This window comes from Silene latifolia, chromosome 3 (genome assembly GCF_048544455.1).
Source record: "Silene latifolia isolate original U9 population chromosome 3, ASM4854445v1, whole genome shotgun sequence".
In the NCBI taxonomy this organism is placed as follows: domain Eukaryota; kingdom Viridiplantae; phylum Streptophyta; class Magnoliopsida; order Caryophyllales; family Caryophyllaceae; genus Silene; species Silene latifolia.
The window spans coordinates 115309629-115381717 of NC_133528.1; the positions used below are offsets into that span (position 1 = coordinate 115309629).

General features: G+C 37.7%; 1 long non-coding RNA gene and 1 other non-coding gene across 3 annotated transcripts; both read right to left on the minus strand.

Annotated features, from left to right (window-relative positions):
• Window positions 1-17139: 17139 nt before the first annotated feature.
• LOC141650067 (small nucleolar RNA R71) lies at window positions 17140-17246 on the minus strand. Its single transcript, XR_012546129.1, has one exon. It is a non-coding gene; the product is annotated as a small nucleolar RNA R71 (small nucleolar RNA).
• A 7641-nt stretch (window positions 17247-24887) lies between these two features.
• On the minus strand, window positions 24888-25610 carry LOC141646233 (uncharacterized). 2 transcript variants are annotated; one of them, XR_012545448.1, is made up of 3 exons: window positions 25512-25610; window positions 25090-25185; window positions 24888-24946 (listed from the first exon to the last, which is right to left on the minus strand). It is a non-coding gene; the product is annotated as an uncharacterized LOC141646233 (long non-coding RNA). The 2 variants fall into 2 exon arrangements; XR_012545449.1 differs by lacking the exon at window positions 25512-25610 and adding an exon at window positions 25306-25384.
• Between the last annotated feature and the right edge of the window lie 46479 nt (window positions 25611-72089).

Below are 72089 nucleotides of genomic sequence, written 5' to 3' on the forward strand. Positions count from 1 at the left end.
TTAGGAAGGCCATACTAGGATTTTATTTTTATGCTTTGCATTTTATTTATATGTTGCATGCATCGCTAAATCGCCATAACTAGACATGCATTTTAAATCGAGTTTATCGACCGTGTCAATTACAATTATCGTAGTTCACCGCTTTAGTTCACTTAAAACGTGATAGATAATAAATTGACATAACCTCTCGCTAAAATAAACAATTGAGACTTAGCCTTACCAAAAAGTAGAAACCATGAAAACCTATTTCGTGAGGGAGTGCGCTCGGCCATACCGGGGTACAAACCTTGTTACGTAGGGGAAGTGGGTGATAAATGTCTATCCACCGAATTCATGTTGATAAGGGATGAATCGGCCCTACCGTGCCCAAGTTGATGTGGATTTGGATCATGGACACATTTATTCGAAATTTGGGTTGAACTCAACAAAAGTATTCTCGACCATTGTCGGATGTGTTTTGGGCTAAAGATAAATATTAATGTAATTTTATCGACCAAGAGTTCTAAAAGTAGAATCGATTAAAGAGTTAATCCACCGAGTTATATTGATAAGGGATGAATCGGCCCTACCGTGCCCAAGTTAATATAAATTTGGATCTTGGAATCATTTATCATAGTTGGGTAGAGGTCACTATGTAAATGTTTTACTTGTTTACAAGTATTATTATAACGATAAATGTTTTTTGTTTTCATTATTCCGTTATCATATTGTTCTATTTGTTTACCTCAAATTATATACGATATCATTTCGATTTTTGTTCAAATCTCCATTAAAACATCGTACCTAAAGACAAAATTTGAATTTTTCTTCTAAAAACCTCGTATTATCCATTGTAAGGATATCTTGTGAAGAGTATAGATAAAAGTTATTCGTGATCAAAAGGGTTTTTGATTCTTGACTAACATATTTACTTACAATGAATTGTTTCTCATGTGCTTAATTGAGTTAAGTACTTTGAAACGTTAAATCATTTTGGTGACTTGATTTGTTAGAAATCGCAATTGACCAAAATACCGCAACCACTTCAATGAAAGTTTTAAGACTAAACAAACGAATGAAGAGTAGTCTTCATGAATTTTAATTTTGCTTCTCTTAGCAAAGACTCATTGAAATGAGTGGGCGCATTCTCTTAAACCGTTAAGAAAAGGATAAGGTTCAAAGAAGTAAAATTAGAATGGAATTGATACAAGGTAATGTTAAAAGTAAAGTTATTGAGAATAACGATACTAAACCTATCAATCCCGACCGATAAAGTTTCCATTGTCTTAATTGTTGGACGCTAGAAAGGAAACTACCCCAAATTATTAAAGAATCAACAAGTTAGTTGTGGGACATCTAATGGGACCTTCTTCTTTAAATGTTTATTTGATTGACATAAATTTTGCTAGTACTACTTCGTCAATATTAGAAACCGGTGGTGGTTTTCATCAATGTAATTGATACATAGGATGATTAGAATATGACGACTAGCAACAATGATGTTGAGAGATAGAGTCATTGTGTACTCAATCTAATTTTTGGGTTTAGAGTTGTACTTAATTGTGACTATTTAGTGCATAAACTCTAAATAAGAATATAAACTTGTTAAGATACAAAAGAGGTTTCACTTTTGTGACCCTATACACCATGATTTGATGTATGGCTAGCCCATTATCAAGGTGATTATATTCTAAACCAAACTAGAATGATATATCATGAAGATGATGCAAGACTCAAATTGGTAACCCAAGATTAAGCCTTAGATTCTGGAATGATGAACGCAAAGAGTTATCGAGTACTCTTGAAACCATTAGATCTTATGGTATATGCGTATCTTGTATTCAAAGCAAGATGTCTCGTGCCTTTTGGTTGAAAAGGAGATCGAGGTTGTAAATCATTGATCCAAAATAGGTTGATCATTTTCTTTTACCAACGATTTAAGTTGACGCTAATGTGTTCACTTAATAAGGTAAATAGAGAAATCTTTGAAGAAGTTCAAAGAGTTCAAAGAATCACGATTTAGTCGTGATGGGATTATCAAAGTGAAGACTTTGATATAAGCCAAAAGAAATGTGATATAGTATCACAAGTTAATCTCTCTTAGCACGCATTATGGGATAATGTGTGGTTGGATAAAGAAATCAAACGCTATTCGATATGGTTTGGTCTTTAATCAAGTTACCTTGAGTTACTTGATCCTTTTGGGGATTTTATCATATTGTCTAAATTATTTTTCCACTAAATCTAAAACGAATCATATGAGATATGAAATGGTAGGGTACCATGTTTGTAAGTTTACACAAGAAACAAATGCTCATTTTTCCTTACAATAAACACGAGTACAACAGGATTGTGGCTCGTAAAGCTGTCTTTCTAGAATACAAGTTTATTTCTAGAAGACAGAGTGGGAGAAATTATTCAAGAGAGCCACAAAGAATTATTCAAGAGCCACAAAAGAATTGTGTCAAAAATTATATGTCGCAAGAAACCGGTCTTTCTTGGCTACATGACGTTGTTTCTTCGAAACCTAGGAGGTTGAACTCATCACTTGTTTCACTTGTTGAAGATGATGAATTCGTGTTACTTTTAGAAAGTAAAGAGCTTACAACTTACAAAGAAATTGTTTGATTCAAGTTACTTCTGGAAAGTAATGAATATATGACATACATGAGAATGTTTAAGTCACAACTCAATACAAGGCTTAGAGCCATGAAAATCCGAAATAAATTCCAAGTGAATTGTTAGATATCAAAGCTTGATTGGTGGCAAAGGGTTTTGCACTAGTTGAAATGCTTAAGTCTATTTGGATCTTCTTAGGGATTGTGTTTCATTATGAGATATATAGCGAGTGAATCTAAAACTCACTTCTTCAATTAGAAGGAATGTATTCAATACATATCTTGAGTTTTGTAGATTCTTGCAATCCTAAGATAATGTGAAACTTAAGAGAGGGTCTTAAGTAGGACATCAATGAGTTGGAATAAATGTTTTGATCATGTTATAAAACTTTTCTCGATAAGTCGAGAAGTTGTGTTTATACATGGAGTTTAGTGGGAGTTACGGTAATTTTAATTAGTCTTATATGTGGATGACATATTGATCATTGAGAATGATTTAAGACTTTTAGAGTAATATAATACATCTTTAATATCCGGATTTATGGAGATAAATCTACATGATATTAGCGTCAAATAAGAAGTCTTATGTTGATAAGATTCATGATTAGTTCAATCAAGTTGAACATATTTGATTGATTCCATTTGCTTCCGCTGCCGGTTCAATTAAATGAGTAATGATGTACAACACTTCATATACTTTGAGTATGATGAATTGTTTCAAAATCGAATTTAAGTAATAGTTACCAAGTATCCATATAGATTATTCTTAAGTGCCTGAGGAAGCATTAAGGATGGAAAGTTAAGTGTTTTTGATGCAATTAACTAATTTGTGTAAGGGTGTTACACGAATGACAATTTAGATTGCGAAAGGTTTCAGACAAAACCGTATTCAAAACACCTAAAGATGGTTAAGGAACCATTGTGGCTATGTTATTTAAGAAATGGATTTGTTAGAATCGTTCTAGGCAATAAAGAACAATGAGATATACTTACAACGGAAATTGAGTACACTTGCAATCATGAGATGTGCGAGAGGAATGGATCCCGCACACTGTGAAAACAGTGGGAGCTATTCTAAGGCTAGAAAGCTTATGTCTAGATTGGATCTAGACACGTACTCAGGAAGTTTTGTAATGCAAATGTATACACTACAAAGGAAACCGAGTATGTAGTAAGGTTGAGTAAGGTACAAGAAGTTGATAAAACCTACTAACCAAAGCCTTCTCATAGGCTTAACATAATGAGTCATGTTATATGTCATTTTAATTGCATTGAGGTGAACAACTACATATAAGATGAAAATGGATTACAAAAATATGAAGTAGTAATCAGGTATTGACTATTCATATGTGATAATCACATTTGTCGTTCAAGTTTTTAAATCTAAAACTCCTTCTATACTTTGTTACATCCGAACGGGTTGTAGAGACAATATTGAACCCCGTTAAAGTGAACCCGGATTAACATAGTATTTGCCCATAGTCACTTGTATGAGGTGACGTCTCGAAGTGACTAGAGTGTGATGCGATTGATGGCAAGTTCAAGTGCCATAGAGTCGTATGAGAATGACTAGTCGATCACATAGGCAGACTGTTAGGAACAATTTGTCGGGCTAATGACCGCTTATAGAGTTCTGGCAAATTTATATAGCCTGGTCGTGGTGAGAGCTACTATAGTATTCTAATGAGTCGATTCTTTTGACTAAAGACTGTTCGCCTAAGGTGGCACAGGTTCAGATTAACTTTGATTTATGTTACTACGACCTTCGTAAATGGGGTCAAATGGGCATATTTTGGGTTATGATGGCTGTGGCTAGTCGAAGGGAATAAGTGCGATAGGAATTGTCCACCCCTTGTCAGGGTTATAACAATATCTCAAGGCCACTCGAGGAGAAATTAACTGGAAATGCGTGGCCACGCTCGGAAGGTATCTATGGTAGATAATTCCGGTCAATCAGTTATTCTCCAGATCGAGGAAACCACTCTCGATATGATCATTTGCAAGTACGACCTGAAAGACACCTTGCATTGAGTGGGAGATAGTAATAGGACAAGAGAATTGGTGACGCACACTTGTCGAGGACAAGTGGGAGATTGTTGGAATAAGTGTCCTTTGACAATAATGCGATCACAACTGTTGATCATAATGATCACATGTTTAAATCTCATTTTAAGAATACATGTGGGATGTAATGTTTTACAGTCAACTGGTCCACACATATCGGTAATGATTGGCTGACTAGAGTTTGACATTACTGTCGTGCGACGGTGGTGATCAGTTTATCCCCTTAGGTCATACCTAAAGGGTGGCGCTCTTAATTGATTATTTAATTAATCGTATGTCGATACGAGTTAATTAAATTGCTTAAAATTGACGAGTGATTTTGTGAGTAAAGTTAACGTGTCTTATTATAATTTGATTAAATGAGATACGGTCTAAGTAATCGAATTGTTTTATTACTTAGATAAAATTATTGTTTACGAAACAATTGAAATTGAAATTGAATGAATAATTTATTATAAATACAAGACGTTGTAATTTATAATTTGATAAACCGTTTTGGTACAAGTAATTACGAATTACTAGTGAATTTTGTATGTGACATATTTTATTAATATGTTGATTTTTAATATGTTAAAAATACATTATGGTGTAACATGTCATGTAATATGTGACACATGACAAAATTGACAAATGACAAAATAAAACGGACCTCCCATTATATATATATATGTGCCGAAAATGGAGGGAGTTTAAGGAAGATATATTGTGTTTTTATTTAAGTGGAAAACATGATGATTAAAGCCTAATGACTAGCCATGCTTGCCTAGTCTTGTCTTGAGAAGAACACAAGACCATGCATTGGGCTCTCCTTCCCCCTCCAACTGGTTTTCTACATAGAAAAGACAAGAGCTTTTCTTTTATTATTCACTTCTTCAACAAATAATTTTCTAGTGTAAGAAAATTGATTATTCTCTACATTTGGTGAGACATTTTAGAGAAAGAAAAAAACCACAAAAACTCTCTTCTCTAAACCGAAATAGAGGAGAATAAAATAAATATTTTGGGTCAATTTTAAGCTAGATTAATAATATTACTAGTTCATAATATTATTAATTATTAAGAGTAACACCTTGAGTATATACTTTTGGGAGAGGTTCTAATTTGGACCTTTGTTCATTCATTATAAGGAAGCTCAAGAACTAACAAATAGGTGAATTTGTTGGTGCCCTAATATCCGAAATCCCATAGTAAGAAAGACGATTTCTTCTCTTATCTTGTTTAAGTTTGCATGCATAAGATCTAGTTTTATTTTATGACTAAATAAATCAATTCATATATGAATATGTAAATTAATGAGATTAATGAATTCTAACACGCATGAGTGAGGATAAAATGCGCTGGAAATAACCCGTGTTAATCTGTGGGTCATGTACACAGCCTGACAAGCTACCATGAGGGACCGCTCTTGACCCAAGTTTTGGGCCGGGGTGTTATAAGTGGTATTAGAGCAACCCTTCAACCGTGTGGTGAGCATGTGGTCAGGAGTACCTGGTTCACCCACCTAAGGAGGGAGGCTTGGCTGCAGTCAGATGCTAGTAGGCGCAATGAGGATGTTGCGTTCTTTAAGTTGGGGTGTGTAATACTCCACTAAACCAAAGATGTTATTCGGATAGGGTACCCCAATTGATGAGATCCATTGATAGGCTTAAATCAATAGTGCTTAAAAGGATTGAAAGTATTACTGATATAAACGAAGTGCACTTTCTTTTCTGGTTATCCATGCGAAAAAACTCCACCATTAAGCGTGCTTGGGCTAGGAGTAGTCGTACGTTGGGTGACCTCCTGTGAAGGTTTCCCGGAATGCACATGAGTGAGGACAAAATGCGTTGTAAAGAACCCATGTTAATCCGTGGACCATGTACATAGCCTGGCAAGATATCATGAGTGACCGCTCCCGACCCAGGGTTTGGGCTGGGGTGTTACATCTCACTTCATTCCAATGAAGGATACTTAGAGTAAGGCAGAGTTAGCAAAGGCTTATTGTAATACCCGTCCTTTCAGGGACCCGTTGACTGTCGTTGACTGACCCTAGACAGATGTCTAGACCTTTGGAAGCCTTACGAAGTTAACGTTGTGACATAGTAACCCTTTGAGTTTAGGAAGCTCGATCTAGCAGAGGCTACTCGATCGAGTAGCTTAGGGACTCGATCGAGTAGAGGCCACTCGATCGAGTAAGTTCCATACTCGATCGAGTAACTGGAGTTCAGCGGTAAAATATAAATTGCGATATCGTGAAACCAAAATCATTACATTTCTTTTCTCCTAAACCTAACTGCCGTCACCTCTCTATCCCTTCACCTATATTCATCCTTTTGGAGCTTTTGAGAGTCGAGACACCATAGAGATGGGAAGCATTAGTTGGATAGCGGTGTTATAGCCGGAATGCTATGTATAGGTATGTTGTCATCATCATCATCATCGTTTTCCTTAGTTCTGTTTATGGTTGTGGTAGTAGTGATAGATCGTTATACTGTTTGTAATAGGTGGTTGTGGTGGTTGCTTGCCGTCTTGTGGTTGTATGCGGTGTTGTTGCGGATTACTAAAGGTAGGTTCTCCTACTCAGTACTGTTGGTTGTTTAGTATGTTATTTGTAGTGTCTGATTGCTCTGGTATTGTGATTTGTAGTGTGGATTGATTGTAGTTGGTGGTTGTGTGTTTGTCTCTGGTTTGTGAGGCGCGTCCTCAGCTTAGTTGAGTCACTTGCGGGAGTGGCTTCACGCCCTTGATTCGCCCTATGTGGAACCAGCCACAAGAGGGAATGTGCACATTAAGGAACTTGGGTTTTCGCTCGGGATTGATGAGCGAGGATTTGGTGGGTACAGCTGCGGTCCCCCACTCGCGGCATAGAATATCTGTTGCGATGGGTATTCTGGCAGGACTTGACCTTCGGGCAGTCAGAAGAGTGTTGGTGATTGGAGAAGGTGTTAGGTGTATGTTTATTGTACCTAATATTTGTGTGTTCCTTCAGTTACTGAACTTGTGTGGTGTTGTTGTGTTTTCTTCTTGTATTGTGTCTGCCGTGATCCACTATGGTGAGCAGTCAGTCTTGGCAGGTTAATATATGGATCTTAGCTGGGTGCTTAGAGGGACGGGTCTACTACCACTCGTCTTGGCAGAGATAGTTTCACATAGTTGATAGATGTCACCAGTTGTACTTTTCTTTTATTGATAACTTGTAATATAACTTAATTGTTCTATTATTGACGTTTTATATTTACTGTTCCTCGGGCAACCGAGATGGTAACGCCCTTATCTGCTGGGGAAGGTCTTGTTAAGGATCCTTGGTAGATGGGAGTGTTACAAAGTGGTATCTGAGCGACGATTTTGGAACCTGTAACCAATGAGCCTAATGAACATAGTGAGTCTAATAAAATGAACCTGGTGTATGTATGTTGGGAACCCCGGCAATGGCTTGATTTTGGGTGGGAAGGCGCCCTCGTTCTAAAATCCTGGCTCCAATATGCTTAAGACAGTCACTTTGAATGGGAATATTGAGTTGAGAATTGTGTGTATAGTTGTGTGTGGTATATAGAGTGGATATAGTTGTGTTTAAGTCTGAAGTAATGTCTTATGTGTGCAAGTGGTAGTGCCAGAACGTGTAAGTGTTGTGAATAGCTGGTAGTGTGTGTGTATATGATAAAGAATGGTGGATGTGTTGAAAGTTTGTGTAAGAGTATCTGATAATGTGATAGTGGTAATGAATTGTAGATCTCAATATATGTGCTTTAGTTAGTATGACATGTCATGTGATGCTGTGGAATTTGACAGGTAAATGATTTTGTATACTTTGTGAATAAGTGTAGCAATGTGAATCATAATTTGTGATTTTCGGATTGTTGTGATGTGTCAAGCAATAGAGCAAGTATGGATAGTAAGTAATAGGTGAGTTGCCGAATGGAATGTTTAATATATTATAATCACATATTGAACGATCAAACCTAGATATGCGTAAATGAAAGTAGAATAATGTGGTTGTTATATATATGTACATGTGAGTTGAAGTATGTCATAGTTGGATTAATTTGGAAAATGTTGGTATATGATGGAATAACATGCGTAGTGTTCGGTTGAGGTGAGTGTGTTACATATGAGTTGGTGCTAATGGATAGTAAATGGATGGACATAACCAGTGACGAGTTCCTAGTACACCTTAGACTCGGAACGAATTGTTGTTTTGCAGGAACCGTTAACCGAATTCGTAACTCTTGACCTTGTTCCTAGTCTTATTCGACCGAGTACGAGTGCCTACACGACTGAGTAGACCTTACTCGATCTCGTAGTTGGGTTATTGGATCGAAATCGTTGGCTCTGCCAGCGGAAACTCGATCGAGCAACTCCAACTCGATCGGATAGAGGCCACTCGATCGAGTAACCAAGTCACTCGATCGAGTAAGTTGCTACAGTACCCGTATTATAACGGGTTTCATAAACCTTATTTCTTTCTTTCTTTTCTATTTCTTCTTCTTACTTCAACCCAAAAATCTCTTAAAACCTATCCTCTCAAAGTTCTTGGGATAATTTGTGCTTAATCCTCTTAAAATCTTCTTGCTACTTCATTCAATCCTCTTACAATTCATTAAAGGTAAGATTGCTACTCTATTTCGTTGCTTGTAATCAATTAGTAGCATATAAAAGTGTTGATTTTTCTGAAAAATTCAATTTGTACCCCTAGATTTTGGATTATAGTTGTTGTATTTTGGTAAAAATTGCTTAAATTCGTTGTTGTTGATGCTAGAAATTGCAAAATCAAATCGATTTGTGAGTATATTTGGGTCGAAATTTCTAGGGTTTGTCTTAAAAATTTGATTTTTGTTCATCTTTTGCATACCTAAAAAGGAAAATGGAGTAAGGAATGTTATTGGTACCATTTTTGGTGTTGAGTTTGGCTAATTTCACTCAAAAAAATTTCGTCTTAAAACTCCATCTTAAAAGTGCCCCAAACTTGGTGATAATAATCTTTTGTGAAGCTATTTTTCAGGGATTAAGATCCCAACTTTTCTAGTAATGGTTAAAATTTGGTGTTTTGAAAAAAAAAAGCTATGAAATCGTCTTTTATGAAGTATGAGAATGAGATGAATTGGAAATTTACAGTTGTCTTATAAAAGTTACTTTAAATTATTGTCTCTCTATCCATGAGTATTCTTTGAAAATTTCATTTTGATCAAGTAAGAATCCGTTTTGTATGGCTAAAAACATGTTGAAGCAAATGCCAAGAGCCGCAGGTGTGACCCGTCAGAGCAAGAGATCGAGGGCTTCCGAGCTTGAGGTGGGAGGGGGGAGTCAGGGACCTACTGTCCCACCAGTTTCTAAGTATCCTACCGTTGTCTTTGCTGGCTTTAAGCAAAGAGATGCCTTTGTTGAGTTGATGAAACGTCGTATGAAACCCACTAGGTGCATCGACACGGCTATCCTTGATGACCTGAAGATAGAGGTGGATGTGAGACATATCTTTGAGACCTTGGATTTAGCGGGGTTATATTGTCTTAGGAAGCACTCTTACCCTTTCTTGACCTTGGAGTTTATGAGATCCTTTGCTTATAATGCGGTAGCTAAGACCATAGAGTTCCGTCTTATGAACACCAGCTTTCTCTTATCCATGGACCAGTTTGCTTCTCACCTTGGACTTGCTCGACCTAAGAAGGGATCTCGTAGAGATATCCTGACTTAGTGTGGGGCTAGCAGCTATATGCCCTGTTTCACTCGTAAGTCAGCCCCTACTTCGAGTAACATGTTGATTAATGATGTTCAACATGTCACTTTAAAGATCTTCCTCCGAGATTTGACCTGTTTGCAGTATGATACAAAGGATGTGAGTAAGTTAAACTCGCATGAGGTTATGTTGTTGGTTACCTATCTGAACCCCACCCGAGCACAAAGAGTCTTCTTTAGTGCCCCGACCATCGTTTGTGCTAGCTTGGCCTTGATGGCCACCTCTTCGACTCGGCACTTGAGTTGTGGTGTTATTGCCACACGGTTAGCTAAGAGGTTGACTACCTTTGAGGCCTCCTCGGCTCTCACACCTATGGTCATAGTGGTGCCCACCTTGGATAGAGCTTACTTCATCGACCATAAATAGTTGAGGACCTTGGAGGGTGGTGGGTTAGCTTGGAGAGTGTGGGGTATCAGTTGGATGAAACTACCTGACCCAGAGCATCTTCCTGTGACTGAGCCTTTAACCGCGGCGGTGGTTGCATCGGACTTCGATGACGATGAGGCTGCTCCTACCCGGCAGTACTATCTTATAAGTGGGTCTTTTGAAAGAGATGCCGGAGCCGACCAAGGGAGACCAGGCTAGACCTGAGGATCAGATACCTAGAATGGGGAGGGGTCCCAGACGAGTGAGAGAGAGGGCTGGTGACACCCAGCTAGTGCAGCTCGTGCCTCCACAGTACCAGTATCCCAGTTACCCTTCTTCCTTTAGACCCGCTATGCAGGTGAGTGAGCTCACAAGGAGGGTATCCAACATGTTGACACTCCGGAACCTTCATGAGATGACATACGTGCAGGGCATTGGGACCAACCTGGCCCAACCCGTTTGGTGGAGAGGTGTCGGGGATGACAGTGGAGCCTTCCACTCTTATGGAGTAGATCCGGCTATATGGGGGAGCCTAGGAGTTATCCTTTCGGTTGTCTGGCGCCATGGCGAGTAGGAGGAGACTCAGGTACAGGAGCTACCACATGAGAGGGCACAGCTAGAGCCGGCACATCCGGTGGAGGAGGAGTAGATGAGGAGATGGTAGAGGATCGAGGTGGTGACCTCGAGTGATTACTTCTTCTTGTGTTGACTAGTAGACTTGGGATATTTGTTTCTTTTGGTTCTTCATACATTGGATTTGTTTGGTTTGTAATTGGCCATAAGGCCGTACTTTGTTGGATTGTTTAAACTCGTGGTGCAGGTGAATGATGTCGGGGTGAAACCCCGAAGTTTGATTATGATTTCTTCATCCTTTTGTTGACGTTGGAGAGTGATCTGACCAGTGTATACTCGATCGAGTATCCTCTACTCGATCGAGTACCTGCTGGATGTGACCTAGGGAGTGTACTAACCTCAGGATACTCGATCGAGTACGCCTTACTCGATCGAGTAGCCTACCCCGGACTCGATCGAGTAGGCCATGTTAACCCTATACCCAGTTCTTTCGACCTTGGGGGAGGAGTTGGATGCTCATATTTTATACCGTGTTTAATAATTTTGTTTCTCTATATTTTTTATTGCATTCCATGTGTTATCAAGGTGGTTGTGTTAATGTCATTAAATGCCATGTTTCTCGCTAATTGATCGCCTTTCTAAATGATGGTTAAGTTGTATCATCGTAAATGTGATTTCGAACTAGATATATGTTGCGTATTCATGTTACAATACAAGTAAGCAATTTTCACACACATTTGGTTTGATGCCGCTGCGTTTCATGAACTCGTTTAACATTTTTTTTCCGAAATATATGCACAAGTATACATATTATCTACGTAATGTCAATGAGGCGCTATGATAGTTGTTGGTCTCAATGTATGTTAAACTGGTTTCGTAATGTCAAGATTGTGTGGAGTTATCATTTTGTGTAATATTTGTAACTCGTCTTGAAGGTGAACTTCGGGGACAAAGTTCCTTTTCAAGAGGGAAAGAGTAGTGTCGCATGAAGAAAAATGACAAATTATGACAAAAATATCACATTTTGAGTAGAATTGTTGGTAAAGTTCGCCAAATTGTTGTACTCCGTTTTGAGTTGCTTAACCATTTTTGTTTGCCTAAATTTAAACTTTGAACGTTATCTATGTAAAGGTAATGCACGTGGACGTTAAGTGGAATTTGATAAGTAATTGAATTGTTACATTGTTGAGTAATATAAATGTTGTGGAAATGATTTAAATGAATGTTAAGCTATTATTGTATAAGTGACTAATAATTTACTTTACTTTGATGATTAGTAATTATGTACTATCAACGATTAATTGTTGGATGAGTAAATAGAATAGTTGTATCAGGTGAGTATGATGTGGATGATGTATGGAATCGTGTAATGTCAAGATGCGGTTAGTAAGTTAGAAGTAGCAGCTAGTGTTAGTGTGTTCTCACGTATAATGCATGCTTGATGACTCATTATTGGTCGTATTGGATGGTATGATTGCTGAGGTAGATGATGATGATGAGTAGTGGGCGTGAGTAGATGAGTGGTATAAGGGAATGGTGTTGTTGTTCTTGTCGGGATGAGTTGTCGTCAGTTACCTTAGTTCACGTTACACCTTGTGTCGTGGGGGATGATGAGTTGAACTTCGGGGACGAAGTTTTTTTTAAGGGGGGAAGACTGTAAATATACCCGTCCTTTTAGGGACCTGTTGACTGTCGTTGACTGACCCTAGACACATGTCTAGACCTTTGGAAGCCTTACGAAGTTAACCTTGTGACATAGTAACCCTTTGAGTTTAGGAAGCTCGATCTAGTGGAGGTTACTCGATCGAGTAGCTCAAGGACTCGATCGAGTAGAGGCCACTCGATCGAGTAAGTTCCATACTCAATCGACTAACTGGAGTTCAGCGGTAAAATATAAATCGCGATATCGGGAAACCAAAATCATTTCTTTTCTTTTCTCCTAAACCTAACCGCCGTCACCTCTCTATCCCTTCACTTATATTCATCCTTTTGGAGCTTTTGAGAGTCGAGACACCATGGGGATGGGAAGCATGAGTCGGGTAGCGGTCTTGTTGCTGGAATGCTATGTATAGGTATGTTGTCACCATCATCATCATCGTTTTCCTTAGTTCTATTTATGGTTGTGGTAGTAGTAATAGATCGTTATACTGTTTGTAATAGGTGGTTGTAGTGGTTGCTTGCCGTCTTGTGGTTGTATGCGGTGTTGTTGCGGATTGCTAAAGGTAGGTTCTCCTACTTAGTACTGTTGGTTGTTTAGTATGTTGTTTGTAGTGTCTGATTGCTATGGTATTAAGATTAGTAGTGTGGATTGATTGTAGTTGGTGGTTATGTGTTTGTCTCTGGTTTCTGAGGCGCGTCCTCGGGTGAGTGGAGTCACTTGCGGGAGTGGCTTCACGCCCTTGATTCGCCCTCTGTGGAACCAGCCACAGGAGGGGATGTGCACATCAAGGAACTTGGGTTTTCTCTCGGGATTGATGAGCGGGGATTTGGTGGGTACGGCTGCGGTCCCCCACTGGCGGCGTGGAATATCTGTTGCGATGGGTATTATGGCAAGACTTGACCTTCGGGCAGTCAGAGGAGTGTTGGTGATTGGAGGAGGTGTTGGGTTATTGTACCTAATCTTTGTGTGTTCCTTCAATTACTGACCTTGTGTGGTGTTGTTGTGTTTTCTTCTTCTGTTGTGTCTGCCGTGATCCACTATGGTGAGCAGTCAGTCATGGCAGGTTGATATATGGATCTTAGCTGGGTGCTTGGAGGGACGAGTCTACCATGAGTCTTGGTAGAGATAGTTTCACGTAGTTGATAGATGTCACCAGTTGTACTTTTCTTTTATTGATAACTTGTAAAATAACTTAATTGTTCTATTATTGACGTTTGATATTTACTATTCCTCGGGCAACCGAGATGGTAACGCCCTTATCTACTGGGGTAGGTCTTGTTAAGGCTCCTTGGTAGATGGGGGTGTTACACTTATCGCAAGATTATTCTGAAGTTTCATAGAGTGCCTAAATATATTGTGTCGGATCGTGATTCGAGATTCATTTCGCAATTTTGGCAACAGTTTTAGGATTTGTTTGGTACTAAGTTGAAGATGAGCACTGCATTTCATCCAGATACAAAATGGGAAGACTGAAAGGACGATTCAGACTCAAGAAGACATGCTCCGTGCGTCACTGATGGAGTTTGGTGGATCATTGGAGAAGATATTGGACTTGAAAGACTTCTCATATAATAACAGTTATCATGCTTGTATCGGGATGGCGTCGTTTGAAGCTCTATATGGAAGAAAATGTAGGAGTCCAGTGTGTTGGAATCATATGACTAACGCGGGGGTGATGGGGCCGTAGATGATTTAGGAGATGGTGGAACAGGTGCAGGTAATTTGTCAGAAGATGAGTGATGTGACTCATATTTGAGCACATTTAGTCCCCGAATTAGCCTCGTTCCTATGCTTTATAGTGCATAATTGGGTTATTTACTATCTTTAGTTTCCCATTTTGCATATTCTTTGAGGTTTTGATCCCTTGGTAGGAAAGGAGTGCAAACCTTGCATTTTCATGGCAAAATGGAGCTAAATTGATCGCATTTAATGCCCAAGCATCAAAGGGAAGACGGTACTAGAAGGCCTATGTAGATAATAAAGTAGATTGTACAATGACTAAAGGATCCTTGCATCCTCAACAAAATCCCCGCGGTTTGTTGAGGAAAGAAGAAAAGAGAAGTGCCTGACTCACAATCCGAGCGGATTGCTACCAATCCGAGCGTCTCCCTGGCCAGCAACCCGAGCATCCCGACTCCAAGACGCTCGTCTTGAAGCCAAGCAATCCGAGCGTCTCCCCCATGATCCGCTCGGATCTCCTTACAGACTCCACCGTGCCACCTTCCTAGACGCTCGGGACGAGCATATCTTTGTGGGACTAGCAAAACGGAGATGCGCATCTCCTTGGAGAGGAGCACTTCCTCAACTTTTCTTAAGGGTCTTAATAGTCATTTAAGCCCTTGGTAACCCTAATCTTTGTACCTAATCTTTAGTATAAATACCCCTTTGTACTACCTAGATAGCATATCATCTTAATACATTTTTAATCTCATCTTAATACTCTCTCAATCTTGTAATCGACTCATAATCTAGTCTTAATACAAATCTCATTTCTTAATCTTTACTTAATTTCTCTATTGTTCATCATTTATTTTGGGTAATTAGAAGATTATTTGGGTTTATTTAGAGGATTGATAACCTTCCATCAATCATCAAGTACTTCTATTATTTGGAATCATCTTTATAGGTATACTTCTCTCTTAATCCTTTTTAATTATTGTTAATAATTTTCATTTGTTCATCATGTTTTTCCTTGCTAGTATGATTGACAACCTTGTTAGCATGTTAAACTTGATAATGAGTGAGTAGTTTCCTTAACTAGGGTTAATAGGGAATTAGGGGAAACCAACATGAGGATTGATTCATGCTTAATCTAATATGTTTTCATAATTAATTTGCTTGCTTGTTGTGATTCCAACTTATGCACATGTTATGTTTGATGAAATGCGAGCCTATGAATCCTTGCATTTTTTACCCATAACTTACCTTTTCAATGAGACTTGTAAGACATAAACCAACTCGAGTCTCATTAGACCATTCATATAGTTGGATAGGGAGGATTAAGTCGACTTGTAGGTGTTGTACAATCTAATCGATTCGGCTCCGGGACCCAAACCTTCTTAGGGATTGTAAGATATACACTTACCCGATCCCATCACAACAATAAGTGCTTGCATCTAGTAGAAAACATGTTTGTATGATCAAATCCCATAAATCCCCTATGAACCCATGACACCCTAGTGCTTTTAATCAATTGTTTACATCTCATTTTAATCATCTTGCTTGTTTTCATTACTTTATTTACATTGTTGATTAGTTTAGTTGATCTCCTACCTCAACCCAAATTGTGACACCCTTAGACACAACCATTTGCAATTGAAAATCCTACATCAATACCCGTCCCTTGGGATCCAACCTTTACTTGCCTCTTTATTAAGAGTAGTTTATAAAGTTATAAATATTGTTTTGGTCAAGGTAACTTTTGACGACGAGTTGTAAAACCGACGAACCAAAAATGGCGCCGTTGTCGGGGACGGTGGTAACTTGATTTGATTTTCTTTGATTGTTTTTAGTTATGTCTTTCTTTACCTTGGGGAAGTCAAACTCCTTAAGGTTTGTTCTAATTGTTTTCGAGTTATTTGATATTTTTCATGTCTAGGAGATCACAAGGTAACTTGTTACCCATTGATCTTGAAATTGAAAGAACTTTGACCAACAATAGAAGACTTGCTAGAAATACTTTGAGAGGTATTGGTGAGATTGTGGACATTCAACCAAATAATATTGAGTTTACCAACCCTTTTGAAAGAGAAGGAGAGGATAACCCAACACAAAATCAACCACAAAATCAACCCACAATGCCTAAATTTTCATCACATTCCGTACCAACCGAGGAGAACCTACCAAATGGTACTCCTACCCCACAACACTTAACCGGGAATTTCATTACAAAATCCGCATTTATACAATTAGTTGAGAGAAGTCAATTTGGGGGGATGCCTAGTGAAGACCCTCATTCTCATATGGAGACTTTTTGTGACTATTGTGATGCGATTTCGCAAACCGGAGTTACTCAAGACCAAATATGATGGGTCTTATTTCTTTTTTCTTTGATTGGTTCCGCGAAACAATGGTTGAAGAGCCTAGATAAGGCTTCTCTTGGTATTGACTCTTGGAAGAAATTGACACTTGCTTTCTACAAGAAATTCTATCCTCCGGAAAAGACTAACATGTTGAGAGCCCAAATCACCGGGTTCAAACAAAGGGATGAGGAATCTTTGTATGAAGCATGGGAGAGATTCAAGGACACTTGCCGATCTTGTCCACACCATGGACTTAGCGAGTGGTTCCTTGTACAATAATTTTGGAATGGTCTATATGAAGACTCCCGAAACATTCTCAATATGGGATCAAATGGTATGTTTACCGAAGTTAATGACAATCAAACATGGAACAAGATTGAAGAAATGGCGGTCCATAACTCACAATATAGTAGACCTCGGAAGACTACTAGAGGAGGAAACCATGAAGTGGACTCTATTACTCAATTGGGTGCTCAACTTAGTGCTCATATCGACACCATTAATTTGAATTTTGAGAAGGCTATGGCTAAACTTGAAGAGGCCTTCAAATCACCTAAGCAACATGTTAATGCTATGGTATCATCTTCATCAACTCTAAGTGGAATATGTGAGAGTTGTGGAACTTTGGGACATGACCAAAGTGAATGTAGGGAAACAAGTGAACAAGTGAATGCTTTTCAAGCATACAAGAGTGGTACCCCTTATTCCAACTATTATAATGAAAACACCAAATTCCATCCAAACCTCTCATACAAAAGCCAAAATGTTCAAAACCCTCAAACAACATACACCCCACCTCTAATGAGAAACCAAGCTCAAAGACCTTTTTACAACCAAGGCCAAGGTTATCAAAATCAAACTCCATATAATCAATCCAATGACCAAGGCTTTGATGTTCAAAAAGCGGTCCTCCAAATGCAAAAGAATCAACAAGAATTTTTCACTCAAATGCAAAAAGATAGCCAAGCAAAAGACATCACCATCAACAACATCCTAGCCCACACCAAAATGTTAGAAACCCAAATGTCTCAATTAGCATCTTCTAGCTCTCAAAGACAAAAGAGGCAATTACAACCTCAAAGTAATCCCCCAAGACATGAATCGGTGAATGCCATATATTTGAGGAGTGGTACAAGGTATGAAGGGCCAAAGAAGCAAATTAAGGAAGACATTGTGGAGGCTAGTGACAATGAAAGAGTTATGGAGAACTCTAAGGAAGAAGAACCCACCATTCAAGAAGTTTCAAAGAAGAATGAAGAGAAGGCTAAAGAGAAAGAGCCTATTGTGATTAGACTTTCATTCCCAAGTCGTCAAGCTAAGCCTAAGTTTGATGAACAACTTGGAAAGTTCATGGAGATTTTGAAGAACTTAGAAGTCTCAATTCCATTCACGGAATTGATCAATCATGTTCCAGCCTATGCAAAATACATGAAAGATATTCTTACCAAGAAGAAATCCATTCGGAAGCTTGAAACTATTGCTTTCACTAAAGTGAGTAGTGTTATTCTTCAAGGAAGCTCACCTCCAAAACTCAAAGATCCGGGAAGCTTCTCCATTCCATGCACTATTGGTGACACTACAATCAACAAAGCTTTATGTGACCTTAGGGCAAGTGTGAGTGTTATGCCATACTCGGTAAGCAAGAGGCTAGGAATGGGAAAGCTCAAGTGAACTAATATCACGCTTCAAATGGCGGATCGATCAACAAAGATACCTTTAGGGGTATGGGAAGATGTGCCCGTAAGAATTGGCAAGTTCTTCATCCCGGTGGACTTTGTTATTGTTGACATGGAGGAAGACTCCAACATTCCTATCATTTTAGGAAGACCTTTCTTACACACCGCGGGAGCGTTGATTGACGTGAAACATGGAGAGCTCACCCTTGAAGTGGGAGATGAAACAATCACTTTTAATCTTGACAAGACAATGAGAGCTCCCCGACTACATGAGTCATGCTTTATGATTGATCATTATAGCCGAGAAAGTGATAGGAAGAAGTTGCATCTCAATGCAAAGAACAAGTTATGGGTAAAGAATCACCACCCATAGGGAAAAAGAAAGTTGACAAATCTCAATATGCTTCATCCAAAGAGCAAGAAAGTTTCAACAATGAGAGCTTGAAAAGCTCACTCATGACAAAAGAAGAAGAAGGCCTCATTGGCCATGATGACAAGAAGAAAAAGGAGTTGTTTCCATCAACTCATGATACTATTGGGAAACAAGCTAATGAAATATGTGGTCTATGGGATGACGAATTCGATGGAATAGTCAATTCCTACATTGGCAATGCTATGACCCTAGACCAAGGCTTTGGTGACCATCTTGATTCGGGTCACCACAATGAAGAACAACATGTGCAAAGGTCTATTGCAGATCTTTATCATGATAATGAACAAGCTTTCGACTGCTTCTTCAAGGTGTTGAGCAACATCAACAACACCTTGGCTATGCCCCCTTGACATCTCGTACATGGATGAGAGTTTGGTGGAGTCCTCCCTAAACCACCATTTGTAAATATTCTAATCCCTTAACTTGCATTTTACTTATTGTATTGCATTTTTGTCAATTTTTGGATTTATGCTTTTATGCTTTGATCAAGATTTTCATTTTGAGAGAAAGTGAGGGAGGGACTTAAATGTTTATTGATGTGTAGTGTTTTGACATAGTGTGGGGATAGCAATTGCCTAGGCTATCCAAGCCTTCGTAGTGCCCCCATAATGAAGACCAAAGGAATGAAGAGTAAATGACCCGGGTTATGAAATACCCACGGGTGGAACTGAATCCGTGAGGTACAGGGACAATCCGAGCGGCCCGACAGCAATCCGCTCGTCCTGGAAGATAATCCGAGCGTCCTGTGAAGAAGACGCTTGTCCTGAGAGAGCTGGAAAGGAAAATTTTTGGTCTGACTGAAGATCCGAGCGTCTCCATATAGAATCCGCTCGTCTTTGTCAAGGCGCTTGTCTCCTTCATAAAGACGCTCGTCTCCTTCAGAAGATGCTCGTCTCACACCGGGCCTTCTTTTCTGAAATAAGCTGACAGAGAATCCGAGCGTCCCGACCCAAATCCGCTCGTCTCCCCTACTGAATTCAAAAATAACGGGATTAAAACCCCCCTTTCCCAATTCATTTTACTCATTCAAAACACAAACACATCTCCAAAACCCTCGAAACCCTCAATCCCTCCATCCATCAAAATCAATTTTCTCAACCAAATTCACCCAAATCAATTCCAAACTCCCTCAAAACTCAAACAAATCACTCCTTTGTCAACAACAAGCAATTAAAACACCAAAATCTTCAAGGTTTGAATCGATTTTCTAGGGTACAAGGCAAAATTCAAAAATCCTAAATCGATTTGGGTCTTATTGAAACTTGAGGAATTCAAGCAAATGTTTGGGTGTTACTACATACAAGGAGAAGATGGCTAGGACAAAAGGCGGAAACAAGGCACTTCCAAAGAAGAATCTCTCAAAAAGGCAACAAGATCTTCAAGCTTCAAAGGCTTTGGTGGTTCAAAGTGCAAGGATGGAGATTTAAGAGACTACTTCTCCTATAGTGGAAACTACTACTTCTACTCCGGTTGTTGGGCAACTACATGATTATCCGGAGGTAATTTTCACATCCGATGCTCATAGGAAGAAATTTGTATCCCTTGCTAAGAAATCAATCTTACCCACCAAGTTTATATGCCAAGAGACCTTGACCAAATTGGGTGTCTTTGAACAAACCAAGAATTTCTTCGAGTCCATGGGATTGCTTACTTTGTTTAATATGCAAGAATTGACCTACTCATCCCTCACCTTGGAGTTTTTAAGCTCATTGAAAGTTACAAAGGTGGAGACTCGAACGAACATTGAATTCCGCCTTGAAGATGTTGATAGGAAAATGTCTTTTGGCGAGTTTGGTAAAGTTTTTGGCCTTAGCAATGACTCGACCTATGTGAAGAAACCCTTAACAAAATATGATCCCGCTCCCTTATGGAAGGCGAATACCGGAAGAAAGTTTACATCTTACCATGATTGTCGAGCCCTTTATGTTCATCATCCGGGCATAAGGGTGTGGCACAAGGTTGTTGGGCACACTTTGATAGCTAGGAAGGGAACAAACCACTTCACCGAGCTTGATTTTATCTATCTCGAGTCGACCTTGAATGTTGGTAGAGAGTTCACCACAAAGTACAATATTCTTCAAATTTTAATTGAGAGGTGGCTCAATATCGATCATGGCAAGGAAGGTGCGGCCTTCATTGTTAATGGGGGATTGGTAACTTATTTGGCAAAACACTTCAACCGGAATTTCAACAAAGATGACACTTATAAACCGGTTAAGGGAGGCCATATCATTGATCTAGCCACTATGGTTCAAAAATTCAAATGGCTCAAGAAAGACACTCTTGACAACAAATTCGAGTGGTTAACAAAAGATGCCAAGTTCTTCACTTTACCGAACAAAATTTACCGACTCAATGTCCATAGGCCACACTACCTTCTCCCACTCTCCGAGGAAGCCGAGTACATTATACAACACCAAAGGGAGGACATTGCCGAGCCCTCCTCCTCTATTATCACTCCACCCTACCCATTCACCTACCATAAGTTTCGACCCAAAAATGTTACGGCGGGGAATGATTACTTGAATCTTTTGATGCAACAAATGCACAAGCAAGCCCATGAGGATAGAGTCGATGTATATAGAGCACAATATCCGCCTCTCCTACATCTAGCTAGGCAAGTACTTCTTGACCCATCTTGTCCTTTGCCTAGTTAGGCGAATAGGGAAGTCTTCTTTCCTAGTGCTTCTAGGGATACTAGCTTGGGTGAAGAGGAGGTTGTTGTTGAGAGTGGTGGAAAAGAAGGTGAAGGAAATAAAGAGAATGAAGAAGGTGAAGAAGAAGAGGGTAGTGAGGAAGAAGAAAAGAGTTCAAGTGAAAGTGGTGAAGCCTTCGAATCTATGGAGGTTGATGAAGATTATAGTGAAGAAATTGGAGATGATGATGATGATGGGAGTGATTGTAACACCCCCATATTCTGAGGAGCCTTAACCAGGCCTTCCCTAGCATATAAAGGCATTACCATCTCGGTTGCCCGAGGTAAGTAATCATCAAAAGTCGATAAAAGAACAATTATAGTTATATTACAAGCGTTACAACCAACTAATACACTAAAGGTACAACTCGTCAGCTACACGTTATCTCTAACCGAACTCGTGACATCACACCCCCCGGCCAGGACTCCAGCTATCAACCACATCAGCACCTGCTAAGACTGACTGCTCACCATAAGGGATCACGGTAGACACACAAACAAACAAGACAACCACACAAGGTCAGTAAAAGAGGTAAGACACAACATAAACCAACAACCACCGTCAACACAATACCAACACAATCAGTCACACACAATCATACCCACTCCAATCAATCTCCGTCACCGACTGTCCACTGGACCAACCCTGCCAGTGGGGGACCGCAGCCGTTCCCACCTAAGCCCCGCCAATCATTTCGAGCGATAACCCTATCCCATTAATGTGCACATCCCCTCCCGTGGCGGGTTCCACGGAGGGCGAAACTAGGGCGTGAAGCCACTCCTGCAAGTGACTCCACTCAGCCGAGGACGTACCTCGAGAACCACGGACAAACAATCACAGATAGCTGCAACACCACAACAACCAACATCCAGCATACACCAACCAACAACCAAGGATACTCAACTATACGGTCACAACAACAACACAACATCATACAACAACCGACACTCTAGACATTCAACAGAAACTGAGTAGGCGAACCTACCTTTAAGCGACTGCAACGGTTCCATGTCCATACATGCAATACTCAGCAAACAAGCAACACCTATACACACAATATAAACATCTATCACTACCATTCTAACCCTATCTGCAAACAACAAAGATACGGATGATGATGACGACCTACCGACATGAGGAAACTTGGAAAAGGACCGCTACCCGACTCAAGCTATACACTCCTAAGGCACAAGGACCTTCAAAGGCTCCCATGGAAGGCATATGGTGAAGGGAAGAGGAAGGGACGACATCTAGGTTTAGAAGAAAGAGGCGGAAATGATTTGCGGTTTTAGGAAAACACGATTATAAAACCCCGCTGTAAAGACGCTACTCGATCGAGTAACCAACTTACTCGATCGAGTGGCCCATACTCGATCGAGTATCCAAGCTACTCGACCGAGTAGCCTCTATTCTATCGAGTACCACCCATAACTCAAGACACAAGATAACTTTGGTACGTATTTCTAAGGACTATTACTGCTCCCAAGGTCGGTCAACGCTGGTCAACGGGTCCCTAAAAGGGCGGGTATTACAATCTTCCCCTCTTAAAAAGAACTTCGTCCCCGGAGTTCAACTCACCCATCCCCAAAGCACAAAATACGAAAACAAGGCGACATCACTACTCCTCCGACATAGGTCACTATTCCCCAGAAGTACTATCCCCCATGTCATCATCATCAACTGTCTAACACTCCATCTAGATCGACTTCTACACTCTACCACACCAAGTACTAACCTCATAACATGAAGCCGCACAACCAACAACTACACTGCTACTCCCAACTCTTAGCCACACACTACGAGATTACACTTTTACTAGTACATGACCATCAACGCGAAACATGTCACATTAACATAACTATGTTACCCAACGATATGATTCTATTCAAACGCATGCCATCACAACTCTCTCTGTGATCGTCTTTTCATAGCATACTATTCAACTTTTACTTAAACACTCAACAAACAATACAATTTACTCATCAAACCATAAAAACAATTATAGCGTCATGTTAGGAATGTAACAGAAATAATAGAAACATTATAAACAAACAACCAACAAAATAATTGTAAAATCGACCTTTTTATTTTGCGACATTACTCTTCCCCTCTAAAAGGAACTTCGTCCCCGAAGTTCACCACCGAACACTACTACAGATACAGGCTATAACAACGGGTAAAAACCGTTGTAAAAACAAAAAGCGGACGTTGTTAAAGCGGACGTTGTAAAAGGTATTTACAACGGTTAGGTTATTTACTTAAACCGTTGTCTAAAGTATTAACCACGGTTAAAAGCCGTTGTTGTTGCGTGTAAGCCGTTGTGGAAAGTGTTTCAAAAATTTGGTGGGAATAATATAACAACGGTTGTCATATGTATATCCGTTGTTGTAACTTTCCCTCCAAAATTGAAATTTATAGTAACAATGGGTATATGCTACATACCCGTTGTTGAAATTTGTAGTAACAACGGTTCTTAATTTATAACCCGTTTTTGTAACTTTCCCTCCAAAAATGTGAAGACTTTTAACAACGGTTCTTCGTTTAAAACCTGTTGTTGAATATTATGCGCGGTATTTGTGAAAGGTATTCACAACGGGTTTTATTTTAGTAACCGTTGTTAAAGGTCTTGACAACGGTTTTTTTTAGTAACCGTTTTTATTACGAACTCCTAATGTTTTTAAAAATTAAATTTGTTTCATGCCATTCAAAAACCTGCATATATCAGCAACACCATATACCAAAGACCAAAGATAAATCACAAATTTGGGTTCATCGAACTCAATAGATTCAATTCAACCACAACAAAGAAGACATCATATATATATATATATATATATATATATATATATATATATATATATATATATATATATATATATATATATATATATATATATATATATATATATATATATATATATATATATATATATATATATATATATATATATATATACTTACAAGGAGTTAAATTTACATGAACTAATCAAAGATTCCCTAACTTCAACAAAAAAATTACTAATAAGTCGATCTAAACTCGAGTATCATGCATTTCTATTTTCTAAGACGTATTTGCCCAACATGTCCCTTTCCTCGTCTATATCTACACTTGAGTACTGCTGAATCTCTGGTGACGGGTTGATTACATACTGCGGAAAAAACAAATTAAAGACAAGACATTATTGTAACAACATCAAATCTTCGCATAGCAACATCATGGTATAGCAAAGCAAGCAACACAACATCAACTCTAATTTAAAAAAAGTAATAAACACATTATTAAATTACTAACCTTTTCTGGAATAAGGATATATCTTCGCCTAATAATCTCCAACATGAACCGACAAACGTAGTATCCACATTGTATGCTATCCGGCTGGCGAGGGGCCTATTATTACATAAAAACAAACAGACGAGAGAAGGCTCACATCAGAATCTTGAACTTTAGGTATTGTATTAGTATTAAAACATGATTTTTGCACTTAATGTATTGTATTTGAGCACGTACCCCTGTTATCGTAATAAAATCAGGGCCATCATCAGAATCTTTAGTGGGTTGATCCTGCTCGTTAGCTCTTCTCTTCTCAAAGGCCCTTTTTTTTAAAAAAAAAAAAAGGCAGACACTCATTTTTTTAGGGACAAAAATGAGCTTTTTGCTATAAATAAAAATTGAAACTTAATGTTATTATAAATAAATCAGCATTATAAACTTACTTATTAATCAAGCGCTTAAAAGTCTCGCTTGGTGGATTATGTAAAGAGTCCAACCAAAAAACTTTCTTCTTTGTCGGCATGATGGCTGCTAGCACCCAATGAGTCCTACATCAAGAGACATCATCATTATTAACAAGTACATATATTAGTTATGAAAATGCAATTGTAGGGGGAAACGTAATATTAATTTGTTTATTACCCTTTTCATTATAAGCGGCAAAAATCAGCTTCTTGGTTGTCGCCAATTGCTGAGCAATATAATCTACCCGATCTTCGAACGAGAATTCCAGAATAAATAAAGATAAAACATAGGGGTACAGGAATCCGTATTGATCAACTTGAATCTTCTTCTCGGGGATCACTCTCAATTTCAATATCCTATATTATTACGGTATTAATTCCGGTATTTAATTAAAACAATATCTAGTAGTCAGAATATTAGAATATGAAATTATTTATTAAGAAACTTACTTCATCCAAACAAATAGGTGTTGGACATCAATCTGGTCTAGGCCAGCCCAAATGGCTAGCATATCCCATGACATAAGTGCTTCGCGCTCAACCCCTAGAATATCCTCCTCGAGCGGAATAATTATCAATTGCTCGGTTGTTATGCGACGGCAAGCCTCCTCATGCAGTTTCCTCATCGTCGCCGTTCTTACTTTTTGCATGTAATCCTTCCCAGTATATTGTGTGGAGTTTAAACTCCTAACTTCTTTCAGGTCGGGGAAATAATGATTCTTTGATTTTGTGCTACTACCACCAGCCTACACATGTAGATAATTAAAATAATAAAAAATCCAAAGGTAACATATCCTAGTTGGAGTAATAAAAATAAAAGCGTACTTAACTAAATACCTCGTCAACCTGCTCTTTCAATGATGAGGTAGTAGTAGCAGGTATGACTGGGGACTTAGGCTTATCAGTCTTTTTTGTCCCCTACACAAAATTACCATGCATGCTTTTTAGAAATACAGACAAAATATAAGGGAGCGAGGTTTTTAAAAAAATGGAGAAGTTAATTAAATACCTCATCAAGTTATTGTCTGGACGAGGTAGTTGGCATGTCCGGGGACTTAGGCTTATCCGCCTTAGCCGGCTTTTCTGTTCCCTACATATAAAAAATTTCCATGCTTTTTAGAAATACAGAAACAAAAAAAAAATTAAAGGGAGGTTTTCATAAAAATGGAGAAGTTAATTAAATACCTCATCAAGTCCCCGGACATTAGGTTTATCCGCCAAAGCCGGCTTTTTTGTTCCCTACAAAAAAAAAAAATTAACATATAAATTTAACATATAAAAACATTCAACAATTAAAAATGTAACATATATATAAAGGTATTTCTTCTAACCCCAATCGCTTTTGCCGGGCCGAGGCGAGACGACCGAGCCAAGTAGATGTGAGTTTCGAGCCATTGGATGAAACTCCCAACCGCATCTCCTGAATGGTAATGTCGTCACGAATCGGGACAGACAGTTGAAAGTTTTCATGGCCTGGAAAGACTGTAGTTATCTCTACTTTTCTATGATTCGGCAAAAGGTTTTCGCCATGAACTACTACAGTTACCGCGGCTGATTTGGTGTGCATTTCTACGAGACCCCGTCCAACACACACATTTGGATTTTCGAATTTAGGGTCAGCAAGAATAACTACTACCCTCTTGTTTACGGCCTGAAGAATATACACATACATTATTATATCCCAAAATTTAATAGAATTCATATAAATTTAACTAATTAAACACTTCATGTATGCATACCTTACTGAAAACAGGGAACTGACTTGAAGGGGATGTATGTTGTTTTCCATCAGCCGTCTTCTCAAGTTGCATCTCCTTTTCAGACCCATTATTTACCTAATAAAATTAACCAATGGCACGATGTCAGAAGTTATAGCATTAGAGTTGGCAGGGAACACACCCCCTGATCTTACCCAAAAAAAAAAAAGAAAAGAAAAATAAGGAAGTATTAGGTGGTACCTGATCGGCTTTAGTTGTTACAGCTTCAGAAGTATTAGGTACCTGATCTTTCTGAATCTCGTTGACCGATACTTCCTTCTCATGTATTGCCAAGGTAGTAGCGGCCTCTTGACCAATCTGTTGTACCTTATTACCCCCTTTATAAATGACATCCTCCATCATCTTCACTTCTTCTTCGGAAAGCTTGCCTCCAAAGATTCAACTTTAGTAGTACGGATGCCATTAATCAAGTCTGCGTGCCAAGAATGTAATGTGTCGCAATTTTTATCCCAACAATAACATGTGAATTGAACTTAAATGAAAATAATAGAATAAATGGTACCATGTCAGCCTTCTCAGACTTAGTCTTCCTTTTCTTCTTTATCGGGGCAGTTGTCCCATAATATTTCGTTACTCCAACCTCGTAACGGACGCCCTCAAATGACCTGGATGTTCGGGTCGGCCGATCGCTCTAGCAAGAACGTCATTACGACCACTGGGAGTGAATTTCCCTTCTTCTACCTCTTTCAATACGTTGTCCTATAATATATTAAATAAACTTCAAATTATATTTGTGACTAAAATAATAAAGTTAGTAATGAACTCGTCTTAATAAAATAATGCTTACTATGTTGGCCAAGACTTCATCATCATATTTGTCACGCGACCGGGATCCTTTAGGCGTGTGCCCTTCTTTATAAGTTACATGCCGATCCAAGTTGGTCACTCCCTTTGCCACCTACACATTAACATGGTAACATTTATACATGTAAATGTGTATCAATGCAAGTCCAAGTGTGATTAAAAAAATAAAGTCTCACAGGGGAATAATGCATGCTACTTACGAGGTTCTCTTCTATCTTTCTGTAACCGCCTCGAGAACCATACCATTTCCCCTTCTTGCATGAAATGTTAGCACGATTTCTTCTGCTAACGGCCTTCAAATAATTATATAAAAGCGCAAGTAGATGAGATAATAAAAAGATTATATAAAGGACTCATTAATTAAAAAAAATGATAGGTAAATCGTTAAAAGGCGAGGATATTTAACCTGAAACTTCTCAGTAGTTCTCATCTTTTTGAAAAGATCCCATTGTTCCTGACTGATGGTGGGACACTTGTTTTCCGGTGCGCTCTTACGCATCTCCCCCGTTGCCTTGTCCACATACAACCAATCCCTAGCAACGTCACACCTCCACTGCCTGTGGACATCCGCTGCCTTATGCATTAAATACTTATCATGGCTTTCATCGGGTATAATAAAGCCTTCCTTTACATGAGCCAAGTATAACTCCGCCAATTTTAGATTCAAGCTTCTAACATCATCTAAATGGATAGGCACAAACTGTCTTGTGCAACATCCAATCCAACTGGAGAAATAACCCGCATTTGGACCAGTAGGGAAACCCTTTGAGCTCCATGTTATTTCCATCGGCTCTTTAGCGGCTATAGCTGCAAGGACTTTCGCGCACTTCGTAGCACCCCTCTCACCAGGCTTATTATCCTCAGGCTTATTATTCTTTTGACTTCTTTTCCATTTTTCACCCATGATAATCCTAAAACCCAAATATGAATGATATAGCTAGGAAATGAACAACTTAACAACGTACATGCAGAGTATTATCTAAAACCCTAAACCCTAATAGGAATGAAAATTTAAAACAACAAATTGAGCTTCTAAAATCCTAAACCCTAATAAGAGGAGTGAAGTAGATGATGCGGGATGATAAAGATAACAAAGAAGACGAAAAACAAACAGGTGCATGAAAAAGAATAAAGATGATCGTCTTAAAACCCTAATGACGAAACACAAAATTAAAGTGAACATACCTGATGATAATGATGATAAAGAGAACGAGCAGGATGATAAGGGAAGGCAACGGAATCTGGGCGTCGGAAATTGGGCGACTAATGCAACGAGAATGTAGAAAGCGAGGAAGAGAGAAGAATTAACTCAGGATACCAACGGTTGAACTGGTGTTGTGTGTGTATGTGTTTGTAAATTAGTTTTTTATTAAGACAGACTATTGACAACGGGTTCTAAAAGGAAAACCGTTGTTATATGTTAATAACAACGGGTCAATATAAGTCAACCGTTGTTAAAACTTTATTACAACGGTTAAAATATACCCGTTGTAATATATTTTCCCCAAATTTGCGCCAAAATGAAATATGTCAAAAAAATCAATGACAACGGGTAAGGGTACTACAACGGTTGTTGAAAGTAATAACAACGAGTAATGTAACTATAACCGTTGTTGATAGTATTAACAACGGGTAATGTAACTATAACCGTTGTTATTGTTGAACCTTTTTTTTTTTTTAAATTACTGTAATTCCATTACAGTCCAAACCTGTAACAATATATACATACTGTAACAGCAGAAGCACCATATACTGCAACATTATTCAGTAATTTCAACACCAAAGATCCACATCTAATAATAAGATCAAGAACATAAGACAACACCAAAGATGCATGCATACTTTGCATATCTAAGCTACAGGATTTACCATGCCATGCAAATTTGGGAATTTTTATTTAACAATGACCATTATTGATTTAACAATAAATTAAACCATCAAATTATTGGTCTGCAAATGACTCAAAATGTTGGTCGTCCATATCACTGTGTCCTGATGAACTATCTCAGTATCGGGGACGTTTCTTGGATGTCATAGTTTCTTCGTTAACCCAAATACCTTCACCATGGTCATCACGCATATAGATGCTTTCAGTGTCCTCATGATCAGTGTCAACATCGTCGAAATAAAATACGGTGGTAGAGTGATCCATTCCATCAAAAACGACATCCTGATCATCATCACCATTATCGGATAGACTACTCCTTCTACTCCTTATAGACAGTACAACAGACCACTTCTTATCCATAGGATCGGTGACATAGAACACTTGTTTAGCTTGGGATGCCATTATGAAAGGATCATCCTTATTATTGCCAACCTTACCCAGATTGACCAACGTAAATCCCATCTTATCCTTTCTGACACAATGGATGTTGTTATCAACCCAGTTACATCGAAACAAAGGGATTGTGAAATCAATGTAATCTAGTACCAATATTTCTTGAATAACACAATAATAAAGGCATTTTCCCCAAATAGGCTTTTTATCTTTTGAAGTAGCAAAGTGCATTGCCTCAAATTCAGAACTCACACCACTATTTTGCATTGTGCTCAACTCATCTTGCTCGCGGGTGTAAAAAGTATATCCATTAATGGCAAAACTGTTGTAAAAGGTGACACTGGCATTTGGACCTAAACCAAGACGTAGTAACCTAGGAGAGATGTCATCACCAGTTTGATCCGTACACTCTAAGACAATATTCCTAAACCACTCTGCAAACGTCTTCGTATGCTCGTTCGCAATCCACTTCTCGGTCTTGTTTGGGTGATCGTATTTGAGCTCATCTTTGTGTTGTTGAATATAAGGTTGCACCTCATCTTCGTTGTTTAGCACATACGTGTGTGCTAAATGCAACATTTCACGTGTCACAATTTTTTCAACCCGGCCCCTAATACCTTTTTCCGGTCATCCAGTCACTATGACGATTCTTAGGAACGCCAATCAACTCCTCAGGGCAGAGATGAGCGTAACAATATGAAAGAGCTTCGTCTAAAATAGCGCGTTCAGCAATACAACCTTCCGGACGATACCGATTAGATGTATAGTCCTTGTAGACTTTCATCAATCTTTCGAAAGGATACTGGTATCTCAAGTACACGGGCCCAAGGTACAAAATCTCCCTAACCAAGTGAATGGTCAGATGAATCATGATAGTGAAGAAAGAGGGTGGAAAATACATTTCCAACTGACAAAGAGAGGTTACAACGAGGTCCTGCAATGAATCTGCGTCATCGGGATCGATGACTTTCTCGCATATGGACTGGAAGAAGAGACAGAATCTAGTTATAGCATATCTTACCTTTTCAGGTAAAATTGAACGAATAGCCACAGGTAGTAATTGTTGCATCAAAGTGTGACAATCATGTGACTTTAACCCGGTGAGTTTTAGGTCTTGCATCGACACTAGGCTTTTGATGTTCGACGAATAACCATGTGGCACTTTAATTCCATTCAAGCATGCACAGAACTCTTTTTTCTTATTCCGTGAAAGGGTATAAGAAGCTGGCGGTAAAAATGTACGATTACCTCTCTTCTGTGGTGCCAACTCTAGCCTAATACCCATCATTTTCATATCTTCCCTAGCTGCGGCGTTATCCTTTGTTTTACCAGGAACATTCAGTAGGGTATTGATAATATTATCACAGACATTTTTCTCAATGTGCATGAAATCGAGGCAATGCCTGACCTCCAGGTCAGGCAAATATGGAAGTTTATCAAAAAATATGGATCTTTTCTTATACCCACGAGTAGACAATTTAGAGCCGCTCTTCTTCCCATAATATATCTCAGTATGCTTTACTTTCTGATAAACTTCATGCCCACTCAAAATTCTAGGAGGTTGACGAAGTTCTTGTCTTCCATTGAATGCTTTCTGCATCTTGCGATAACAATGGTCATGATACAAGAACCTCCTATTTCCCATATACACATACTTACGAGAAGACTTCAAGTATTCAGACTCGATATCCTCCCCATACAATGGACAAGCCTCTTTCCCATGAACTGTGTGCCCAGAAAGGTCGCCATAAGCCGGATAGTCAGATATTGTACACAATAACATCGCTCTCAAATTGAAAGTTTCGTTCTTATATGCATCAAATACTTCTATCCCACTATCCCACAACAATCGCAAATCATCTAGAAGAGGTTCCAAATATACATCTATATCATTTCCAAGTTGTTTAGGGCCGGAAATTAACAACGACAACATCAAATACTTTCTTTTCATGCACACATATGGAGGTAAGTTATAAATAGCCAACACTACTGGCCAAGTACTATGTTGGCTACTCATGTTTCCGTGTGGGTTCATTCCATCAGTGGACTGCGCTAGACGTAAGTTTCTAGGTTCATTGCCGAACTCGGGATACTTAGCGTCGAACGATTTCCATTGCATACCATCTGCCGGGTGTCTTAGCTTTCCATCATTTATTCTTCCTGTTTCATGCCAAGTTAACATTTTTGCATCATCGGGATTCGCATAAATCCTTATGACTCTTGGTATCAATGGAAAATACCACAACACCTTAGCCAGGATCCCTTCCTTATCCATATAACGCCACTCCAAACATTTAGGGCAATTGGTTAAGTTTTGATATAATTTCTGATACAATATGCAATCATTTGGACATGCATGTATTTTCTCATATTTCATACCCACTCCTCTTATTAGTTTTTTCGCCTCATATGTCTTAACAGGTAGAACATTACCATCGGAAAGCAACTCCTTTATCAAGGCTAAAAACTAGTGAAACACGTGTCACTCACCCCATTTGCCCCCTTGATATTATACAACTTCACCAGAGCCGACATTTTTGTGAACTTACAACCAGGATACAGAGGTGCTTCAGACTCACACAACTTCTCATACATGTTGTTAAGGTCATCCCAATTACTAGTGTCATCACCTACATCTTCAAAAGCAATCGACTCATCATCATTCTCTTCATTATCTATTGACCCAACATTCAACTTCTCTACTTCCAACTCTTCCAACTCAAAAACTCGGCAATCTCGGGATCATCGTTAGCCTTTCGTGTACCTCAACATCATCTTCTTCAGAATTATTCTCTTCCTCTAATGATTCCCCATGAAAAATCCAACGTGTATAGGATCGACTAAATCTCCACTTTTCTAGGTGTATTTTAACGTCCGGAAAAGCCATATAGCTAATATTACCACATCTTTCACAAGGACATGCAATACTAGAAGAACCTTTCAAATTGTTCGAAACGAATTCATAAAATTCAGCTAAACCATCCTTGTAGGTGCGGTCACTCATATTTGCATCAATCATCCAAGTTCGAGTCATTATTCTACATTCGTAATAATAGGCAACTAATTCAGAAAATACAATAATAAGCAAACAAATAAACGAAATTCAGGAAAGCAATTAAGCTAAATTATCAACAAATTAGATAATAACCCAAAAAATCCTATATCTATAAGCGTTGCTAAGAAACATATATATACCTGATTGATAAACACGATGAGGGAGAGAAGACGGTGACAACAGTGACGGAGATGAAGACAAGTGAGACGATCGGGGAGGAATGGAGGATGATATAGTAGCGAGATTAGCTTCGTTTGTGTTTTGTAGCGTATAGCAGAATAAAGCAATCTGTTGTTTTTAAGATCTTCATAACATTAATAACAACGGTTATTGAGTCTACAACCGTTGTTAAAACGTATTAAAAACGGGTTCTAAATAAACCGTTTCGATTACTTTTCACTAATTTTGCGCCAAATTATTAACAACGGTTAAAATGTAACCGTTGTTATTAGTTTTTATATTAACAACGGTTTTGAAAGTATGACCCATTGTTAAAACCAATAACAACGGTTAACGACACAGAACCGTTGTAATTAAGTTTGGTAAAATTCGCGGCATCAATTCTACAACGTGTTTTGATGATTTTCGTGAATAAGCGTTGTTAAAGGGTCGTTGTAGTTGCCTGTATTTGTAGTAGTGGAATTATTACTCATATTACTTAAAACTTACCTCTTGTCATATAACCAACACATACAATGCCTTATTGACATTACTCATTAACCACACAACCATTAATTCATAAAACCATATGTTACTTTATTCGAACAATTAGCCACAGTCACGAATGCATGTATATATCAATTGTATATGTATATGGAAAGACACAACTCCAGTGAAATATAATTAGTAGACATTACGGATGTAAAATGAATGCAATAAGAACGTGTGAGAAATATCGGTATACTTCCCTTACAATTAAGGATTATAACGAAATTATTATGATGAATACGAGTCATAAAATAAATTACATAAACAAAATAGTAGAGAATTAAGAAATAACCTTCGGTCCTAGCTAATATGGCGTATGAACAATATCGCAATGTATTCTCCTATCAGTTGCACCCAAGATAATATGAGATATGCCTTTGTTCTTTGCTAGAATCGATCCTCAATTAACTGAATAATTTTTAGGGTTTTGTGTGTATTTTTGATGAGAGAAAATTAGGTCAAAAGAGAGATAGAATAATGATCTCCCTTTGAACCCTAATATAACCGAAAAAATCAAGAGGAAGAAAATTAGGAAGATTTTTTATTTCTTTTTTTTCTTCCATTCGGTTTTTTAACCGAGCAACCCAAAAATATGAGGATAAAATCCTCTTATTTTTAGTTGTTATCTTAATGTATAAAAAGGTGTATCTTTTATAAATTGCCAATTATATTGACATGTATTAATAAGTCCACACACAACAGCTTGCAGTCGATTTATTAATACTGGTCTGTCAACATTTATACTGACAATATTGTATAATATATACATTAACTATAAATATCGCATATTTATAATTTGCTAATTAAATACAACCGATTACATTTAATTTACGAATTAACATATTAATTCGTCCAAGCTAACATTATATACATTAATTAAATATAACATATTATATTCAATTTACGAATTGACAGTTAATTCGTCTCAGCTAATATTATTTAATCGGCATTAAATAATCGTCTCATCATCACATTGACTAACTGTTTAGTCATATAAGGCATCAATCTGATTACATTTCCATAACCACATCTCTCAAACACATCCTTTAGGTGTGACGTTTAGGGACCAGTTGATCACCGCCATCAGTATGATAATAACGTCAAACTTTCTAGCAAGCCAACCGTTATTAATTAAGTAATCGTTAATCAACTGATAAAATACGAAGTATACCCTTGTGAACCTATAAGAGATTTATAATGTTATCACACTAATTTGTGGAGGACACAAGCTCCAACAAACTCCCACTTGTCCTCACAAGTGTATGTGCGATAACCGATTCTCATATCCTAAAATTTCTCCCACTCAATGTAAAACAATTTGCAAAATCCTTATTCACAAAGGTCGTAGTTTAAAAGTGATCAATATCAAGAGTGGTTTCCCCGACTAGAGAGTAACTTAACTGATAAACGAATCATCATTCGAGCATGGCCATGCATTTCAGTTACAACTTCTCGAGTGGCCCTGAGAAATAACTAAACCTGATAAGGGTTGGATATTTTCCTCAACTCGAATCCTGCAGATGTAAGCACAGTATGAAATGACCCAGAAAAAATCTACTTAGTCTCCAGTTACGGCAGACCATGAGAAAGAAACCAAAGTCACCCAAAAACTGCCTTAATCTCAAGAGACGGTCGATAGTCAAAAGAATCGACTCTAGGAACACAATGGACGTCCAATCCACAACCTGGCACCGAATGTTTGTAAACATTTAGGACTCCATTACGTTGTCACAAAAATTGTCCTACGAGGTATCGTTATAACCCGTATTTGTGATCGATCAGCCAACTGATTGACTTATGGCTCGTTGAACCCACCATCAATCGACTGCACAATGTAATAGCCAGAGTTATCAGCTCATATGGGCGATTACGGACCAAAACAAATATAATGTAATTCAGTTCACTTTGTGGCGTTCAATGTTGTCAGTACAATCCACATGAAAAACAAAATATTATATTAAAACGATGAAGTTATAAATAGTATATGAAAAAGATAATGTATCAAATCCATAATCAACTACTACAACTCAGGAACACGTTTAATTCCCATGGAAATAACGTGCCCTTCATGCTTATCATAATTCAACGGTTTAGTGAGAGGATCCGCGATGTTGTCATCCGAAGCTATATTGTCAATCACTATCTCTTCTTGCTCCACGTAATCACGGATCAGGTGAGCTTTCCGATGTACATGTCTAGATTTGTTGCTAGACTTAGGCTCCTTAGCCTGGAAGATGGCACCTCTATTGTCACAATAGATGGTGATCGGATCATTCGAACTAGGAACTATCGTAAGTCCTTGTAAGATTTGACGCATCCATATAGCTTCCTTTGCTGCTTCCGAAGCGGCATAGTACTCGGATTCAGTGGTAGAATCTGCTACAACATCCTGTTTGGAACTCTTCCAGCTGACCGCAGCACCATTAAGAGTGAAGACGAACCCGGACTGAGATTTTGAATCATCTCGATCCGTTTGGAAGCTAGCATCTGCGTAACCGATTGCGCATAGCTTAATATCTCCTCCATAAGTCAATACCCTATCCTTAGTCCTCCGTAGGTACTTGAGGATGTTTTTAACAGCTATCCAGTGTGTTTCACCTGGATTCTTTTGGTACCGACTCGTCATACTCAATGCATATGCCTCGTCTGGACGTGTGCATATCATGGCATACATGATTGATCCTATTGCAGATGCATAAGGAACACGACTCATGCGCTCAATCCCTTCAGGCGTCGTGGGGTACTGAGACTTGTTCAACTGCATCCCAGACGTCATTGGAAGGTTCCCCTTCTTGGAGTTGGTCATGCTGAACCTTTCAAGAATCTTATCCAAATAAGACTCCTGACTCAATGATAATGTCCGTCGTGATCTATCTCGGTAGATACGGATTCCCAATATGCGTTGTGCCTCACCCAGATCTTTCATCTGGAAATGGTTCTTCAACCATCCTTTAACCGAAGATAAGAGAGGAATGTCATTCCCAATCAAGAGTATGTCATCGACATACAAAATCAAGAAAACAATATTGCTCCCACTCGACTTGATATATAAGCATGGTTCCTCGACCGATCGAGTGAAACCATACTCTTTTATCACCTGGTCAAAACGATGATTCCAACTCCGAGAAGCTTGCTTAAGTCCATAAATGGAACGCTTAAGCTTGCACACTTTCTTAGGATTCTCAGGATCTATGAAACCTTCGGGTTGCACCATGTACAACTCCTCCTCCAAATAACCGTTTAAGAAGGCGGTTTTCACATCCATTTGCCAAATTTCATAGTCATGAAAAGCGGCAATCGCTAAGATAATCCGAATGGAACGCAGCATAACTACGGGTGCAAAAATTTCATCATAATGCAAACCGTGCACTTGAGTGAAACCTTTTGCCACTAGTCGTGCCTTATAGGTATCTGGTTGCCCGTCTACAGAACGCTTTATTTTGTAAAGCCATTTGAACTGTAGAGGTTTTACCTTATTAGGTAAATCAACAAGATCCCATACGTCATTCTCATACATGGAGTCCATCTCGGATTGCATGGCTTCGAGCCATAGCTTTGAGTCGGAACAGGTCATTGCACTAGGTAGCGGTTTCATTAATCTCTAGGAGTAAAACGTCACTCTCCTCGACCATACCAATGTATCTGTCCAGAGGATTAGAGACTCTACCCGACCTCCTAGGTTCCTGAGGAATGTTAACCGTATCATCAGTTGGAGGAACAACTTCCTCCATCTGTTCCTCGGTCGTTGGTTCTTGAATCTCCAACAGCTCGAAGGTTCTATTACTTGTCTTGTTCTCGAGAAATTCTTTCTCTAAGAACGTCGCACTAGCCGCAACAAAAACTCGTTGTTCGGTAGGCGAATAGAAGTAATGACCAAACGTTAATTTTGGATAACCAATAAAGTATGTCTTGACCAATCGCGGGCCGAGCTTATCCTCGTGTCTCCACTTGACATAAGCCTCGCAGCCCCAAACCCGAATAAAGGACAAGTTAGGGACCGTTCCCTTCCACATTTCATATGGAGTCTTGTCAACAGCTTTAGTCGGACTTCGGTTAAGTATAAGAGTAGCTGACAAAAGGGCAAAACCCTATAATGAATCAGGTACTACCGTGTGACTCATCATGGATCGAACCATATCAAGTAAGGTTCGATTTCTCCGTCCGGACACACCATTTAATTGAGGTGTTCCGGGTGGAGTTAACTGTAAAACGATTCCACAGTCTTTAAGGTGTTGATCAAACTCATTTGAAAGATATTCGCCACCCCGATCTGAACGGAGTGCTTTAACCATTATACCCAGTTGGTTCTCAACCTTGTTCTGGTATTCCTTGAATTTCTTTAAGGACTCACTTTTATGCTTCATTAAGTAGACATATCCGTATCTACTCAAATCGTCCGTGAAAGTGATAAAATATCTATAGCCATCTCTAGCGGTAATTGACATAGGTCCACAAACATCAGTATGTATGAGTCCTAATAGGTCACTAGCGCGCATTCCAACTCCTTTGAAGGAAATTCGAGTCATTTTGCCGATAAGACATGATTCACACGTGCCAAATGTAGAAAAGTCGAATGCGGGAATAGTCCCATTATCGACGAGTTTCTTTACACGTTTCCCATTTATGTGTCCCATTCGACAATGCCATAGATAGGTTTGATCTTTGTCACCAACCTTTAATTTCTTATTATTCACATGTAATATTTCCGTGGTTTGATCTAAGATGTAAATTCCATTCATGGAAACTGCTTTGCCATAAATCATTTCATTGAAAGAGAAAGTACAGCTATTATCCTTTATTGAAAATGAAAAACCGTCTTTATCAAGTACGGAAACTGAAATAATGTTCTTAGACAAACTGGGTACATAGTAACAGTTATATAAATATAACTCAAAACCACTAGGGAGTTGGATTACGTATGTTCCCTTCGAGACTGCGGCAACTCTAGCTCCATTCCCGACTCGCAGGTCCACATCACCCTTTCCGAGAGGTGTGATGTTTTTTAGGCCCTGCAAATGATTACACAGACGAGAACCACAAACAGTATCAAGTACCCAAGTTCCGAAACATGCATGGTTAATCTCAATCATATGAATATAAGATGACTTACCAACAGGAACGACGCGGCCTGCTTTTATGTCCTCACGTTCTTTATCGCACCCGCTTCCATGACGAAATCACTATAAGCAAGTGACTCGTTAACTCCTGCATTGGGGCCTGGGTTTACCGGTATTGGCTCAGTTAAGTACTTGAGCTTACCGTCAGCAATGGCAGCATTCCGTAGTGCTGCCTCACAGCCCGCAAAGTTGGACCCATCATTCTTCAGTCGTGTGAACTGATTCATGTTGTCCATAAAAACTTTAAGCCAGGACTCGCGTCCAAGTGTGGCACTCGGCATTGGGATTTCGTTATTTCCAGCCATTTGTTGTAACAGTATTATCAAAATAAACGTATTCTACACTGCGAAAAGAAGAATAAAAATAATAAGCATATGCATCGTTATGATTTTAAGTCTTAATGCAAAACTGTTATAAGCGAAGACTCAAGCATTTATACAATTGACCTTCCTTAAGAATTATATAAATGATCGCAAGACTCAATTATCTGTAAATTGATAAGCCAACCTTTTGGCTAATTCTACTGTTAGAATTCTTGGTCGATAAATTTCTGTAAATTCTATCTTTAGTCCATCATAATCACGAGAAACTCTTCGGACTACAATGTTGAGATAAACTAAGTCAACACAAACTACTTACCCAACGTAGAAGGGGTCATATTATGCCTACCGACGAAGAAGGGATTCATAGTTGTTTGCCCTTATAAAGACTAGTCTCAATTTCCGTTTTAGAGGAAGATCCCATCAACTTTATTTTAATTCATTTTAAGTGAACTAATATCTAGCATGCGTGAATGAATAAACTAAGGTGATGGCTTAAACTGTGTGACATCTGTATGTCTATGAAAACTAACATACAATCTATATGAGTCAATTTTCATGCATTTTAGTAGGTGGTTTGGTTTTAGGCGGAAAATGATGCACTAACTAGCATGTGAATGAAAAGCAATAAGAACGGTAAAACGTAAAACAAAATAAAGTCCTAGTGTGGCCTATCTACCAAAATGAACATAAATACAACTTTGGAATCCATCCTTGGACCCGAGAAGCTTGTCTTGATGTTCCATCTTGATCCATGTAGTGGGAGTGAGCCATCCAATCTCCATCTTTAGTCTTCTTTAAAATTACAATTTAAAATTACATAATAAACCTATTTACATTCTAATTTCAATACCGTAATATAAAAGAAAACCAAAACGGAGATACGAGATCTCAAATTACATTAAAAATTATGTTTCCATCATTACGAAAACATAATTTAACTAAGGCCATACTAGGTATTACAAATTACAACCGATTGCAAAAATACGTAAATAAAACCATTCAATGATTCATTCATCTAAAATAAAATGCATCAACTAATAAAATTAAACATACAAGACATAATTCCTCAATTATGTAAATTAATTTATCCAAACCACCTATTTAAATGATCAAATTATGTGACAATTCCTCAATTACTCACAATTAATTCAATCTAAATTCATATTAATCTTGTAATATGAATTAATCCAACAATATTTTAAACCTCTTTAAAATAATTAGGTATCTAAGATATGTGAACCTCTTCACAACAATTAATCATACATTATAAAGTAATGTATAATTCTAATTATTGGCCAAGAACAACAAGAAAAAAAAAATTTTTATTAAAATGCTCACGGCATTTCAGCAAAACAAAAAAACCTTTTTTTTTTCTTTTGGCTCTCGGCAAAAATAAAAAAAACCAGCAATCCTTTTTTTTTCGGCAATTGCCCAAAAACAAAAAAAACAGCCTACCCTTTTTTTTTTATGTCTCGGCAAAACTAAAAAAAACAAAACAGCATCTTTTTTTTTTCTTTTGCGGCATAATGCCCTAAAACAAAAAATAGATGGACAAATCGTTTATGGTTGCTATTAGAACAAGATTGGCAAAATCATCTTTTTAATCTAATCATATATTCAAACTTGATGATTCAATTTAACTTATTAAAAAGGAACATCTAAATCATGATTAATCGATCATCACAATTTATTTGAATGTTAAATTAATATGTTTGCCAAAAACTATGTAGCAAAAACAATTTATAATCAAGAAACAATCTCCATTTACATTTTAATTTAATCCTCATTAAATCAAACATCTACAAATTCATCATGTAATCATTTTAACTTATTAAAACAACAAAATGAATGAATCAAAATGGAAATACAAACATGAAAACCATAAAAAATTATTCGGCAAAAAAAAAAAAAAATTCTCTCGGCAAAATTTTTTTTTTACGGCCGATCCTTTTTTTTTCTTTTTTTCGAAATTCTTTTCAAATTTTACTTAAATTCAATTATGAAAATCATCAAAATAAAATCGTGGCCTTGGCTCTGATACCACTTGTGAGAAATATCGGTATACTTCCCTTACAATTAAGGATTATAACGAAATTATTATGATGAATACGAGTCATAAAATAAATTACATAAACAAAATAGTAGAGAATTAAGAAATAACCTTCGGTCCTAGCCTATGAACAATATCGCAATGATATTCTCCTATCAGTTGCACCCAAGATGATATGAGATATGCCTTTGTTCTTTGCTAGAATCGATCCCCAATTAACTGATTAATTTTTAGGGTTTTGTTTGTATTTTTGATGAGCGAAAATTAGGTCAAAAGAGAGATAGAATAATGATCTCCCTTTGAACCCTAATATAACCGAAAAAATCAAGAGGAAGAAAATTAGGAAGATTTTTTATTTCTTTTTTTTCTTCCATTCGGTTTTTTAACCGAGCAACCCAAAAATATGAGGATAAAATCCTCTTATTTTTAGTTGTTATATTAATGTATAAAAAGGTGTATCTTTTATAAATTGCCAATTATATTGACATGTATTAATAAGTCCACACACAACAGCTTGCAGTCGATTTATTAATACTGGTCTGTCAACATTTATACTGACAATATTGTATAATATATACATTAACTATAAATATCGCATATTTATAATTTGCTAATTAAATATAACCGATTACATTTAATTTACGAATTAACATATTAATTCGTCCAAGCTAACATTATATACATTAATTAAATATAACATATTATATTCAATTTACGAATTGACAGTTAATTCGTCTCAGCTAATATTATTTAATCGGCATTAAATAATCGTCTCATCATCACATTGATTAACTGTTTAGTCATATAAGGCATCAATGTGATTACATTTCCATAACCACATCTCTCAAACACATCCTTTAGGTGTGATTTTTAGGGACCAGTTGATCACCGCCATCAGTATGATAATAACGTCAAACTTTCTAGCAAGCGAACTGTTATTAAGTAATCGTTAATCAACTGATAAAATACGAAGTATACCCTTGTGAACCTATAAGAGATTTATAATGTTATCACACTAATTTGTGGAGGACACAAGCTCCAACAGAACGAACTACTACTTGCACTATTTGTTACGAATACGCATTCAAAACCCAAACACGAATTCCAACATATGAAATTAACGGTTCAAACATGTTACTAATCATAAACAACCATATTAATATCAAAACATGTAATGATATGAGCATTAAAACAATTTTAATTAGCGAAAAGTTCCTGTAACAGTGCCACTCGATCGAGTATATAGGGTACTCGATCGAGCGCCCTCTACTCGATCGAGTGTCTTAGCTACTCGATCGAGTAGCCCCAAATCAGAATGCTCCATCCCCGTCAAACCTGCAGCTACTCGACCCAGTGAGGGGCACTCTGCCGAGTGGCCACAGGTCAAAACCTCTAAATCTTCCTGTCATAACACACAATATATATAAAAATATCACATAAGCGTGAGTCGGGATGACAACCCGACCCCCAAAATCCTGCAAACAAGTTCAAACTAAGAAAATTCGGCCTTATGGCCATCCATACAAACCAAACATAAAAAGTACTAACTAAAAACGACTACTACCATCCAACACAACCAAATCATAAACAAAGAGAAAGAAATGAGTATCACTCCTGCTGCTGCTGCTCATCCATCATCTCATCTCCACCACCATCCCCTCCCGAGGTGTCTACTCCTGATGACCCAAGACCCGCGTCGACCCCTGCTCCAGCTCCTGGACTCTCATACCATGGGGTCAAACCACCAAAAGCAAAGGACTGTGGTGTCCCCCATGCTGTCTGGTCCACCCCGTAAGAGTGGAAAACCCCACTGTAGTCCCCAACTCCGCTCCACCACACTGGATGTGGTCCCTCGGTCCCAATACCCTGAGCATATGCCATCTCATGCATGTTCCTGAGCGTCAAGGTAGAGGACACTCTCTCTGCCAAGTAGCTCGAACGCGTCTCCGGGGTATCAAGGTAGGGGTAACAAGGAAAAGGGTACTAAGGTGGTGCTGCTGGCTGTGGCTGGGTCTCAGCCATCCTCTCCCTCACACGACGTGGTCCCCTCCCTAGCCTGGATCTATCCTCGGCCGCTCTCACATTCTCCCCCTTCCTCGGCTCGGGCATCACCTGAAGGATCGTGTCGTCAATGAGGTATATCTGTGTCTGCCGAGGTGCATCCTCATCCTCCTCATCAGAATCAACCGCATCCACAGGCTCAGTCGGTGGAAGGTGCTCAGGAGCCGGTATCCTCATCCAGCTCATACCCCCACACCCTCCATGCTAGGCTACCATCATCCAATGTTCTCAACCATTTCAGGTCGAGGTAGTAATCTTTGTCCATGGTAGGCACTGGAGTGACTAGAGGAACGTACTCAGAAGAAGCCTCAAAGGAAGTTAACTTTTCAGCTAACCGAGTGGCAAAAGCACCACAACTCAAGTACCGAGTGGTAGAAGTAGCCATCAAAGCAAGGCTAGCACAGACCATGGCAGGAGCATTGAAGACCACCTTCTCGGTCCGCTCCGGGTTAAGATAAGACATCAAAAGCAACAACTCGTGATTGTTCAACTTACTCATATCCGGTCTCTCATAAAGAAGATTCGATATGGAACGAAGAAAGATTCTCAAAGTGACGTGCTGCACATCGTTAATTAACATGTTGCTGGCGGTGGGAGCTGATTTCCCAGAAAGACAAGGCATAAGGCGGCAAACCCCGCACTCAGCTGGAATGTCACAGATGGATACCTTGGGAGGCTTAGCCAACCAAAGGTGAGAAGCAAAGAGGTCCATGGTTAACATAAAACTCGTGTTCATGAGACGGAATTCGACAGACTGCTCTTTCGATTCGTATTTAAACGAGTTCATGAACTCCAAAGTCAAAAAGGCATAGGAATGTTTGCTTAAACGATATAGCCCCGTGAACCCCAAGGTCTCAAAAATGTGACGGACATCCGTCTCAATCCCCAGGTCATCTAGAAGTGTCGTGTCCACACAACGAGTGGGTCTCATCTTCCGTTTCTGTAAAGCTAAAAACCGCTCCCTCTACTTGTAGTCCACAAAGACTACTGAGGGGTACTCCGGTACAGCTGGTACTACGGGTCCACTACCCTCCCCAATTTCGGGCTGTGAAGCCCTTCCCCTCTTACTCTGACGAGTTCCCAGGTTTAGTCTCGGCATCTGTTTCAGCATACAGTTTAAACATACTAACATAGGCACTTGAAACATGTAATCTGCACAAATTGAACATTGAATAATCATCTATGTACACACTTTCCTCAACCAATTCCCAATTTGATATATATGATTTCAGTTTAGTGCATCTCCGACGGTCTCCATAACTTAGAAAATTTTAGCATAGTTAACATGAATTACTCGACTACTACAACTGTCATCACATGGCTTAATTACAACTCCATATATACTTGAAAACATGTGAATCATTCATGTATGCTCATAAAAAGGCAACTAAGTACACATCATCACAAACAATCAACATTATGAGTAAACTTCTCAATTCTCATAGTCAGACGGTCTCTACAGCTGTAACAATTTTGACATATTTAGCATGAATTAGCATCACTATTACTACTTCAAAGGTTTAACCCCTTACATATAGTCATATTCAACACAAAATTTCAATCATAGAAAACGAATTTCAATTTGGGGCACTTTTGAGACGGAGTTTTAAGGCAAATTTTGGGGTGAAAATCACAAAATTCAACTTCCAACATGATATATGCAACATATACTACTCAATTTCATCATCCAATATGTAAAAGGCACCCAAAAATTCAATTTGATTTCACAAACCCTAGAACATTCATCCCCAAATTTGCAATTTCTATTCTATTTTTAGCACAATAAACATCAACAATCATGAAAGGAAAGCATGTGGATCATATACAACAATTACAAGCAACTTTTCTTGCATATAAACCGAAATTTCAAATTATTCCACCATTCCAATTAATTTTAAGTGATAAAAACATGAAATTAGGAAAGAAATTCATACCTTACTCAATTAGGAAGTGAAAGAACGAATTAAAGCAATAAAAACCATCCAAATTAATCACCACAACAACAAGAATGCAAGAGATTTAGGGAGATTAGAAAGTTAGGGTTTGCAAAAGAAGAAGAAATAGGAAGAATGAGGGAAAAGCAGGGGTTTTATGAAACCCACGGAAGTCCGTGTACTGTAGCCTACTCGATCGAGTGCCTCGGGTACTCGATCGAGTGCCCTCTACTCGATCACGTAGGTGCTATTTCATCGAGTATTCGTAATAAATTCCTACGTCTCGACGTCATAGCTTCCCAACTAGATCGAGTGAGGTCTACTCGGTCTAGTAAGCTCTCGCACTCGGTCAAGTAAGATTAAGTTCACGGTCACAATTACAAAATTGGCTGAAGGTTCCTGCAAAACAATATCACGTGTCGATTCCATACCAAGTTCGGAAGTCGTCACTGGTTATCGTACTCTTTCATACATTACCGTTTCTAACCAAATATATCATATAGTCTCATAAGATAGGATTCGTATCACATTATGCTATAACAAACTTCACACAACATGGTTTGCCTATTACCGAGTCATCCAAGAATGCAACTATCTCATTATATCATGTTTAAACTTGTCTTACTACATTATTAACAAATTTTATACTCACGTTATACAAAACACATAATTAATGATAAATTTTCCATACGTCATCCGAGTGTAGTACTAACATGTTCCAGCTTCAACATAAACAAATTATTCTACACAAATTAATCACCACATAAGCGGAAACTTTCAACCATTAAACTTTGCATATACCCATTACTATTTTGAAAATTCTCACTAATATACAACACTTCTTTAGCTAACATCTTTATGGCTACTACAAGACTTACAAACTCGTATAGAACTCTCCATCACTAACAACCGGGAACAAACACCAACATTGCCACATTCCATATCATAGCACACACTTCTACTCTTTTCACACACTTCATCGTATAAAACCTTCTACGTTTCTCATTATCATCACATACGCACCTTAACTCTACCACAACTTTACCATACACGATTCTAACGTAACTATCGTACCGATATTAGCTTTAACAAAGACTTAACCACAAACAATTCTCGCATAATCAACATACACATTAAGCACATATTTACCAACTCCACATTCCCATACCCAGTGACTGGCTTAAGCACAATGGGGCCAAGATTTTGAAATGAGGGCGCCTAATCACCCAAAATCTAGCATCGGCTGGGGCTCCCATTACACATACACCAGGTTCATTTTATTAGACTCGCTACGTTCATTAGGTTAATTTGTTACAGGTTCCAAAATCGTCGCTCTGATACCACTTTGTAACACCCTCATATTCTGAGGAGCCTTAACCAGGCCTTCCCTAGCATATAAAGGCATTACCATCTCGGTTGCCCGAGGTAAATAATCATCAAAAGTCGATAAAAGTACAATTATAGTTATATTACAAGCGTTACAACCAACTAATACACTAAAGGTACAACTCGTCAGTTACACGTTATCTCTAACCGAACTCGTGACATCACACCCCCCGGCCAGGACTCCAGCTATCAACCACATCAGAACCTGCTAAGACTGACTGCTCACCATAAGGGATCACGGCAGACACACAAACAAACAAGACAACCACACAAGGTCAGTAATTGAGGTAAGACACAACATAAACCAACAACCACCGTCAACACAATACCAACACAATCAGTCACACACAATCATACCCACTCCAATCAATCTCCGTCACCGACTGTCCACTGGACCAGCCCTGCCAGTGGGGGACCGCAGCCATTCCCACCTAAGCCCCGCTCATCATTTCGAGTGATAACCCTATCCCATTAATGTGCACATCCCCTCCTGTGGCGGGTTCCACGGAGGGCGAAACTAGGGCGTTAAGCCACTCCCGCAAGTGACTCTACTCAGCCGAGGACGCACCTCGAGAACCACGGACAAATAATCACAGATAGCTGCAACACCACAACAACCAACATCCAGCATACACTAACCAACAACCAAGGATACTCAACTATACGGTCACAACAACAACACAACATCATACAACAACCGACACTCTAGACATTCAACAGAAACTGAGTAGGCGAACCTACCTTTAAGCGACTGCAAAAGTTCCATGTCCATACATGCAATACTCAGCAAACAAGCAACACCTATACACACAATATAAACATCTATCACTACCATTCTAACCCTATATGCAAACAACAAAGATACGGATGATGATGACGACCTACCGACATGAGGAAACTTGGCAAAGGACCGCTACCCGACTCAAGCTATGCACTCCTACGGCACAAGGACCTTCAAAGGCTCCCATAGAAGGCATATGGTGAAGGGAAGAGGAAGGGCCGACATCTAGGTTTAGAAAAAAGAGGCGGAAATGATTTGCGGTTTTAGGAAAACACGATTATAAAACCCCGCTGTAAAGACGCTACTCGATCGAGTAACCAACTTACTCGATCGAGTATCCAAGCTACTCGATCGAGTAGCCTCTATTCTATCGAGGACCACCCATAACTCAAGACACAAGATAACTTTGGTACGTATTTCTAAGGACTAGTACTGCTCCCAAGGTCGGTCAACGCTGGTCAACGGGTCCCTAAAAGGGCGGGTATTACAGTGATGTCGCCATGGGCGATGATTGAGGATTAGCAAGCTCTTGGGAGGATGCCACAATACTTTGTGAGTTTCCTACACCTCCTTTAAGCTTTGTTTATTTCTCTTGTTTTTCATATAGTTTTTATCTTGATCATGATTTTGAGTCCTAGCAACACATAGAGGACTCACACCTCGGTCCCTTTAAGGTGTTTCTTTTATTGTTCCCACATTTAAAATCCAAAATGACAATTGTAGTTTCATGCATAGCATCCTTGTGCATGAACTCCCCCAATTTTTGACATTAGAAATAATGTCTATTTTGGTTTGGGGAAGTTTATGCATATGCATTGGGAGTTAATTTAAATTATGCTCTCCAACCAAAACAAAAACTCATGCATCATATAGTATAGTTTAGTTGCATCACTTGTTTATATGTCATATAATTTGCATTTAGCTTAGAAATCATGCATTTTCATATAGTTTGTATAATTTCCTATCCTATTGGCCATTGAGGACAATGCTCATACTAGTGTGGGGATGGGAAATTCTAACATGACTTCTAAAAAACAAAAAATGATAAAAATTGAAAAATTTTGAAAAATACAAAAACATGTCTTTTTATTTCATAAATCATTAAAACCATAAAAATTTGAAAAATGCAAAAATCCAAAAACATGTTCTTTTCCTTTATAGTGTAGTCTTGTATATATTGTGTTTGTTCTTCCTTTTTCACATTGATCGACTACGCCACATCCGAGACATGAGGATATAGAAGACCACATGGTATGATTTTTCCAATCTCCTTTTTCCTCTTTATGTTAATGACTATGTGGCTTTATTTTGACTGATGCGGTAAAACAATGTGATTATAGGATTGCATTTAGATTATTTGGCATACTAGTTAGTAGAATCATATGCTTTAGGTTGTATACATGATAGTTGCATCATGGCATATAGTCGCATTTAGGAAAAATTTTGTGAAACCATCTATTTAGGAAGCTTGACAAGTTTATATAAGACCCTTGTAGATAATTTTTTTTCTTAAGACTTTGCTTGTTAGAATACTTGTACAACACCCTAGGATGTGTCATGCTAGTATCCTTTGACCCATGGATTAAGGCCTAGTCAAGAGTGCCTTGTGGTGTGATAACTCCTTGGCTACCGTTTATTCCAAGGTGACCCTTGAAACCATGCAACCATCATCCACATTCTACCACATTTTGTCATCAAAGGGAATGGGCACAAAAATTGTTCAAAATTTGAGTTCAAGCATTGAAATGAAAGTCAAAAGGTTTGCAATTGCATCAAAAGAAAAGAGGAGTAACAAAAATGAAAACTCCTATGCTTCAAAAATAAGCACCCTCCCTACAAATGGGGTGACTTTGAAAATGTTCAAAAGAAATGCAAGAAAAATTTGAAAAACTGTCAAGTGTTGGAAATGCCAAACATCAAAAGAAATGGCAAAGAAATGTTCTCAAATGTCAAAAGCCACAAATTGGGGGGGAAAACAACAACAAAAGCAAACTCCCATATGAAACTCAAATACTTTTGATCCCTTTTCCATCGTATTCACTTTTGTGCATGGTAGAGAGGGGACGACCCTTCTTCTTGTCTAGGCAAGAAGGGGAATGCCACGATCCTCCAGTGTTTCTAACACCATAGGGAGTCTACTCTCGACGAAAGCATTTAACAATTGAGGACAAATGTACCCTAGCTTGACACAACTTGGAGGTGATTTATTGGTATCCTTCTAGGCTTAGTAGTTTGAAGAAACTGTATCTATAATGGAATGTGTACCCTTAGATTGCTTCCCCTTTAGATAATTTTTGCCACTTAGATGAGGAAAGTGGCTATTCATTTTTGTAGATACATCCATTTCTTGTTTTGTGTGCTTTAATGCATGGATGTATCGCCATTTTGGCAAGCCCCACCTTGCCTTGCAAGAAGGCATCCTACCTTATGGTTGTCTTGTTGTGAATTGAAGGGGCGGAGTGAGACCCGCTAATTGTCTCACATCGGCTATATTAGTAGGTTAGTTTGAATAAGGGTCCTAGTTTTTGTCACCTCTTTACTCGGGACGAGCAAATGTTCGGTTTGGGGATATTTGATGTGACTCATATTTGAGCACATTTAGTCCCCGAATTAGCCTCGTTCCTATGCTTTATAGTGCATAATTGGGTCATTTACTATCTTTAGTTTCCCATTTTGCATATTCGTTGAGATTTTGATCCCTTGGTAGGAAAGGAGTGCAAACCTTGCATTTTCATGGCTAAATGGAGCTAAATTGATCGCATTTAATGACCAAGCATCAAAGGGAAGACGGTACTAGAAGGCCTATGTAGATAATAAAGTAGATTGGGCAATGACTAAAGGATCCTTGCATCCTCAACAAAATCCCAGCGGATTGTTGAGAAAAGAAGAAAAGAAAAGTGCCTGACTCACAATCCGAGCGGATTGCTGCCAATCCGAGCGTCTCCCTGCCCAGCAACCCGAGCGTCCCAACGCCAAGACGCTCGTCTTGAAGCCAAGCAGTCCGAGCGTCTCCCCCATGATCCGCTCGGATCTCCTTACAGACTCCACCGGGCCACCTTCCTAGACGCTCGGGACGAGCATATCTTCGTGGGACTAGCAAAACGGAGATGCGCATCTCCTTGGAGAGGAGCACTTCCTCAACTTTTCTTAAGGGTCTTAATAGTCATTTAAGCCCTTGGTAACCCTAATCTTTGTACCTAATCTTTAGTATAAATACCCCTTTGTACTACCTAGATTAGCATATCATCTTAATACAATTTTAATCTCATCTTAATACTCTCTCAATCTTGTAATCGACTCTTAATCTAGTCTTAATACAAATCTCATTTCTTAATCTTTCCTTAATTTCTATATTGTTCATCATTTATTTTGGGTAATTAGAAGATTATTTGGGTTTATTTGGAGGATTGACAACCTTCCATGAATCATCAAGTACTTCTATTATTCATTTGCTTTATTATTTGGAATCATCTTTATAGGTATAATTCTCTCTTAATCCTTTTTAATTATTGTTAATCATTTTCATTTGTTCATCATGTTTTGCTTTGCTAGTATGATCGACAACCTTGTTAGCATGTTAAACTTGATAATGAGTGAGTAGTTTCCTTAACTAGGGTTAATGGGGAATTAGGAGAAACCAACATGGGGATTGATTCATGCTTAATCTAATATATTTTCATAATTAATTTGCTTGCTTGTTGTGATTCCAACTTATGCACATGTTATGTTTGATGAAATTTGAGCCTATGAATCCTTGCAATTTTTTACCCATGACTTACCTTTTCAACGAGACTTGTAAGACATAAACCAACTCGAGTCTCATTAGACCATGCATATAGTTGGATAGGGAGGATTAAGTCGACTTGTAGGTGTTGTACAATCTAATCGATTCAGCTCCCGGTCCCAAACCTTCTTAGCGATTGTAAGATATACACTAACTCGATCCCATCACAACAATAAGTGCTTGCATCTAGTAGAAAACATGTTTGTATTATCAAATCCCATAAATCCCCTATGAACCCATGACACCCTAGTGCTTTTAATCAATTGTTTACATCTCATTTTAATCATCTTGCTTGTTTTCATTACTTTATTTACATTGTTGATTAGTTTAGTTGATCTCCTACCTCAACCCAAATTGTTACACCCTTAGACACAACCATTTGCAATTGAAAATCCTACATCAATACCCGTCCCTTGGGATCCGACCTTTACTTGCCTCTTTACTAAGAGTAGTTTATAAAGTTATAAATATTGTTTTGGTCAAGGTAACTTTTGACGACGAGTTGTAAAACCGACGAACCAATGAGAGTTGCGCAGGATAGACAGAAACGTTATGCTAATCTGAAAAGGAGTAACATCGAATTTGCAGTTGGGTACAAGGTTTTACTGAAAGTATCTCCAATGCGCGGTGTTATGCGTTTTAGGAAGAGAGGCAAGCTGAGCAAGACGTTCATTTGACCGAATGAGATTTTAGACAGGGTTGGAGAACTGGCTTATCGTTTGGCTCTACCTTCAGCTATGGATAAAGTGCAGAATGTGTTTCATGTATCGCAATTGAGCAAGTATATGAGTGATCCTTCTCATATAATTGAACCTCAGACAGTAGAGATGGATAAGTCGTTGACATATTGGAAGTAGCTAAGGAGATTTTAGATCGAAAGGTGATAAAGACTAGAAATGGTGAAACAACATGAGCAAGCTACTTGGGAAGCTGAAGATGTAATAAAAGAGTGGTATCCACATTTGTTGATCAGGTTTTAGCTAGGTTATGATGGTGTAACCTTATTTTTAAGGGGTAGACTGTGATAATACTGTTTTAATACCGACTTATGAGTATATGGCGCGTTTACATTGTGTCTAAGTGATGAATTAATTGAGTACCTATATGCTAAGTGACTCAAGTTGTTTGAGTTGATTGCCTCGTTAGTTATGTCATTTTGTGTGGTATGCGCGAACTTCGGGGCAAAGTTCCTTTTAATGGGGGAAAGACTGTAACACCTGTCATTTTTGTAGTTTATGGAAGTTGAGGAGATCCCTTGATCGAGTGAGTGGTGCTTCGATGGAGGAATAGTTCTAAATTAATTGCTTAGCTTGTGCGCGGAGTATTTGCTGCAAGTTGGAGATTACCTACTCAACTTGTATCTCATTGTTCTGTGCGAATTTGTTATATTGAGTCCGTTTGATAAGATTATTGTTATTAATATTGTGATTATGGAATTCTGATGAGATGAGATGTGATGCCGATATGTACGATGTCAAGGGGGATGTACTATCCAGGTATTGAGACGGTATGGTGTTCAAGGAGTTGTACCATGCTGATGTCTGCACTGTGTTCAAGGGGTTATGCCATGTCACAAGATTGAGCACAGTGTTTAGGGGGTTATGTTGTGTGGCATGGTTGGCACGTGTAAGACGTGAGACCCGACAACTTACTTTTTGTGTGTATATTTATTGTGCAGGTGATCATTATTGTAAATGTTATTGTTAATAGCATTATATTCATGTTTTTAGTTTATCCCTACTCAACTGTTGGTTGACCAGTGTGTGTCTTATGTAAATTTTCACCCAAATTTTCTATTCAGTGACCTCTTATAATCCATTTGTTATTTCCATTCAAATTAGAGTAGTTTATTTAGCACGTACCAATGAGTAAGTTGTATGTTGTTGATGTGGAGCTTGGGATGTGACAGAGACGAAGCAGACCGAGTCTTAGCTAGCTGTGTCTAGTTGTGGACACAGCCACTCGCGCGTTGGTTTCGAGGCGGCAGCACTTCTCCCACAGAACTCCGGCGCGAGGCCAAAGTACGTCATGGGCCGTTACCGATTTGTAAGGCATTGAAACCGGTGAAAGGTTTGACAAGCCTGCATTTGTGGAGTCGCCACCAATTTTTATGGAAAATTCGAACCGTTCGAATACTTCATGTCATGTCAAAACATAAAGTAGTGACATGAACACTAAGAAATTCGTTACCCTTAGCATTCTATGTCTAGAATGACTCTCGCGATGCCAATGAACATGGGTGTTCACAGAGATCTTGAGTAAGGGGTGAGGGTACGTATTAGGAAGCTCGTTTATTTCAACACCTAATCCGCCCGCCTCGATAGTGGCCTCTACTAATGAATAGGGAAGTTGTTTATACTCGATATGTTGTCAATTATATGCATGCAATGCAACATCCAACGTTTTAAACCTAGCATGTGAATTTAGACTAATTCGATTTGACATACAATTTAGCATCCAATTGGGTCGAAGTAGGAGGTTAGATTAATTACATGCGATTGCAAACTAAATAAATCATACATAATGCGAAATAAATAAATAAATAATTACAAAAAGAAATAAATTACAATTGAATTACGATGGAATAACTTAAATTTACGTCACAAGTACGCTCGAAAAAGAAGGATTTTGAATAAAAAAGGTAAAAGAAATAAAATAATTAAAGAAAAATATGAAAATATGTCGAATTATTGGAGATAATACAAATAATAGTCGGTTAAAACCTAATTAAAAAGCCTATGTCTGAACGAGATGAGTTTAGAGGCATAATGCATCTCAGAACAGGCGCAGCATCTGCTATGTCCCTTAGAAAAGGCGCATCAGACAGTGCGTCTGTTCTTGAGTTGGGTTCTGACTATGAAAGTCAGACTCGTTAAATCGTTATGGTTCGTTGGTTGATTAATGCTGATTATCGTCATACAACTCGAGTGAAGGTGATTTAATTAGATTTCATACATTAAGAGTCGTCATAAAGCGATGAAAAAGAATTAAAACGAAATATTACAAGTTAGTTATCATGCGATGTCGGAAACGGATTTACATACAAAACTTGAATTAGAGACGGAAATTGAAAGATAAAGATCGATGAAGAAACATAATCAAAACCATGTAACAAAGACGAATTCAAGGGACTTGATATGAACAAACTGAGCCTCATAAATCCGGGTTCGAATTTAATGACGAAAACCCGCCAATATTGGTTATAAGTTATTTAGGTTGGAAATAATTGAAAAGTATTGACAAAAATAAATTACAAACTGAAAATATAAGAATTTTGAAAGAAAGAAGAAAAGAAAACGAAAGACAAAGAAAGACAGATACTCGAGGAAGAAGAAGAAAGGCAGCAGCATAAAGGCAACCCCTGGAAGAGGCGCAACAGATGCTGCGATCCTTCTAGAAGGCGCATCTATTGATGCGTTTCTTTTAGGACGTCTTTCACTGCTGTTTTGAAAAATAGATTTGAAAAAAAGGGTTTTGAAAACGGTTTTAAGCGTATTTGTGATATAAACTCGTACATTAATTAATACAAATAAAATACAATAAATAAATTTGGGATTTACACCCTCAGACTTACATGCTTGATGAAGCGAGATTAACTAAGTTGTCGTATTAGTGATTGCACGACTCGATGTGATATGAAAGTGCCCTCTTAAGAGGATTTAGAACAAATTGATTGAGTTGATTAAAGTGTAGTGGTCAAATTGGTCGGTCATGCAAACGTGACTGCTACTCAAAATTATCTGAGCTTACGTGGTTGAATAGATCAAGCACGTAGGCGTCGAAAAGCAAGAGCGCGGTCTTAGAATGCAAAAGGAGAAGAGAAGGGCGGACACTCGCGTGAAAAATATGTGAGGCGAAGGCCTGTGTTTATACTAATCACACAGAGGAATTATGGTAAAAGTAGGAATAGGAAAGAAATCCGGAGGAAATCTGGAAACTGGAGAAAAAGCAGCCAAGGAAGAGGTGCAGCAGGAACTGCGACCTTTCCAAGAGGCGCAGTACTTGCTGCGTTTTCTCTTGAGCAGTTTCCTCCTCGGCAAGAAAGATTTCCGCGGTTGGTTTTAGGAATTAGAAAAGATGTAGGCTTCCTTATTCCGCAAGGCAGATATTTTCGTGATAAAATATAGGATTTAGGAATATTACTCTGGAAAATTTCAGAATATTCCGATTCGGGTTTAAGACGGATTAGAAAATGGAAGCGATTTTTGACCCGGACTCCAAATGAACTCTAATTACTGTCAAAACGATCGTATCGGCGCATAGATGACAACCATGAGGTTGATTCGACTGTTTGAGCTATCACGTTTTGACGAACTTATGAAATGGCATAAATCGCTCCGCATAATTAAACATGCGGCCCAATCATCACTGGGTGGTTGGCGGGAGGTGCAGAAGCGAGGTGTCTACACTAGTTTACCACTTGGTTGACATTTTTTACATTCAGACTTCCGCTATGTTAGACTGTTTATTTGTTACTATCCAGTTGGCTTTGAAACATGTAATCATCAGTTTGAGACGGTTTATCAGTATTGATGTAATCTTTTATTAAAATACCTTGTATTGTTTACTTTTGTTATTCACTACCTTGGGCAACCGAGATGATAACAACCTTATTTAACCGGGAGTGTCTTATCAAAGGCTCTTGGTTAACTGGGGGTGTTACACCTTGCACCCATCGATTATTTAGACCTCATTAATCCTTCTTTGGGACCTATGATCAACAAGAACGGCATTGATGACCTCTTTAAAGAGGATGGATTGGCCTTTGGTCGACACTTGATGGAGGAACTCGAGGATGAGACCATAAATGATCTCAAATGTGAAGAACTTACTCCTCCTAACCCTATTCTTAAGCTACCCCCTCATCAAGAAAATATTATTTCTCCTTCTCTTCATAAAGGTTTGATAAATTAAAATGCTATCATCATTGATTTTTAAGGTGATGGGAGAGAATGTAAGCCTCCCAAAGAGCATGCATTGTATTTTTTACCTTGTATTGACAAAGGCTATGATCTAGTTGGCTTGAGGCTTCACAAGGGCCCAAGTGCTAAGGGTAAGACGAATGGGTAGACATTTAACAAGCTCCCTTTTGTGCTAAAGTGGCTATATATCATCTTGAAATGGCCGAAGTTCTACTTATGCTTATTTGAAGCCTATTATCAAGCCTTTGATCGTCTATTAAGAGTAAGTGGTATGCACAATGCCAATGAAAATTTGTTCTAATAAAATCAAAATCTTTGATTGAGTTTAGTGGAGTTCTCCCTGATACGAATACTTTGTAAATATTCTATTTTATTTCATATTGCATAATAATTTTAATTGCATTTCATTAATTATAAATTTTAATAGTTATGAGCAAGTAGTATAATCTTGCATTAATTAATTAATTTTTTCATGAGAGATGAAAGGGAGGGTAATTTACGTTCGATTAGAGTGTCTTTGAAGGTGAAAATTAGAATTGAAAGGATGGGAAATGAAAAGAAATGAAGAAAATGGGCTTTCAAAGGTCATCCCGTTCGAGTTGGAGTGAAAATGGGCCAAATAGAAGATGTCTCGACCGAGTTACACTCAACCCGCTCGAGACAAATCTGGGCAAGGAGAAATTTGGATTTCTTATGGAAAAGCCGAGCGAGATAGGCATAACCCGCTCGACACAATCGGTGTCTTGACCGAGACGATATCGACCCGCCGAGACAAACATGGGTTTGGGTGAAAATAAGAGTTCTGAAAAGAAACCCGCACGAGACCATAACGACCCGCTCGAGTCATCCCGTACTGCAAAATCCAACTACAACTTGAGCTACTTTTGTTAGAAATTTATATCTCATATTTAACATATTTATATATGTTCAAATTTATTTAGTCATAAAATAAATTACAAATCTTATGCATGCAAACAAAAATAAGAAGAGATAAGAAAATCGATTTCTCACCATCTAAATTTCTGTCATTTATGGGCACCAACAAGATCTCCTACTTGTTAGTTCTTGAGCTATAATGAATATAAGGATGATCCTTCAAAAATCCCATAGTAGAGATTCTCCTCTTGATTGCACCCAAGATTATCCCTTATCCCCACAAAATAATATTAGCTAGATATTAGTTTAGTAGTTTACCTTAAAATTGATTACTAACACTCATATATTACATTAATAATTTTAGTAATCTTTCATGAACAATTTGAATCAAAAATCTCATATTTTGATGAAGAAAGTGATGAACATGTGAGAGAAGATGATGTTTTTGCATGTGTATGAATACAAGTAAATAAGAGAAATAAAAACTCACTCTCTCTTTTTTGTAAAACCGGTGGAGAGGAGTATATTAAGACCATTGCATGGTCTTTTCTTTTACTTTTGTTCTTATTAAGAAAAGTAGGTGTAAGACTACCCTACATTATAGGTAATCATAGTGTTTTATTTATCCATTAAACAAAACACCCACTCACCCATACTACCTCCAATATTTCGGTTTACTCATAATATGGACCACCATTTTATTTTGTCAATTTGTCAATTGTCACACAATATGTCACATGTAGTATGATACATGTTATTAATTAATTTAATGCATATTTATCACATAAATATCATTTCATGAATTAATTAAATTACATCCAATAAATTGACTAGTGATATTTGATCACATAAATAAAATGGGTCATGTAATTATAATTCACAACATCTTGTAATTATAATTGACCATTCATACTTATCTCTATCGTTTCTCAAACAATAAACAATTTTAGTAACAAAGCATTTTATTACTAAAATAAATCTTATTTAATCCCATTACAATAAGATAATTATTCTCTCTCACAAATCGAATTGTTCAATTTTAAGGAATTGATCAACTTGTATCGTCATACAATTAATCAACTTTATAGATAAGGGCATCATCCTTTAGGTGTGACCTTAAGGGATCAACTGACCACCACCGTCCCACGACAGTAACGTCAAACTCTAGCAAGCCAATCGTTACCGATTAATGTTGATCAGTTGACTATATATGTAATGTATCATCCCTTCCGTATTCTTGTAATGAGATTTAAATATGTGATCGATATGATCGACAATTGTGATCGCATTATTGTCGAAGGACATATATTCCAACAATCTCCCACTTGTCCTCGACAAGTGTGCGTCACCAATTCTCTTGTCCTATTACTATCTCCCACTCAATGCAAGGTGTCTTTCGGGTCGTACTTGCAAGTGATCATATCGAGAGTGGTTTCCTCGATCTGGAGAATAACTGATTGACCGGATTTATCTATCATAGATACCTTCCGAGCGTGGCCACGCATTTCCAGTTCATTACTCCTCGAGTGGCCCTGAGATATTGTTTTAACCCTGACAAGGGGGTGGACAATTCCTATCGCACTTATTCCCTTCGACTAGCCACAGCCATCATAACCCAAAATATGCCCATTTGACCCCATTTACGAAGGTCGTAGTAACACAAATCAAAGTTAATCTGAAACTGTGCCACCTTAGGCGAACAGTCTTTAGTCAAAAGAATCGACTCATTAGAATACTATAGTAGCTCTCGCCATGACCAGGCTTTATAAATTTGCCAGAACTCTATAAGCGGTCACTGCCCGACAAAGTGTTCCTAACAGTCTGCCTATGTGATCGACTAGTCATCTCACATGACTGTATGGCACTTGAACTTGCCATCAATCGCATCACACTCTAGTCACTTCGAGACGTCACCTTATACAAGTGACTATGGGCAAATACCATGTTAATCCGGGTTCACTTTAACGGGGTTCAATGTTGTCTCTACAACCCGTTTGGATGTAACAAAGTATAAAAGGAGTTTTTAAAGTAAAAACTCGAACGACAAATGCGATTGTCACATATGAATAGTGAATGCCTGATTACTATTTCATGTTCTATAATCTAATTTGATCTTGTATGTAGTTGTTCATTTCAATTCAATTGAAATGACATGACTCATCATGTTTAGCCTATGAGAAGGCTTTGGTTAGTAGGTTTTATCAACTTCTTGTACCTTACTCAACCTTACTACATACTCGTTTTCCTTTGTAATGTATACATTCGCATTACAAAACTTTCTGAGTACGTGTCGAGATCCAATCAAGACATATGCCCTCTAGCCTAAGAATAGCTCCCACTGTTTTCACAGTGTGCGGGACTCATCCACTTGCACATCTCATGATTGCAAGTGTACTCAATTTCCGTTGTAAATATTTCTCATTGTTCTTTATTGCCTAGAACGATTCTAGAAAATATATTTCTTAAATAACACAGCCGCAATGGTATCTTAACCATCCTAATGTGTTTTGATTATGATTTTGTCGAAAACCATGCGCAATCTCAATTGTCAATTGTCACTTGTGTAACACCCTTACACAAAATTGCATCATAAACACTTTGCTTTACTTCCTTAATGCTTCTGCAAGCACTTAAGGGTAATCTTTATGGCTTACTTGGTAAAGATTACTTAAATTCGATTTTGAAAACAATTCATCATACTCAAAGTATATGAAGTGTTATACATCATTACTCATTTAATTGATCCGCAAATGAAGCAAATGGAATCAATCAAATATGTTCAATTTGATTGAACTAGTCATGAATCTTATCAACATAAGACTTCTTATTGACGCTAATATCATGTGGATTTATCTACATAAATCTAGATATTAAAGATGTATTATATTACTCCAAAAGTCTTAAATCATTCGTAATGATCAATATGTCATCCACATATAAGACTAATTAAAATTTCCGTAACTCCCACTAAACTCCATGTATAAACACAACTTCTCGACTTATTGAGAAAAGTTTTAGCACATGATCAAAATATTGATTCCAACTCATTGATGTCCTACTTAAGATCCTCTCTTAAGTTTCACATTATTTTAGGATTGCAAGAATCTTCAAAACTCAAGACATGTATTGAATACATTCCTTCTAATTGAAGAAGTGGGTTTTAGATTCACTTGCTATATGTATAACATCACAATGAAACACAATCCCTAAGAAGATCCGAATAGACTTAAGCATTTCAACTGGTGCAAAACCCTTTGCTACCAATCAAGCTTTGAAATCTCTCTTTATTAGTGCAAAACCCTTTGTCACTAATCAAGCCTTTTTATTTTGGATTTTCATGGCTCTAAGCCTTGTATTGAGTTGTGACTTTAAACACTCTCATGTAAGTCATATGTTCATTACTTTCTAGAAGTAATCAACTTTGTAAGTTATAAGCTCTTTACTTTCTTAAAAGTAACACTAACTCATCATCTTCAACAAGTGATGACTTTAACCTTCTAGGTTTTGAAGAAACAGCGTCTTATACAAAGCGTCTTATGTAGCCAAGAAAGACCAGTTTCTTACGACATAACATTCTTTGTGGCTCTTGAATAATTTCTCCCACTCTGTCTTCTAGAAATAAACTTGTATTTTAGAAAGACAATTTCATGAGCCACAAACTCGTTGTACTCGTGATAATAGTAAGGAAAGATGAGCATTTGTTTCTTTTGAAAACTTACATACATGGTACCCTACCATTTCATATCTCATATGATTCGTTATAGATTTAGTGGAAAAAATAATTTAGACAAAATGATAAAATCCCCAAAAGGATCAAGTAACTCAAAGTAACTTGATTGAAGTCCAAACCACATCGAATAGCGTTTGAATTCTTTATCCAACCACACATTATCCCATAATGTGTGTTAAGAGAGATTAACTTGTGATATTATATCACATTTCATTTGGCTTATATCAAAGTCTTCACTTTGATAATCCCATCACGACTAAATCGTGATTCTTTGAACACTTTGAACATCCTCAAAGATTTCTCTATTTACCTTATTAAGTGAACACATTAGCGTCAACTTAAATTGTTGATAAAAGTAAATGATCAACCTATTCTGTATCAATGATTTACATTCTCGATCTCCTTTTCAACCAAAAGGCACGAGACATCTTGCTTTGAATACAAGATATGTATATACCATAAGATCTAATGGTTTTAAGAGTACTCGATAACTCTTTGCGTTCATCATTCCAGAATCTAAGGTTTAATCTTGGGTTGCCAATTTGAGTCTTGCATCATCTTCATGATATGTCATTTAAGTTTGGTTTAGAATATAATCACCTTGATAATGAGCTAGCCATACATCAATTATGGTGTATAGGGTCACAAAAGTGAAACCTCTTTTGTATCTTTAACAAGTTTATATTCTTATTTAGAGTTTATGCACTTAATAGTCATAATTAAATACAACTATAAATCCAAAACTAGATTGATTACACAAAGACTCTATCTCTCAACATGATTGTTGCTAGTCGTCATATTCTAATCATCCTATGTATCAAGTACAAATGATGAAAACCACCACCGGTTTCTAATATTGACGAAGTAGTACTAGCAAAATTTATGTTTAATCAAATAAACATTTAAAGAAGAAGATCCCATTAGATGTACCACAACTAACTTATTGATTCTTCAATAATTTGGGGTAGTTTCCTTTCTAGTGTCCAACATTTATGACAATGGAAACTTTATTGGTCGGGATTGATAGGTTTAGTATCGTCATTCTCAATAACTTTACTTTTAACATTACCTTGTATCAATTCCATTTACTTCTTGAACCTCGTCCTTTTCTTAACGGTTTAAGAGAATGCTCCCACTCATTTCAATGAGTCTTTGCTTTGAGAAGCAAAATTGAATTTATGAATATTACTCTTCATTTGTTCGTTTTAGTCTTAAAACTTTCATTGAAGTGGTTGCGTTATTTTGGTCAATTACGAATTCTGACAGATCTAATTACCAAAACAATTTATCGCTTCAAGGTACTTAATTCAATTAAGTATATGAATAAAAATCCATTGTAAGTAGATGTGTTAGTCAAGAATCAAAAACCTGTTTGATAATGAATAACTTTTATCTATACTCTTTACAAGAGATCCTTAGCAATGGTTCATATGAGGTTTTAGAAGTAAATTCATATTTGTCTTTAGTTACGATGTTTTAATGGAGATTTGAACTAAAATCGAAATGATATCGTATATGAATTGTGGTAAAGAAATAGAACAATATGATAACGGAATAATGAAAACAAAACATTTATCGTTATATTAAATCTTGTAAATAACAAGTAAAGCATTTACATAGTGACCTCTACCCAACTATGATAAATGATTCCGAGATCCAAATTCATATTAACTTGGGCACGGGGTAGCCGATGAAACCCTTATCAATATAACTCGGTGGACTAACTCTTTAATCGATTCTACTTTTAGAACTCTCGGTCGATAAAATTACATTAACATTTATGTTTAGCCCAAAACACATCCGACAAGGGCACGGGGTAGCCGATGAAACCCTTATCAAAAAACTTTTGTTGAGTTCAGTCCAAATTTCGAATAAATGTGTCCATGATCCAAATCCACATCAACTTGGGCACGGGGTAGCCGATGAAACCCTCATCAACATGAATTCGGTGGATAGACATTTATCACCCACTTCCCCTACGTAACAAGGTTTGTACCCCGGGGTGGCCGAGTGCACTCCCTCGCGAAGTAGGTTTTCATGGTTTCTACTTTTTGGTAAGGCTAAGTCTCAATTGTTTATTTTAGCGAGAGGTCATGTCAATTTATTATCTATCACGTTTTAAGTGAACTAAAGCGGTGAACTACGATAATTGTAATTGACACGATCGATATACTCGATAAAAATGACCATGCATGTTTTAGTTATGGCGATTTAGCGATGCATGCAACATATAAATAAAATGCAAAGCATAAATTAAATCCTAGTATGGCCTTCCTAAAATAGAAAATCTAATTAACTATTACATATTCGGCAACCAACTCCATTGGTCCCTTGAACTTCGGTTCTTGGCACGCATCTCGAGGTAACACCGTCTTTATGTATCGCCTTCTTGAGTGACACCGTCTTCAAGGAACTCCGGAATAAATAAATTACATAACAAATTACATAATTTCCTATTATACATTTGTAATTAAAATAAAATAAATCTATTAAATTACAAAACGGTGATACGATATCACAATAAATTACAACCGAATCGATATTCCCATACATTTCGGGTAATACCAATTAAAAACTAAGGCCATACTAAGTAAAATTACATAATTCAACAATTACATAAAATAAAATTATGACAATCATAAATAAAATGCAGCATTATAATATGTATGAACATGCCCAATTTTTATGCTAAATCGCCTTTAAGGAGCCAATATCGTATATTAAATGGTTTTTACGGATTTGCGTGATTTAACATTTTAAAATCACAATAAATTACATAAAATCATATTTATGCACAAGTTAATTACCCTAACCATATTAGGACTCAAAATTAGTCTCCACTAACAATTTGACTATAATTAACTTATATTTCTTAAAATTGTTCATTAGAGGACTCAAAATTACCAATAAAATGCTATAAACTTCAAATAAATCACAAAAATTTCAAATAATTTCAAAATTTGAAATTTAAACTCATGAACATTCTGGACAAATACCATGACACTCATAATGTTCAAAAACTTAGGTTAAAATTTCGAAAATTTATCGGGAAAAACATTGTTGCGGTTTATCGGATTTATTAAATATAATCATAAAAACATGAGAAAAATTATATTTATCAACTTTTCAATTTTAGATCTGAAATAGGTAATAAAATGCAACATGTGACGTTTTTCCTTAGTCATGAAGTATGTTTTAGCAATTATTAACTAATTAAGTCACTATTTATGCTATTTTTCATCAAAAAATCATAAATCATGCATGAAGACTTCATTATAGCCTATTATTTTACACACATCTTGTAAAATTGCATGTGACAACATACTAAATTTCTATGACCAGATTCGAAATTTATCTCATATTAACCCATTTTTCATTTAAATTCGATTTTTATCATGAAAAATCCATATTTCGAGCATAAGAACTCCAAAAATTTTGAAAATTTTCAGATCATCTAAACATAATATATGTGAAAATATATCCAAAAATTACTTGAAAATTCGAAGTTCAGCTAATTTTAGTCCGAAAATGACATTTTTATCATAAAAATCACATTTTAATACCATTATTATAAAAAATGAACAATAAAAATCCATAAATAAACCAAAATATCCTAAATACATTTTAGGATCAGAAACTTTAACATGCATAATAAATTTCGTGATATATCATAATAAACACAAATTTATAAGTTTTATATGTTAATCGTATAACTCGGAAAAACAATAACCGATTTGCATGCAAACAACCTAAGGCTCATGATACCCCTTGTTAGAAATTTATATCTCATATTTAACATATTCATATATGTTTAAATTTATTTAGTCATAAAATAAATTACAAATCTTATGCATTCAAACAAAAATAAGAAGAGATAAGAAAATCGATTTCTCACCATCTAAATTTCGGTCATTTATGGGCACCAACAAGATCTCCTACTTGTTAGTTCTTGAGCTATAATGAATATAAGGATGATCCTCCAAAAATCCCATAGTAGAGATTCTCCTCTTGATTGCACCCAAGATTATCCCTTATCCCCACTAAATAATATTAGCTAGATATTAGTTTAGTAGTTTACCTTAAAATTGATTACTAACACTCATATATTACATTAATAATTTTAGTAATATTTCATGAACAATTTGAATCAAAAATCTCATATTTTGATGAAGAAAGTGATGAACATGTGAGAGAAGATGATGTTTTTGCATGTGTATGAATACAAGTAAATAAGAGAAATAAAAACTCACTCTCTCTTTTTGTAAAACCGGTGGAGAGGAGTATATTAAGACCATTGCATGGTCTTTTCTTTTACTTTTGTTCTTATTAAGAAAAGTAGGTGTAAGACTACCCTACATTATCGGTAATCATAGTGTTTTATTTATCCATTAAACAAAACACCCACTCACCCATACTACCTCCAATATTTCGGTTTACTCATAATATGGACCACCATTTTATTTTGTCAATTTGTCAATTATCACACAATATGTCACATGTAGTATGATACATGTTATTAATTAATTTAATGCATATTTATCACATAAATATCATTTCATGAATTAATTAAATTACATCCAATAAATTGACTAGTGATATTTGATCACATAAATAAAATGGGTCATGTAATTATAATTCACAACATCTTGTAATTATAATTGACCATTCATACTTATCTCTATCGTTTCTCAAACAATAAACAATTTTAGTAACAAAGCATTTTATTACTAAAATAAATCTTATTTAATCCCATTACAATAAGATAATTATTCTCTCTCACAAATCGAATTGTTCAATTTTAAGGAATTGATCAACTTGTATCGTCATACAATTAATCAACTTTATAGATAAGGGCATCATCCTTTAGGTGTGACCTTAAGGGATCAACTGACCACCACCGTTCCACGACAGTAACGTCAAACTCTAGCAAGCCAATCGTTACCGATTAATGTTGATCAGTTGACTATATATGTAATGTATCATCCCTTCCGTATTCTTGTAATGAGATTTAAATATGTGATCGATATGATCGACAATTGTGATCGCATTATTGTCGGAGGACATATATTCCAACAACTTTTACCTTCAATTTCCTCATTCATCTTCAACCACAAACACACCTTCATCCCCTTCATAATCAAAAACTCAATTCCTCATCCAAATCTTAACCAACACCAACCAAATCACTCCCTAAACACTCTAAAATTGTTCCTTATTCAATCGTTTACACGAATAACTCTTAATTCAACCTTCAAAACACCAAAAATCACCCAAAATCGACTTCTAGAAACCTAAGGTTTCAAAACTCCAAAAATTAGACATTTAATTTTGTGGTTGGATTCTTGCCTTATTACTCTAATTCCTTGTTGATAGCTTTGTTCTAAGGCTCTATTAAGGTCATTGAGTTCATATTTTTGGGAATTGAAGCTTATTCTTGGGGTAGTGTTCTTTCATGATTCTTATTCAACAAAGGTGAACACAAAGAAGGAAAGACAAGGCTCATATCACTACTAAGACATCCGAAAGACGAAAAGGAAGCTCTTTTAATGCCTCGCGTCATAAGCAAGAAAGAAAGGAGGAAATGGTGCCCTTAGTCGAGCAACTCGAGGCATTCCCCGAGGTAGTATTCGTTGATGACAACCATCGAAAGTGGTTCCTTGCTTTTTTAGGTATTACAATGGAACCCACTCGTTTTATTAGTAGTAAGGTATTGGATTTTACTTGGTATTGAAGGTCAAACTGAGTCGTTCTTTAGGAGTATGGGCTAGAAACTATGTTTAATATGCATGAGGTCACCTACTGTATCCTCACCATGGAATTTTTATGTAGCCTTATCTTATTAACGGGGAGGTAAAATAGGGTATGTATGGATTTTAGATTATGTAATGAGACTCATCGGTTGAACCTTGTGAGCTTTGGTGCCATTTTTGGACTTGAAATTCTTACTTACTATCTTGAGAAACCCGATGGTTTTTATTGAACACCCTTTTGTCTGCTATCACGGGGATGGCATTGATGGGATTTAGGAGGAGCCATACCTTCTTCATTCATCGTCCAGGGATTTGGGTGTGGCAAATATTTATTGCCGATTTTCAGGGACTATTATTGGGAGGAGTGATACGGGGAGCGCCCGCCAACTTGACATGACATTCCTTGAAGCGTGTTTGAATGTCTAAGGGTTAACTTGATATTACTTTAACGCCACTCTTGATATGCTTATCCGGATGAGAGCGTTAGGTAGAGGTACTACAAAGGCTAAGGAGTTGTAATTAGTGCCCTTGTGACTCAGATGGCCAATATGATATGCCTCGGGTTCAATGATGATGGGAGGTATATGGCACTACCTGGGATATTTTGATCGTTGAGATTAGCCCTATTCCGATTTCATAAGTGGTGCAAATATGATGAGTCGTAACAGATTCAGTGGTTTATTAAAGGATGCACTTGATTTTCTCTCCCTTGTTGGGAATTGCCACCGATGAAGCCTCGAGCAAGTTACCTTGCACCTGCACCGAGCTACCTTCTTCCGGTAGAGAGAATTGTGGTTCCACCACGTAGGAGAAATTGGGAGGCGGCACAAAAACCACCGCCTAACCTTGGATATCCTCCTTTTAAGCAACATGGTCCTCCACCTGAATATGTAAGGATCCCTCTTTATCCTTTTATCCTCACCGGTACCAAGCCTATGAGCACCGAACCCCAATGTAGTATAAAGACTATATAACAGATTTAATGCAAAACATTCTCTTGGGCATGCATGAAGATCAGGTGAATAATTACTATGCTTAATACCCCCAGTCTTACTTGTTGGCGCATCAATAGTACATTGATCGTCATGGCTTACTTCCAGATTGGGTGCACCGGCACCTTATGTTCTCCAATATAGGCAATAAATAAGGCAAGGAAGCCCAAGGGATAGAAGAAGATGATCTTAGGGAAGGTGTTACTTGGTAGAGTCGCCTAATCTGCAGGCAGACTGACCTGGTGTGCATGTAGAGTGATATGATCTACATGCAGATTAACCTGTCCTGCAGGCATAGTGACTAGTTGTGCGGGAAGAACGACATTTCCTATAGAGAGAGTAATCTGGTATGCAGGAAGAGTGACTTGATCTGTAGAAAGAGCAACCTCACCTGCAGACGGAGGGTCCTCCTAATCGTCAACAAGTAATTTATTACTAGGGTTGGTCGTTGGTTATGCCAACGGCCCTCCGACGCTCAAATCGGTGATTATTTGAAATATAAGAAAGTAATGAAATTTTTAAAGTTACGAACTATCTCAGGTGTAATATATATGCCTAGGGATATGAATATTCTTCTAGCGTAATCGATGCCATTGCCCTTACTTGCACATCTTCGGAAGAATTGCATGGATTCATTGTCAATTTACGTATAGGTCGGAGTCTTGGAGTATCTTGCCTGAAGGCTTCTATCACGGTAGGAATAATGTTCCATTCTAGGGATGTGCATATTTTCCCAATTAAATCTGCACATATAATCACAAGTAAGTTCATCGTAATTTTGGACAATGTGATAGAGGTCATTTATGTACTTCTGGAGCTTGCGGCTATTGGTAAACTAGTGACTCACTAGTGACTCAATGCATTGACTTAGTCCATAAAAGGTGATATGGATTTTCTCGGCAGGTTGACAAATCATTGCACTGCTGCTCCAGATAAGGTGGGCCCAAAACCCTTGCATATGCAAGACTCTTTCTCTATATATGTCGCTGAGATGGTCATCATCCTTGATTGTACTCGCAAATGTGATCTTTGGGATCATTAATGCCATCATATAACACCATTTATATAGGAACAACCCGCTTGGGTACTTCCACCAATGCAATGTTGTCAACGAAGAGGGAGTCTGTGTAGGCTAGTCCTGTTATTTCCATTTGTCGAGGTGTCCTTGGTATCCTGCTGATCAAGTCTCTTTACTCTCCGAGTTGTCACTCCTGTAGGTTTCTTGCTCCTGCAAGAGGGTTAAGAATAGGCAGAACAAAACCCATGATGTTACCCCCTGACGACACTCCTATAGAGATAGGTTCTCCGGGGTTATTGGTTAGCGGAGTTGCGATGACAATAGATCCAGATTGTCATTCTGATACTTACTGGCTGAAAGTTCCTATACCTGCGATAAAGTTAGCTCCAAGAGAACCACTAGATAAGGTGTTACTTGATGTAGCATGCAGGCTGGTCATCATGGGAGAGTTGTTTGATGTTAGGGTTTCAAGTCTCACTGGTTCAATAGAACAAATTACTAGTAGACTTCATTGATCCAGCCTGGTGACCAACTCAACAAGAATTTTTTGTTATGGTCCCCCACCTATTGCTGACTCTGGGAGCGACAAGGTTGTTAGAACTATCGCCTGGACAATCTACAAGATGGGAGCTGGATGAGAGTGTACCATGGCTGTTATCCTTGCCTTCATATCCTAATTATCCTTCTACATTTCCTCCACATCTCCACGACTTTGTGCAGGGTGTTCATCCTTTTCAGGATGGTCTGAAAGGTATCTAGCGGAGTTGGGCTTGAGCACCTAGGGAATCATATCCATCGACTGCTGTAGACCTACACACTTGTACTGAACATTCCTTCTAGTCCACCTCATGCGGGTATAATGTTGATGGTTTTTGGTGGGCTAATCATTATTCCTACTATGGCAGAGGCTGGAGAAACTTCGACGACAGTATCTGCAGATCTCTAGATAATGATTGCATTCTGATCGCTAGTAGACATAGTGGTGGACGATTGGCTCGATGATAATTTGGCTATAGAAATTGATCACTTTGCCCCACGGTGGATGCCAAATTATTTTAGCAAAGAATTGATAAAACTTCTTAAATCGTTTACGGAGGGGTGAGAGTGATCTACTCTTTTAGCCTTTAAATGGGAGGTTAATTTATATGCGATATGTCATCAAATATGAAGGGAAACTAAGCTGGATAACAATGAAAATAAAGTAAAAAGACAAAGACACACAAAAATGGTGGCGCAGAAATTCAGTGTGGGAAATCGGGGGGGGGGGGGGGGGGGTCGATATCCCACAAAATCATTATATAAGAGGATAATACAATAATGGGTGGTGGGTTAATGTAACGTGTTTGTACTTGGGTTAGAATACACTTATGCCAATATTGATGGCTTATACGTGGAATTCTATGCTTGATGGCAATAGGATTTGATAAGGTTGATGATGCTTGAATTTTGGTGATAATTGGATGACTATACAATAACTTATTTATTGGCTTTTCCTTCTTGTGTCTTATGGCGTAAAAGAATTGTCCTCGTAATTTTCATTTTGCTACTTCATTTTATACTATCAATTGCAACGTCCTACTTCCAACTGAACTCCCCCAATCATCTCTTTTACCCCTATTATTTAGCCTTTTGCTTGACTTTCGTAACAACCCATACAAAACTCCTACTTTATTGCGTTAAATTTGACTAGCAAAACCTACTTATCTCATTCACCAATACTCTATAAAGTCTCCCCCCTTTGCAGCAACTACTTGACTCAGCTCCGCTATGTCACCAATCTTGACTCCCTTTTCTCGTCCACAATGCCACATGGACCATGTAATTTCTGTAAAATTTGGTCATAACAGTTTCTAGGGTGTCTTATGATTCCTCTTCCTCTTTATTTGAGGTGTGATTATGGGGTGTTTCTAGGGTTGTTAATGGAGGAGAGAGTAGTGTATATAAATAAGATAAGGAAGGTTAGAAAATACGGTTTCGAAGGGTGTATGGTAGCCGGGCTTCATGCGAATATGGATCGTGGTTATCGGTTATGGGTCCTGGTGCTGGTGGATGAAGGTTTGGGTCGATTTCTTTTTAGGGCTTGCCTTGAATCCATGGAATAATTCGGGGGTAAATTTTAATTGGGTGATAATTACTGGGAAATTAAATTACTTGGGTAATGAGTTCATTGATGATAGGTTTGGCATAAGGGTAATCATTACTGACTAGATGTTTTACTCCCTTAATCATCACCTAGAGGGGAGGGTGGGTAATGTATTACCCTTTCATGAGGGTAATAGATTCAGGAGGTGAATAATTACTCTCATGCCAAACATGGGAAATCCACCTTACTTATTACTCCCATATTCATCCCCCTCCTTTTACCCTTAATCCAAGCAAGCCTTTACAAACCAACGAATTTGGAGCGAGGGAGCTGAACATGGGTTAAGGGGCGGGTAAAAGTTTAGGCTAGTTGTTGCGAGGCTCGAAAATGGATGTGTTAAAGAGGATGATGAGGTGAGTTTGTAATGGGGAAACGGGCCCAAGAGAGTGTAAGTAAATCGAATTGAAATCGGATTTAAAATCGTGCTCTATTTCGCTTTAAAACGAGCTCAAAACAAAAATGGAAGTGAACGATAAGAAACCAAATTAAAAAGTCGATTTATCAAAAATATGAAATTATTTGATAAAAATTTTAATAGTAAAAAATGTATTTATGAAAGTTAACTTGCTAATAAGTCCTTCTTCGAATAAAAGTTTTAAATTAATTTCAAAATAAAACATTAAAAACTTATTTAAAAAATCAATCAAAATAAAATCATTTAATTCGAATTACATCGTAAATCGAACTAGACATTTTATTAATCTACTTTTACTCCGCTCATACATTCCTAAAATCATCGTGTGTTTGTTGGAAGCTTGCAGATACAAGTATCATGATGGATATGGGTATCTAGACCTGCTAATAAAATTTGCTACTTGCAATTTGCTTTCGCAACCTGCTTCTGCCAATATTAACCCGTTATGTAACAAGTAGGGCCTAGGTGTTTGGCAAATAGCAGAGTATGCACAACCATAAAATTTGTATTTTAAGCTAAATGAATGTAAATGCGAATATACAATAAAATTGTAGATTGCTTTGAATGTGTGGTACGAGTTTTATTTATACTCCTCTCGCAAGTGAACGATTGCTCGTTGTAATATGCAAATGGGTCGAACCCAAAGGAC